Raw genomic sequence first — 61438 nt, 5'->3', positions numbered from 1 at the left:
GGAGACTGTCCCATCTGCTCATGTTTGTCGCCAAATAAAAACCCCGTCAGCATCTCATCCGTTAACCTAGTGCAGCGTTCAAAACAATCTGAACAACCAAAGCATGAAAACAAGTCTTGCACTACATTATGATACAACACAATTTTCCAATATACCTTCACACAGACTCAGTGTACAAATAATAATAGAAGTGTCATTTGTCCCTTTTTAACAAAATTATTGTGCCTGAAGAGATCTAACTAGGCACAATAATCAAAATGACCTCGGTGGTTTTAGTACTGGTGGTTGGGGGCTTTTAAAGCTTCCTTCTCCACCTTAGAAGTAGGCAAAGTTGTTCAGTTACTCTTAATAACTTTGACTTGGCCTAGCTTTCTTCAGTAAATTAACCTGGTTCTACTATGTAGTGACATTCAATGGTCAATTCAATTCAAACTGTGCCCAGTTATTTATTATGCTTCCACGCCAGCGCCAGCTGTGGATAGAGGCATTATGTTTTTGGGTTGTCCATCCATCCATCTGTCCGTCTGTCCTACTGTCGTGAATGCAATATCTCAGGAACGCCTGGAGGGATTACATCTGGCACAAACGACCACTTTGACTCAAGGATGAACTAAGAATTTGGTGGTCACATGTCAAGGTCACTGTGACCTCACAAAACACATTTTTGGCCGTAACTCAAGAATTCATACCCTAATTATGACAAAGTTTCACAGAAATGTCTAATAGGATAAAATGATGAAGTGATGACATATATCCAAAAGGTCAAAGGTGAACTTCACTGTGACATTATAATGTTCAGCAAAAACACTTTTCTGGCCATTATTTAACGCCATATATCAGGAACAGAAGGGCAGATTGTGACCATATTTCACATTTGGTCGGATACTGAATTGGTGACACTAATCTTGGGTGTGCACCTTGAAACTGTGGCGATTGTATAGATCTTCTGTGCTGCCGGATTGAAGATGTGTGTGAAACATCCGGCATCCATTTAGAATTTGAAGCTTCTTTGCAGCAACATCCATATTTGAAGTATTGTCTACTGTCATGGCTACAACATTGTGCTCTGTCAGAATGTGTTTGTTATGTTACGTTTTATCGCTGCTAAGCAACATCTGAATCTTTGGGTTGTACAGGAACGTTAGCTTTAGCATTTAGCAAACAACAACTGAAAAAAATCCCATAAGCGTTACGGGTCGTGTTGCTGTTTCTGTAACAGTTTAGCTAGCAGGCAACGTAGAAACGGAATACTGGGCGTTTTTATAAAACATTGGTGTGATTATTTAGAGAATAAAACCATTCAAATTGCTTTTAATAACAATAATCAAAATATCAGCTCAAACTAAAAAGGTTTATCTACATCTGTTGTCATGATGGACACCTGGCAAACGAAATCACTGACAACTTAATTTCATTCAAGGTAAGTATCTCAGTATAGAAGTAATTTCACTCAAACTACACAAAAACAACGTATTTTGTCACTTAAGCTACTTCTAGAGGTGTCTGGCAATGCAGACAGTTGTGTTTGCGGGTTTTCTCTGAAATATCTGCCAGTTCCTTTTAAGTTCACCTAGTTGCTAATGGAGGGTGATGCTCATCATTGTAAAACCAAACCAAACCAAAAGAAAGTACAGTATAATGTTAAAAATGAAACAGCATGCTACTCTGGATAATCCACAACTGTTTATAGAAGGACAAGGCCTTTTGTTTTTGGTAGGTAACGTTAGTAAAACTCACATCAACATACAAGCTTTTCAGATATCTAACTGCAGGATTTGTGGTTCAGTCCCTGGTTCCTCCTGTCCATATGTTTAAAGTGTAACACATAATAGCAATACACTGAACCTTGAATTGCTTCCGATAGTAACTTAGGCCTGTTCCTTGCATGGTAGCTCATGTAAAGTAATAAATGCGGCCCATTAAGCAGCAGACCTCCCTCTCAAAAACAAAGATGTTTTTGAGATATGCATCAGATTGAAATATTGGAGCAAAGTTCTGTGCTTTCCCTGTACTTTTTTTTTATGCCAGTTTAAGGACAGAGAGGCCACATTGATATTCTCCTAAGCACAACCAACTAATTTATCTATAATCATAGAGTGAAATAAAGGGATCAAGATATTGACCTCATACCAGAGTACATGTGATTTTCTCCCCTGGAAGCAAAACTCTGAATTTAATGTCTAATCTTGCACTGCATGTCAATTCTCTCAAGTCACTCTAGCTGGAGCTGTGGTGTCCACACTGAGAGAAATGGCCTCCCTCATTCACAACGATTTTAGCAGTGCTGGTAACATTTCAGCCCTGAAAGACTCTTTGGATGAAACCCAAGGAGACGAGGGTGTTGGCCCTGGAGGAATGAGGACCCTTGAGACAGGACAGTTGCAGTCTAGCCCAAACTATGCCAGTGATGACTGTTCCAGTGCTACTTCTGTGTATGCATCCAGCTGCACTACTGGATCCCCTGGAGCCCTCTCTTGCTCCAGGGACAATGCCCTTGATTGTGCCCAGGCCTCAGGTGTTTATGCTTTACTCCATGAGATCCAAGAGCTCAAGGACAACCAAGTTCAACTTGAGGAGTCCTTTGAAAACTTAAAATCCTACTACCAGCAAAACTATACCGTGATCATGGAGACCCTACAAAAGGAACAAAACAGGTAGCATAAGCTTACTACTGTATAGTACTCTGTGTAGAAAGAATGTATCCTGTTTGTGATGTACTGTTGTCACTATTTTGCAGGTGTGATCTTATAGAACAGCAGCTCAGTGACTTGACAGAACTACATCAGAATGAAATTGGGAACTTCTATAAGAAGCTAGCCGACATGGAGGAGAATATTGCCCATCAGTCCTATTTTAGAGTGGCAGACATTGATGTAAGCTTCACTAGTCACACTTTGTGTGTCATTTAGCAAGAAAGACTTTCAATTACAGTTTTTACTTTGATCTGTAGGAGGCACTGCAGGCATGTCAGACACATCTCTTCAAGCTGGAGCAGGAGCAGCAACAGAAGGTGGTGCAGCCTGAGAGTTTGCAGAATACCACAGCACGGACTCTTCTTGGAAAATTTATCAATGTGCTGCTAGCTGTCTTGGCGGTCCTTTTGCTGGTGGTGTCCACTGTGGCTAACTGTGTTGCTCCCTTTATGAAAACATACTGCCGTATGTTTTCCACACTGCTTTTTGTAGCCCTCTTCTTCCTCTGGTGGCACTGGGATGCCTCTTCAGAGTATCTGCATCATTTTTTGCTGCACATGACATCCTGAATAGGGAAGCAGTCAATTAAATTGTCTCAACTCAGGCATTACTCTGGAGTCTTTATCAGGACTCTAGTTGAAAAGTGTTCAGCATATGACACCCTCTATCCTTAGACCAACTCAACTCCAGTGTGACAGTTTGTATTAAAAGGCTAGTTTATTTGAAGCTACAACTACTATGTCCTGACATTGCAAGCAGAATAAAGGTATAATGCTCTACATGTCAAGAGGTTTAAAAAAAAAAAAAAACAAAACAACAAAAGTTCCAAAAAAATATTTTTATTTCCAAACAAAACAGTAAAAACGATTTAAGAAGTACAAGTTTACTCTGCAGTCTTCTTCCCACGTTTCCCAGTTGCTTTGGAAGCAGGGGCATCACTACCTGCTTTAGCAGCCTTGCTCTGCGATGCCTTCCCTGCTTTTGCCTCCTTGGCGGTTTTTGCTTTAGTTTTGGCTGAGTCAGAGGCTCCGTCGTCATCCCCATTCTCAGCGGCTTTTTTAGCTTTTGGCTTCTTTGCTGGGGCAGCCTTTGAGGTAGTGGCCTTCTCGTCTGTCTTTGACGTTTTGGGAGGCTTGGAGTCCTAAAACAGAAAAAAGCCAGTGTCAAAGGGCTGTAGCCAGGATTTTATAAATACTGGAGGTCATTAGTTAGCAGCTCTGGATAATTTTGAAGATACTTGAAAGTTATGTAAAGGTTTATATCTGGATTTTCTATGAATGATTAATTCACCTAGTTATTGTCTGTTCTACTAAACAGTTGTAAAGACTATGTATGCTCAGTCAAACCACATAGAAACATATGTAAATAAAAGGTTAAATAAGGAAAAAAGCCATTTATTCATTTAAACACTGTTCCATGTCAGTTTTTACTTATGATTGTCCAAAAGCAAAAAAGGCCAAGAATATAGGTGGGAATTTTTTTTTTATTTTTTTATTTTTTTTTTTAAGTTTGTGCATTTATCTTGCAAAACTGTCAAATTTAATGACACTGCATCAGTCTCAGAGCACTCAGTCTCTCACCTCCAATGACTTGGGTTCGTCGTTTTCAGTGTCTTTCTTCTTCTTCGTGGCACCTTTATGAAGTCACAAAGTTAATACACCTCATAAACTAGCCTTTATTAGTTATAATCATTTTACCTTTACCTGTTTTTTTGGTCTTCTTGGCTCCATCCTTTGCTTCATCCTTGGCTGCTTTTGGGACTTTTTGTACATTAGGATCCATGTTCTCAGTTTTTGACTTTGGCTGCTTGTCTTGTCGTGCAAGCTTATGACAGATAACAAAAAGATGAGATTAGTGGAGTTATTTAGCTTGTGTGATGAGACTGCAGACCTGACATCTTACCCTGAATTTTCCCATTGCGCCTGTAGTGACATTGGAGTTGGCAGGCCTCACCAACGTGCCAGTCTCGATCCCCTTCTTCAGGGTTCTGCGGACTAAGTGCTTCAACCTCACCAGATCCACTGAGGGGTATTTTTGTTTAATATAGTTCTGTATCGCCTGGGATGAAACCCCCTTTCGCGAGTCCAACGCTTTAAGTGCTTCTTTCACCATAATAGCTGTGGAGGGATGAGCTGCAAGTTTCCGCAGCGTCGCAACATCTAAGAGGAAACGTGCACAAAGTGTATTTATGCTTTTGTGGGGAACAAGACAGGTTTAACACTGACCACAAAACATTACTGGACATTTTAAAATTGTTTTAAATTATATGCTCAGTCACATCGATCTCTATTTTAATGTGCATTTAAATCATCTGCGCACAGACCTGATTTACTCTCGACCTGCTTTTCAACCGGGGCGTCGCTGGAGGACGGCACAGGTGGATCAGCAGAGTCCGCTGCTTTCTTTTTCGGAGGCATTACTGAGAATCCAATATATAAAAAAGAAAAATATAGCACAAATAGAAAGATCTCTGAAGTCTAAAAGTAAGCTACACTACAGGTGCATGGTCAGTGTCTCCCTCTTTATGCAGTTGCTTCCGGTAAAATGAGACCAGGTGAATCACATCAGATCAGGTGCAATCCATTAAGCTTTGCAAATTAAAGCCATTAGGGATCACAGCGAGAGGCGTCATCACACGTCCTGCAATGACCTTATGAATATTGTCTTTGAATGTGGACTGTTACCAAAAGGCAAAGGTCATCAGTGATTTGCAGTATTTTAGAGAAATGCTTATCTCATTTGGAAAAAAAAGATCATCATGAACTCTACACCAAGCGTGCAATAAAAAAAGTGGTGGATTAAAAATAACCAGGTATAAAGCGCACAAACCTCTGTGTCAGATGGTTTTCTGTTTTTATCAGATGACAAAAGCAGATGCGTAGAAGAGGTCTCTATTTGCAGCCTTCATAGTGGTTTCGGTGTTCTTGTGTGGCAGCCGTATGAAATGCGATAATGTGGGCTACATACATTCATAACTGTCATACTGAAAATATACACGCAGTGTTAGCAGGAAGCTGTATATAGGCTGACAAGAAAGGACTGACCCTAAAATACAGTTTGTAAGATGCTTCAAGAAATAGTGTACCAAAGAAATAATCGAAATTATTAATAATAGTAATAATAATAAAAATCCAAATTGGTAATCAATGGCTCACCTTGAAAACAATTTGTTTTACTGGCAGGTGGATGGACTTTTCTCCAAATATATATAATCAATCTTGCAGTATTGGCTCCAGGACTAGAACACATAGAATCAACAGAAATGATGAAATAACTCCCTTTGTCATCCTTCTTCACTGGTTAACCTACACTGTGCTGCTTTTGATCTAAATATATGGTACAAATGATAATTTGTGCGTTGTTTGACAATTTATTGTTAATAAGTCAATAAGTGACAGGACTTGTTAATGAAGTATTTACTTCACTGGGGAGATACATTTCTCCAGGCAGTACATATTAAGTTTAGAGGGCGAGGCATTAAATTTACTGCGATAAAAACGACAGAAAAACACAGAGCTTCATACTGAAAGGCAAATGCAGATCTCTGTGAAGAAAAGTCAGCACTAAAATGGGTAATGACAACATAAAGATCATGAACATGCAAGGTCTGGATAAGAATGGACAGTTTAAAAAATAACACTTTTAGAGGATGTCATGAACATAAAGTACATTTCCTTTATCTCACAAAAAACAGTTTTTCTATTTTTGCCATTTAGACCAAAACTGGTGATATGTCAGTGTCATACATGTATATTTTATTTGTATTTGTTTGTTAAAGTGTACTAAGTACTTTGGTTTCTGTTTTAGATTACAGGGAATATGGCTAGTGGCTATGGTTTGGCAAGTAATTAACAAAAGCAGCTCTGTTGGTTGTACAAGTACAATATAAGCTTCACTGCAACATTATTCTTGATATATGAAGTGAAATGCAGATTTCTGGGTGAAATGTTTAGGACAAAAATGGGAAATAATTTATTATAATTATAATTTAATTTTTTAGGGCAGACCATGAACATGCTAAGTGTGTATTTACAGGTGTGAGCTGTTTAAAAAATAACTCTTTAAAGCCCTCCCCTAAATTAATTTTGAAGTTACCTCAAAAATACTAAAAACAAGACCAATTAAATGTGATGACACGGGTTCGGATTTATGTGATGTACAGTATGTAGCCTGTATCACCAGTCCTGCCTGATTTAGCAAAAAACAACAGATAAAAGAAAAAAAAAATAAGAGAAACAATTAAAAAGCAACAGAAATGATGAACAAACGTTTATTTCTCAGACACAGTTAAACAACACTGTGGTAGATTTGATCTAAATATACCGCACCACACATAGTGAAGGCTGAATAAAATATTGTAAAGTTTTTCTGTGGCCTGTCTGTCAGCGTGGTTCATTTCTGATGCTTGCTGTGGTTTTCCTGAGAACAAGTTCTGCAAAATGACACTCCTGTATGTCAAAGTCCATGTAGTCAGACACACAAGTGTAGTCTTAAGAAATACGTTTGCATTATTTTGCTTCATCATGGCTGGACACCTTCTGTTAGTCTTCCTCATATGTAAGTTAAACCTCTAATTTTAAGTTATTGATCAATTATTATTACATCTGTTTCCCTTGTTAACATGTTGTTTCTCCAACAGATTCCTTTCATGAGATGAAAGCACAAGGTCAGTCCTGAGTTTAATATTAGTTCATAAACAGCTGCACTGTCATAGTAAGGACAGTTTATTACAGTCTGCAGTTAATTTGATAATTTGTGTACATAGATGTGCAGTACATTTTCTCTACTTCCTATACAGTACATTAAATCACAATTTCTCATTAGGAATTTCACCACATTAATGCAACAATTCAGTATTTGATGTGATAACATATTTCTATGTCTAAAATTTTCAGCTCTTCTTCCACCTAAACTGACAGTGAATCCACAGATGATCACAGAGACAGACTCAGTCACACTGAACTGTCAGGCTCCACCATCAGTGTCTCAATGTTTTTTCCGCACAAATGGAAAACCTGCCAAAAGTTTCCCTTGTATGACAAATCTGACAGGGACTGAGCTGCTCGAGATAACAAATCAAAGTCCACCCGCTGAGGTTAAAGTGACATGTTTTTACCTTGTAATGAATCCATCTCCAGACAGTGATGTGTCCTCTATCATCATTCAAAGTGAGTATTCATAAATTTAGAAATAAAAATTTGCATTTTAAATAAATGTGATTTTTAGTTATTTAATCCAACATATGCTTAAAATTTCAGCATCTCTTCATCCTAAACTGACAGTGAATCCACCGCTGATCACAGAGGCAGACTCAGTCATACTGAACTGTCAGACTCCACCATCAGTGCCTGTAACTGAGTGTTATTTCTACACTTTAAGTGGAGGAACTATCAGTGTCCTTTCTTGTCTGCAGACACTGACAGGGACTGAACTGCTGCAGATGGCTCGTAAGAGATCACCTGCTGAGGTCAAAGTGAAATGTTTTTACACTGCCATGTTTGAAGACACATATTCTCAGTCTCCACACAGTGACTCATCCTCCATCACCATACAGAGTGAGTGACTGTTACTTCTTATTTACTGATACTGTTATATCTTGATACAGTATCAGCACAGGATATGTGGCTTGGTGTTATATTTCAGGTGTACATATGTTTTTAGGGGTTGAACACCAAAAATGTTCTGAGTAATGACAAATTTGATTACACTTTGTATTACATGTTACAAACTCACATCAGATGAATTAAACTAAATTATTATTTTAGATGGTTGTTAAGCATGATAAGTGTTGTATTGTATGAGTGTAGGATATCTGTAAATGCCAGGAGACTACAGTGTACTTGATAGCAAAATGGCACATTATAGCTTTGACTTTTAATTATTTTATTAATCTGTCTGATAGGTCAGAAACCACAGATGACTCTCCAGCATGTTGATGGTGACTCTGTTCTCTTGGTTTGCTCACTGCCTGGATCTGCTAATCATGATACAGATATCACTAAATCTACCTTCCTTTCTTCTTTTATTGTAGATATTGAAGACAAAGAGTCAAGCAAGATGCAGAAAACACCAACACTTACTATGACCAAAGGTAGGTCAGCTGCAATATCACAAATCACTCTATCACTATATTTGTTATTTTTAATGGTTTTAATCATTGCAGCATTTTACAATAAATAATTACTATGAAAAAGTGCTGTCAAACTGTAACTGACTTTCATCAATACTGAGTATGCAGAGGACATTCCTTCAAGATTATAGCAACAAGAAAAAAATGTTATTCACGCAGAAGTCAGTATTTGAAATGATGTAGATTTGGACATTTTCATTTTGAATTGTGCTGTATTACTGTAAATACACATATTGATCTCAAGAGTCTGACTTTACACAACAGTACATCCTACATTCCTGCCAGACAAAATGATTGATTATACTTCACCACGTCAGTTTACTTCAAACACTCGATGTTAAGATCACTTTAAAGTTCACAATCATCTAAAATACATTTGGCCTTCAGTAATAGTAAATTAGTGTTAATGGAAAGCATATGACATTACATAAACTACAACTTACACTGATGTACAGTAACAGATTTCAATATGTTGCAACATTCTTTCAGTAAGGAAAGAAACTGTATTTCTTTAACCTTAAAGACAATATTACATTAGTGCTGAAGTAATCAGCAATTATGTTACATCTAAATCCAGAAAATCATCACATATCACTTATATATTTATTGATAGATTAAGAGTTTTACTTTTTTTTGTCTCCTTAATGACCAGGTCTTCCAAGCTATCGTAGGGTTTCCACTCCCATAAAACCCACATCAGGCAACAAAATTATTAATAATAAGAAACACTGTATGTATGTTTTCCATTGAATATTTTCATATGTACTTTTTTAATTACCAGGTCAGACTGTTGGTAAGCCGACTAACACTGGTAGTTCAACCTCTACATCCCTCTCACCTGTGAAAACGACCTCAGGTGGCACAATTACTCAGGTTCTTAATGATCCATGTTGACTTCTCAGAACATATTGTGATTTTTGTTTTTAATTTTAATGTTTTTGTGTGTTCAAGGAACGTTTACTGGTATAACTATGACCTCTCCTGACGCAGCTCTTACGAATCAAGCATCTAATGATGAAATAACAGGTAGACTTACTTTTTAATTACTGCATAAAAATGCTAAAATGCCTTACTGTGTAAGTCTTTAAATGCCTTCAACTATGCACTTTTATGTCCATCTGTTCTTGTTCATTGTATTCCCACTGAAAACAGTTTCAGGTGATCAATAAGATTTTAATTTCTTACACCATCGTAATAAGAATAAGAAATTGTTAACATAGTTAAATTATAGTATTTTTTAAGTATTTTCCTCAAAGGCGTAGGTTTGGTTTTAAATTTGGTGGACATTTTTTGTCCAATAGCCAAAATAAACTTTTTTCTTATGTGCACTTCTTTCATATGCAAACATACACACATAAAGAGCTTGACTCTACAAAAAGTTTAATTTTATTAATAAAGATGGAGACTAAAATTAATATCTAAAATTGACACATTATAAAAATATGTAGGTAAAGTGCTGCTCTCTTCAACTAAGTCATCTTCAAACCTCACCTGAGATTCAGTAGCTCTGCAGTTTGTTGATTTTGGGCACAAATTAAGTTTCCTGCAACTAAAAAAATATTGCTTTGATTACAGAACTTTCTTATTAAATCAGTGGTTACTGACAGTTTGGTTCTTCTTTAAAAAGGACTGTCCATACGGCCGTGATTTTTCTTGTACACAATTAAAACATTTAGCAACAGCCAAAGCTATACAAACAGTAGCTCACACATACTGTGTTTCAGTCATGTCATGTTCTTTGTGCAAAATGTGAATAAAATGATAAACAAAACAAAACAAAAAAAACATTATATATTAAAAAATTACTTGCATACCGGCAAGGATGCCTGATATTCATTGGTTAGTCAGAGAAGAAATTATGTGAATCAAATCAGTGGGCCTGTGCCTTCAGTCTGAACATTTCATAATTTATCTTGAGAATTAGTTTTAAGGGCTTTTCACACTGCACTTAGCCCACAGCTTAAATCATTCTTAGAGCATTTTTAGCCCCAGGCAAAAAAAGCTTTCACACTTGCACAATCCAAAGTGGGCTAACCTGACTTTAGCCTAGACACTTCTGTACGTTTCTGTTTTCTGCTGGGTTTAAGTATTATGGAGGCTATTGCTCTGCAGTGTCACAGTGAAACAAGCTGTATTTCATAATTACGATGGTTAATATATCCTTAACCTGAATTGAAATGATTCATCATGTTTACAACTTTATTCACATTAAAGTCCTATTAGTTGCAATGACACTTGTTTGTGGCCTCTGTTGTTCCAAAACAGAACCGTGGATATTGAAGTTGGTAGTAGTTGTGGCTGGTTTTGGAGTAACTGTAGGTGTCATCTTGCTGGGATTTGCACCTCTCTACAACCAAAGCACAATTGGTAAGACTTTAAAAATTTACCCCAACAGAGTTTATTTCAGTGTCCAAGAAATCTGTTCAAGATGTGAGTTTTTTTTTTTAGCATGGAGATATGTTGTTCAAAGTTGCTCAAGTTAGAACTTGCTGATTTAAATCACATTATCTCTTCCTTGTCTCATTTAACCAGTTTGTCTAATAATACTGAAATAAAGATATTGGCTTGAATAGTCATAGTCATTCCAATCACAGTTAAAAAAACAAGGTACATGGGATAAGCTTGAATACATATGTGCTTTATTCTTATTGTAAAACCCAACTGCAGTTGTAGGAAATCTTTGATGTGGCCTCATGTTTCCTTTAAAGAAGTTTAGTTCTTTTTGGTAAAACATAAAGAAGTGACTTGTATTCAATATTTGCATTTTATTAGAGATTATTACAGTTTCGCAATGTCAAGTTAAGCAAGTCCATTTTCATTTATACAGCCCAATATCACAAATGACAAATTAGCCTCAGGGGGCTTTTACAATTTGTACAGCAATACAACATCTTCTTTCCTCAGACCTTCGATTCAGATAAATTGAAGAAACCTCAGAAAGAGCAACAGAGGAGGGATTCCTCCTCCAGGACGGACAGACATGCAACAGATGTTTTGTGTGGAGAATAGACCAAGATAATAACATTAAAATATGGAAAAACAGGATGACAGAATTATAGATAAACTGATAACATATATTTCAATGATCAGATTTTGATTTTTTTTGCTTTTTCTAGACAAATGTGCTTTCAAGAGGTAAGAAACTTTGTCTCTTAAACATTCCCAGGTTAAACCAAGTTGGTGTCATCTTCTTTATCATTGTTGCCCAGTTTTAAATTCATAGTTTCAGACATTCATTGAGAGGATTATGTACCTCTTATAACAAAACTGACCGGGCTCTCAGTTAATCAGACTAGCAGTGATGGTTATACTGGTAAAACTAACACCCCCAGCATATTGAAAACATACGTTGTAGTAAACAGATGTCTGAGCTGTCAGGATTGAAAGGATGTCCTGTAGACTTGTATGAATGTGACTGGATATTACTAGTCAGCTGATAGCCAATCAGATGATTTATAATTAAGTCAGGATGTGATGAATGAAATACTGATAGCTGTTCAGGTTTTCAGAGATGTTTGGGAAAACCAACACAATAACACAAACTATATTTATTTGGATTTTACATTCTTCGTTTATATAACTGTTTTTCTCTGTAATGACACTAACAAAAAACTCTTTCTATTATTTTCATTTAGACCAAAAGCCATCATCACTGGTAAATCAAAGTATTTCTTCCTCTTTTGCATTCGCTGTAATGATCATGTCAATGTAATAGATCAGTGTTATACATGTATATTTTATGCTCCTGTTTGTTAAAGTGTACTAAGGAGTGCTTTGGTTTCTGTTTCAGATTACAGGGATTATATGGTAAGTCTCAACAGTGGATGGGGATTTGAAAACTTCTTTTTCTGCTAAGAGGTTTTCCTTCATGACCATGGTGTCTTACATAAGGTTACTCTCTCTCTCCCTCTCCTTTATCATTTCAATTAACAACTTACAGGCTGGTTATGATGAAACCTACAGCATCGTCATCTATAAATGCAATATTGGTGAGCTGATTTTCTCTTTCTCTTAACTTGAATGAAGTATAAGGTTCTAAAATGTTGGGGAATAGTTTTAATGGATTACTTAAGCATGACCACTATGGTCAAATTAAATTAATAAATACCTGGAAAATACTGCATGTACTGTTTATTTGGTAAACCCGAGATTGAAGAATTATTATTACTTTTACCAATGGGGATTTCATTTTTTTGAGAGTTACCTAGAAGATTATAAATGGATTCTGATGTTAATAGATTGGTCATGGAAGCAATATATAATTAACTTTTCATATCAAACACCTAAAAATGACTGTTGCAATGGTTATGGATTTTATTAAAATGCCAATGAATGGATACACGTAAAAGCTTTATTTAGGTTATTATTTTAGGTTTACATAACAGATGACATGAAGGTTGTTTTACAGGGATAGATGATTGTAAAGAACATTGAACAAATATAATATGAGCCACTTGGTGGCCCCAGTGCTTAAAATTCGCTAGAATTAAAACAAGTATAATCAACATTTCAGGAGCAGTCATGAAAATGTGTGAATTCTATAAGTTGTTATTGGGGCATGACAGATATTCAACATTTGTAACTTTTAAATCTCAATAAATGAGAACGGTTCACTGAGAAGAATTAAGTCACGTCTGTTTCTTTCTTTTCACAGAATAAATACCGAAAACTGCACCTTAGAGGAGCGAGCTGCATCTCACCAGGGGGATACAGTGTACAGCTCTCTAAAGCCATTTTGAATTTCAAGTGTTGTTTTTCTTGCATCTTTATTTTCATTTTGCTTTCTTACAATGTTTACACTGTTTACATTTTTTAGAACGGTGTAATGCCTTTGTTGAATTTTACTGAATGGATAGAAACTGAAGTTAAGTCAGAAGATAACGTGTATCATGTGTCGCAATGCTTTAAATAATAAAAACATTATACAGAACTATTAAAAAGAAGTCCCATTCATTTCAAAAAATTTAAGTTCAGGTTCATGTTTATTCATAAAGCTCTAGACACAAAACAAGTTTCTACAAAGTGCTTTACACAAGAGGAGTGATAAACAAATGTACTTTTTATGTAAACAAATACAACACACATACACAGAAAACAGTAAAAACCAACTAAACAAGATTTAACCTACAGTAACACAAAGAGATAAAAACAATCACAGCTGTTTCGTGAAGTTATTTCCTTGTATACAGTATACCTTGTATAATAAGAAAATACATTTTAAAAGATGACTTAAACATATTAATTCAATAAATGTGACACTTTATCAACTTGATGTAAAAACACACAGTTTATGCAGCATAATTTGGACAAAAATGGGAAATAATTGATGATAAGTACTAAGTCCATCAATATGTCAAGTGTGTGAGGAGAGGTGTGTTTTTAAAGTATTTTACACACACACACACATACAACAAAGAGAAGTGAAACTGAGACGCTGCTCATCAATAGTTCTGCCCCTCTCTGTTTAAAAGCTACTCTGAGAAAAACAACCAGAAAGAAAAAGAAATGAGGAACAAACTTACTGTCGTCTTTCTTCTGAGGTTAGCCACCGATGTGGTAGATTAATCTAAATAAATAAATTAATTAATAAATTAATCTAAATAAAACGTAGTTAGTTCTTTGAAAAGGATGTTTGGTATGTGTATTTCCGTGGCCTGTTTAACAGTGTGATTCACCTCTGATGCTCGCTGTGGTTTTCCGAAGAGCGAGTTCTGCAAAATGACATTTCAGTATGTGAAAGTCTACCCATAGACACAAGTGTAGTCTTTAAAGGAGTCCTTAAAGGAGTCCTGGTCAGTCTTAATCTTCAGTTTCATCATGGCAGGACTCCTGTTGTTTGTCGTCTTCATGCGTAAGTTAAACCTTCTATTGATTTTTTTCATCATTAATATACAAACCAATGCAGGTTCATCTTGCAAACACTGGTTAATTCTTTAGATTACAGCCCACAGCGTACGGTGTAATTATTCACAATTTACAGTGTAATTTTTTGTACTTAGTAAGAACAAGAGAACAAGTCATACAAACTTCATAATATTAGAATAGATACCTGTCAGTTAAAAAACTACCTACAGTATAAATTCTTTTTAAATTCCCATATTGTTACCACCTTTAATTGTTAACTTCACATCTTGTTCTCTGGTACCTACATCAATATGTACTGTACTGGTAAATCACCAGCACAAACAATTACACTGTAATTTGGGAATAAGTAGGTTGTATGATATGGGCTGTCACCCAATCATGAAATCAATATGCACTGTATGTATATTAATATGTATCACAGCAGTCCTACCTCTGATTGATAGAATTGCACATTAGGTAAAGTTTTAATCCGTCTACATCTTGTTGAAGTTCTTAATGAGTTATTATTGCATTTATTTACTTTGTTAACACATTGTTTTCCCAACAGATTGTTTTCATGAGATCCAAGTACAAGGTCAGTCTATGACCTATTGTCTTTTATGTGCGGCTGTACTGTTGTCACTGTATGGGAAGTTTATTATAGTATCTTATTCATTTGAGTATATTTACACATTTTACACAGTATATGTTGCTCTAAAATATCTCTATATTAAAATTACAATTCCTCGTTAGGAATTGTAATTAAGTTAATACAACTATTATGTATTTCATAAACATGTGTTTACCTTTACATTTTCAGCTCTTCTTCCACCTGAACTAACAGTTCATCCACCGGTGATCACAGAGACAGACTCAGTCACACTGAACTGTCAGACTCCACCATCAGTGTCTGTGACTCAGTGTTATTTCTCCACTTTAAGTGGAGGAACTGTCAGAGTCCTCTCTTGTCTGCAGACACTGACAGGGACTGAACTGCTGAAGATGGCACATCAGAGATCACCTGCTGAAGTTGAAGTGAAATGTTTTTACACTGTAACACGTGGCGAGTCAAATTCTACATCTCCCCACAGTAACTCATCCTCCATCACCATACAAAGTGAGTAACTATACTGTTCTGCTCTTTACTTGATACAGTATCAGCACAAACACTGCAGCATTCAACAGTGGGGTCAAGTGGCATTAGTTTTTTCAAATAATTTTTTAATGTTTACATAGATTTACTATTCAATATATGCAATGGAAGTATTTCTTTATTGCAAGTGTCACGGTACAGGTAGTAGGCTTCTGGTAAAATGATTTGCTCTCAAGTCCAGGAGATTTAATTACCACTGAACTTCATGGCTGTACCAACTGCTAGTATTCAGGCCTTACATGAACCCTGGTGAGCTTGACACACTTTGAGCATGTGCTCCACTCGTCCCTGGCAGTGTTGTTCACTCACCTAAGTGGTTGGAGCCGGGGCGGTGTTTTCCTTGTTCTGACAACTGTGCACCGAGCTTGGCGTTGGTTTCAGTTCATTTAAACAAATAAAACCATCCTCCCAAGAAAAACAACAAAATCTGTGTTTTAAGCAAGTGCTCCAAAACGACATATCAATTAACAAAGTGTCTAAAGGCCATAGTAATTATCACAGAAGGAGGAAATATGGTAATGTTATTATAGAGCTACAAAGTCTGCATAGTGAGGCAGAGGGTGGATGGATGGATGGATCAACAAAACGTCAGACTTTAACAAGGGAGACTGGTGTTCAGTTCTGATTTCCAACTGTGAGTAAACATTGATATTTTTAAACCACAATCCTAACCTCAACCACTGGGTTATTATTGTAACCATGATGATGAAGGTACCCTAATGTCTCCCTAAACTGATGTTTGCTTAGATATTGGGCACATCAGATCAGAAAACACTTTTATGTCGTTCTGGAGCGAATGGAGCAACAACATATTTTATTGTTTAATTTAAAGGACTTGTTGAAACAAATAGATGCATACAGAAACTAAACCAAATGTACTTAAGGGATGAGTGTTATCATTCATTGTACATCATGGTCTCAGCTAAAAGTTGCTCTTTGCTATCCTCTGCAACACACCACTCTCACCATCCTTCTATGTATGCTCTCTGGAGTTTGCCCTCAGACTGGTGTTGTGTCGAAATCTGTTTCCCTGTCGATATGTATTTTCCCTTACTTTAATCTGCACCCAGCCTTATCCCTAATCTCAACCAGTTGTCCTCTGAGATGCTTAACCTGACCCCAACCACTTACTTCTGCTACACCTAATGATAACCTAAGCCCTAATCCCAACCATGGAAGTCACACCACGGGAAACAGTTCTAACGGTGGAGAAACACTATTTAAACACTGTTCATGGGGGGAGCAGACTTCAACACAAGACCTGCTTATATTTCACACTGTGTGAGATCAGCTTTCTTGAGGTTGGCAAACAAAACACAGATGACAACCTGTGACCATGACACTCAAAAAATGCAGTTATTTAATTAAATTAAAATGTGTTTACTTCAACATTTTCAGCACTTCCTCCACCAAAAGTGAAAGTGAGTTCACCGGTGATCACAGAGACAGACTCAGTCACACTGAACTGTCAGACTCCACCATCAGTGTCTGTGTCTCAGTGTTATTTCTACACTTTAAGTGGAGGAACTGTCAGAGTCCGCCCTTGTCTGCAGACACTGACAGGGATTGAACTGCTGAAGATGGCACATCAGAGTTCACCTGCTGAGATTAAAGTGAAATGTTATTACACTGTAACACATGGAGAGACAAAGTCTACATCTCCCCACAGTGACACAACCTCCATCACCATACAAAGTGAGTGAATATTATTCTCATCACCTGATATTATTATATATGATGAAGTGATAAAGTATCAGCACAACAGTGTGATGTAAAGTTTCACTTGTGATTTCTTTGTAGGTGCTGCAGAAAATGATAAGAGAAAAACTGATTTAACAACCTCCATTTCCATTACAAAGTCACCTGTGGGCGGAGATGATAAAGGTTTTCTTTTTATTTCATAAAACGTATTTTGATCATGGAGTACTTGTTATTCTGAGTAATGATAGATCCAGTTACACTGTCTTTGTATTACATATCACACATTGGACTTGAATGATACACAAATATTAATTTCAGCAATTTTATTGTTAAAATTTATTTGACAGATTCTATTTGATTTGTTTTCTTTTCAAAATCACCAGGAGTATGCTATAAATCTGAAATGCAATCAAGAACATTATCATGAGTAACCTCTACATTTATTATTTTTAAAGTTTTGAAAGGTTTTTGTATCATTATTCTTCAGGTCTGAATGTTAACAGTGTTTCCACTCCTATAACTAACTAAATGAAATTACAGGCATATGTTTTAGTGGATAAGGTAAACACAAAATGTATATATGTCTTATGGAAAATACTGTATTTCAATTATTATTTATTTTTATTCACCAGGTCTGACTGTTTTTAGGCCAAGTAATACTGTTGGCTTGATCTCTACTTCCTTAACATCAGTGAAAACAACATCAGGTGACAATTACTTTCTCTGACTTTTTTTGAAAATGTTGAAATATGTGTTGTTTTTAATATCTGTGTTTTTCTGTCTTTAAGAAACAGTTACTGATAAGACTAATCTCAGTACAAAAGGTAGTGTGACGACTGCTGTTTTTTTTTTTTTTTTTTTTTTTTTTAATGTGTCTATTTATTCATTACAGTAGGTCGGGCATTTGACACATCTAGCAATAAAACCAGCTTGATCCCATTGAATCCACTGAATCCAGTTTCAGGTGAGCAAGAAGAACATAATTCCTTACACATATTAGATATTATGAATATTAAAAATTACACGCTATTCAGTTTAGTAAAGTATATTTCCTCTGTATGTTATATGACTATATTGCAGCAAGTTAGTTTTAGCTACACAAACAAGTCATTTTGCAAAATGTGAACAAGTATGTAAGATTTCATATTTTAAAGTTAAAAATTGTTACCACCTCATCTACAGCGGACACTACTGTACGTTTCTGTTTTCTGCCCGGTTTAAGCATTATGGAGGCTATTGTTCTGCAGTGTTACAGTGGAGCAACCTGTGTTGCATAATTATGATGGTTAAGATATCCTTAACCTGATTTATCATGTTTACAACTTTATTTAGATTAAATTCCTTTTGTTGCAATGACACTTGTTTGTGACTCCTGTTGTTCCAAAACAGAAACGTGGATATTGATATGGAAGTTGGTAATAGTCGTGGCTGGTTTTGGAGTAACAGTAGGTGTCATCTTGCTGGGATTTGCACTTCTCTGTACCCAAAGAAGAACTGGTGAGAACTATATCATTTGATGTTTCCAGTGAAACCTGATTGTATTTTTAAAGCAGCTGTAATTGATATTTCTATAATATAATGTCAAATGTGAGAGGCATCACTTGTAGTGATGAACCTTCACTATCACTTCCTGTGTCCACTATCCAATGCTTGAGAACACCCACTAATCATACTTCATGTGCTGTATATCATGTGTAGACCACACCATGTAAGTATCAGATAATGCTTGTCACATAAGGCTGACTTCCTGTTGTCAGTCGGTGGCGCTATGACTATGACTCAATATGACATGTAGATGTGTTCAGGCCTGGACTCTCATCAAGTATGAGAAATTTAGGGCAGATTGGACAATGTAAAGTAGAGTTACAACAACTTCCTGTTTAATGCCCCAAACATGTTTTGGGCAAAATTGACTGGCACACCACGCCAAGGGTGTTCCATGAAGAATAAAAAGCTTTGCAATTTAACACTGCAAAAGTCTTTAAATGTAACCTACCAAATATGAAGTCACTCTGGTCAAAGCTGTAGGAGGAGTTTGTCAAAGTACAATAAGTGTAAATGGGTAGATCAAAATGGCTTACTTCCTGTTGGACTTACCATATGGCTCCAAGAGGCTTTTTTAAAGTCTGGTTGTTACATCTGCCCACCAAATTTTGTACATCCACATCAAAATTTAAAGGTGGGGGCTTTGACTTTGAAATTTGCCAGGGGGCGCCCTCAAGCCATTTTGCCACACCCAAACCCAAAACCCATATCAGATATCAAGTTAAGCCACTTCTGATGTTTCATGAGTTTTGGAGCATCCCTAGCACCTCAAAAATACTAAAAGTAATTAGGGGGCACTATAGAGCTGAAATGCCATGCCCAAGCCCAATTGTGGTACTAATTGAAATATTTACTAGTTTGAACATAGGTGCAAAATTTGGGAATTTTTTCTGCATCCTATAGGTCTCAAACATGTGTTTGAAATGAAAACTGACGCACAAAATTTAAAATAGCTGACTTTTTGCCGGGTGAAAATTTTTTAAATAACTCAATTATGGCGAGAATGATGAGAGCAATTATTCCACTGAACTTCATACTGAACATCAAAGAAACTTTATCGCAACATATCCCTTCATTTGGGGGCACTATGGACCCAGCTGGCCACACCTGAGTCCAGTCACTATAGAACTTTGCAATTTTCACCAGTTCTGGCATGTGTGCCAATTTTCCTGAGAGACTTGAGGGGACCGTTGGGCCCCTGGCACTTTCGTGCTTGGGCCCTAATAATATTGCTCCGTAACTAATTGTTTGCTAAAAAGTTCGCTATATCAACTTAATAGGTGATGATATGTCAATGTCGTGTTCACAATGTGCAAGTGGCACCAAAAAAAAAAAAAAAAAAAATCTGTTGCAGATTTGGAATTTCAATAGATTTTAAAAATCTAAAACCACTCCCATCTAGATTGCCTCTAATAACTAATAAGAATAAAAAATAGAAGTTTCATAAGCTCAACCATATTTATTGTCAGTTATTCTGACTTTGGTTGCAGTAATCAGGAATTATTGTTTCCACTGACTGCAGTTCATAGAAATTACAGCTACTAAAAGGAACTTAACCTGACAAGCCTTTAGTGATCATTAAAGCTTCCTGATCTTAATGATTACTGATTGCTTTTTGAAATGTTATTTGTTTTTTTGTTTTTTTTACAGAAAAGTTTTTTTACAACAGGTGAGAAAGCTTTTTTTTTTTTTTTTTAACCTTTTCAGAAATAAATGAGTGACTTGATATTTTCCTTTTTACCACTTTCATACAGACATTCAGCTTCATGTACTGTAGCTTCCTAGTGCAGCTTGTCCTCTCATTCAGCCACTGAGCAGAACCACTAGAACAGTGCCTTGCTCAAGGGCACAAGGATCAATTGTTGAATCAGTAGAGAGAGTTCATTCACCTTCTCAAATCCCATCAAACCCTCAGGTTTAAATTACTGACCACATAATTCACAGAGGTGTTTTGGGAAATTAATATATTCCTCTGGATATTCTGTTCATTGTCCCACAATGTAGTGATTTCTGTTTTCTCATGTGATGAAGACAAACTCTTTATTAAAACTTGTTTCCCCCTTTATTTCTGTGTAGGACACAAACCAAAGTCACTGGTAATGTACATATTAAGTAGTCAGGCAACATTATGGTATATTCACAGATACAGTAGGCATTTATATGTTTTTGAGCTTTGTTTTGCCTTCTGTTGTAGATGACTTGGTGTCCATGAGAAATATTGACTGTGGTGAGAGAGAGGTAATTTAAAAAACAGTTTTTATCAGATGTAACATTTACATAATTGCAAGGCTCCTCAGGTTGATTTAATGTGTTTAAAGTTATTCATAAGTTTCTCTCACTTCCTCTCTCTTCTTACCAAACAAGTTACCTGCAGGTAATGCTGAAGCCTACAGTATGATCAGCTCTGAACCTGGTGCTGACTGTCCTACTGGTGAGCTGCTTTTCTCTTTACACCAACCTGAATGTAGCATAATGGTCTTTTACAGGAAGGAGAACAGGTTTCTACTGTATATTACTTACAATAAATAACTTTCCCAATGTATGTACTGCATTTGTTTTTTTCAAGGTCTTTTTAAAAATATACCAGATGGTATATACTGTAGTATGACTATCTTTAATTACAGAAGCTGTATATCACTGAATAAGCAAAACATTCAATAACAGTGTTGCTTTTCTACCTTTTTTCAACAAACAACAATCGTAACAATAAATGTTAGACTATTAACACTTGCACTTTCTGAAATATTTTACTTTTTTGATACAGGCGGATATTGTATTTAATCATTGAAGACTCATTACCGATGTATAAATTTAGGTGTGCACAATGATTGTCAAATTCTTGACATAGATCAGGTGGTCTATAAGCTTTTTTATTTACAGAGGACTTACACATCTCACCTCTTTTATTTTTACAGACTGTGTAATGAAATGTATAATTTTATGGAAAATAGTAGTATGTGGTTCTTTCTTATTCGCAGGTTCTGAAAAACCAAAAGGGGGGGAGCTTAAAAATGAGGATGTAAGTCAGACATGACACACAGTATTGAATATATTTACTGTATAGGTTCATGCTATGGAGTTAAAGAGTCCTTACAGTTGGTGTCTTTTTTTCCCAGGACACATACCATATGTACTCCATCATCTCTGAGGAGCAAACTGCATCAGCACCGAAGAATATGGTGTACAGCACCATACAGGCACATTGAAAGACAAACTTTTTATACTATATAGAGAAAGAGAAAGCAGCCCTATATTTGTTGAGGCAGCACAACTATTTATATTTTTATTCAAATAAAAGTGGAAATAGGTGTAAAAATCCAGTTTTTGTTTTTATTACACTTTTAATTTTAGGATATTAAAGTGTTAAAGTGTTTAGCACTGACTACTGAGCTAGAACCAATTGTATCACAAATGTGCAGACAGACTCTACTTATTTATACACCCATAACACAGAGACAGCATAGTGTGTAACATGTAGAGAAGAACTTCAAAGGTGATTATTGCTTTGCACTTTTAATTTATTGCCTATTTTTTACAACCTAACTTTGTGGAAAGGAGAAGGCAAACGACAGGTTATGGAGAGTCCCTTGAAAGTACTTTGCTTGTGTCAGTAGCTCAGCTTTATCTCTGGGGAACATCCCCAACTCTAGGAGTGATATCCATATTAGGAAATGTGCGTCATGTAGCAGGTGGATATGACTCCCCTTGTTGAAACCTGCTGATAGACGTAAGAGCGGAGCAGAGGAGAGAGACTGAGATAGCGATGAAACTGACCTGCACACTGGTATTTGACATGTTTTTTTTTTCTTCCCAAAAGCAAATAATTTTAAAAATATTTATACAAAATAAATATTTGTAAAAAACCCCCACTATTTGTGGTTTGCCAAATAACGTATTTTGATTTGGGCCTGCCCCTAGTAGGTAATATGTGTGGTAAGCAATAAGCATGACCTATACTTTTCCCATCACTTGTGGAGTGCCACATGGTAGTGTCCTGGGCCCCCTTTTGTTTTTGCATCATATTAATGACATGAAAACTTCCTGGTCAAGTTCTGTGTTCTCATATGCAGACGATGAAGCTATTATATTCAAGTCTATGTTGTTTGGATCGATTAGGCTCCAATTAGACAGAACTCTGACCAGGACACTAAGATTGGTGATTAGTTTGTGGTTCTGGGCCCTTACACAAACTTTGAAACACAGTAGCACAAAACAAACTGTTTTGGCTTGAGTTAGTGAATGTCATTCTTGCAGCTTCACTGGCTTTCAGTAGAGGACTGAGCATGTCATATTCATTTAAAGATAGTTTATACTGTAGTATTTTGCATGAAAGTGTGCCCAGCTGTGTATCATAGGATTTTTCATATTGTGATTTTGAGAAGAATCACAATATGAAAAACTGACTTGATAGTCATACCACCAGAACTAGTGTAGGAAACTTCTCTTAATATTAATCTTTATTTACTTAAGCTTTATAGATTCAATAAGATAGGTTACTGTATTGACAACTTGATTGATGAAGCCTGTGCAAAAGGCTGGTATGCAGCACTTTCTGATTAAAGTTAGATGTAGAGGCTTTCCAGCAGCATCAGTACATTGCTTTCTCCAGAAAATACGGCTGTCACTTAAAAAGCTCAAGAAAGCCATCAAGGACATGGGCGCAGCAGCTGAGATCTGCTCAAGGTGGCTGTGGCGTAGAAAGAGGAAACAGTTGGAACCCTTCTACTGGTGAAGGCAAGTTTTGACTTTGCTGCTCCACTCAGGTGAGGCGTACTGGTTTAGGGGTGAAACATTGGTCACCCTGAGATACGTGCTGATGATGTAGAAAAGTTCCCAAAATCAACTCTGTCTCTACCAAAGGAAGTCCACCAATACCATACTACCTGAAGTTCAAGCAGTTCCTGCTTATGTCAAAGCATCTCTGATGTTTAACTCGCGTAAAAGGTGATGATATGTCAATGTTGCATTCACAACGTGTCTCTGCTGCCCCCCAGTGGCCAGATTATTAATTATTGCTGGTTTAAGACTGAAGTTGATTGGTTTTTGATGTGTTTTTATCGTTACGTTACTTCAAAAACAATAAAAACAAGGCCATTAAATATGAAGTTTTTAAAGACCTGGTTTTGATATATGTGATGTATAGTATGTATTTATATCACCAGTCCTACCCAATTTAGCAAAAAAGAACAAGTGAAACAAACAATAAGGAAGACAATTAGAAAAGCAACAGAAATGATGAGCAACCTTTTACTTCTACCAGTTAAACAGCACTGTGGTAGATTTGATCTAAATATACACATACACATACTGAGGGCTGTATAAATGATTTGGTCTGTGTTTCTGTGGCCTGTCTGTCAGTGTGATTCACTTCTGATGCTTGCTGTGGTTTTCCTGAGAGCAACTTCTGTAAAATGACATTCATGTCTGTCAAAGTCCATGTAGTCAGACACACAAGTGTAGTCGTTAAAGTATTGCTGGACGTTCACATTATTCTGCTTCATCATGGCTGGACACCTGCTGTTCATCATCCTTATATGTGAGTATACAAGAGGTTTATCTTGTAAAGCTCTTTCAAAGTTAATGTTGGCAAAAACACACTCATGTACATTTAATTCACAAGCAAGTGATTAACATGTAATGTTTGTATTGTTATCAGCATGTTTTATTATACTTTTCCATCAGTCTGAAGAAGTCAGGAATTTTAATTATAAGTTATTGATTAGTTATTATTTTGTCTGTTTTTCTTGTTAACATGTTGTTTCTCCAACAGATTCCTTTCATGAGATGAAAGCACAAGGTCAGTCCTGAGTATGATATTAATTCATAAACAGCTGCACTGTCATAGTAAGGACAGTTTATTACAGTCTGCAGTTAATTTGATAATTTGTGTACATGGATGTACAGTACATTTTCTCTACTTCCTATACAGTACATTAAATCACAATTTCTCATTAGGAATTTCACCACATTAATGCAACAATTCAGTATTTGATGTGATAACATATTTCTTCCTCTAAATTTTCAGCATCTCTTCCACCTAAACTAACAATGAATCCACCGGTGATCACAGAGACAGACTCAGTCACACTGAACTGTCAGGCTCCAGCATCAGTGTCTCAGTGTTTTTTCTGCACAAATGGAAAACCTGCCAAAAGTCCCTTGTACGACAAATCTGACAGGGACTGAGCTGCTCAAGATAACAAATCAAAGTCCACCCACTGAGGTTAAAGTGACATGTTTTTACCTTATAGCTTATCCATCTCCAGACAGTGATGTGTCCTCTATCATCATTCAAAGTGAGTATTCATAAATTTAGAAATAAAAAATTGCATTTTAAATAAATGTGATTTTTAGTCATTTAATCCAACATATGCTTAAAATTTCAGCATCTTTTCGTCCTAAACTGACAGTGAATCCACCGCTGATCACAGAGACAGACTCAGCCACACTGAACTGTCAGACTCCACCATCAGTGTCTGTGTCTCAGTGTTATTTCTACACTTTAAGTAGAGGAACTATCAGTGTCCTGTCTTGTCTGCAGACACTGACAGGGACTGAACTGCTGAAGATGGCTCATCAGAGTTCACCTACTGAGATTGAAGTGAAATGTTTTTACACTGCCATGTTTGGAGACACATATTCTCAGTCTCCACACAGTGGAGACTGAGAATATGTAACACCAAGCCACAGGATATGTGTGTGTATATTTCAGGTGTAAATTTGATTTTGAGTAATGACAAATTTGATTACACTTTGTATTATATATTACAAACATCAGATACACTGAATTATTATTTTAGCTTGTTGTTAAGCATTATAAGTGTTGTATTGTATGAGTGTAGGACATCTATAAATACATGTACAGCTTACAGTGTACTTGATTGCAAAGTGGCACATTATAACTTTGACTTTTAATTATTTTATTAATCTTTCTGATAGGTCAGAAACCACAGATGAGTCTCCAGCATTTTGATGGTGACTCTGTTCTCTTGGTTTGCTCACTGCCTGGATCTGCTAATCATGATACGAGCTGTAACCTGTACTTTGGAGAAGCAAGTCATCCAGTAAAAACAACAACCATCCGGAGGGAAACCACCTCAACAAACCAGAAGTTCTACCAGTTTATTGTCTCAATAGATGATTTGTTGAAACATCTACGTTCTGTTCTGAGAAAGGATGCCAGCTGTGATTACACCTTGGGAAGTGAACCCAACTCTTTGTCTCCTAGTAGTGACGGACAAAACTTGACTTGTAAGTCAGAGATGACATGAATACATGCTACACTGCTACAACACATCCATTTAAAAGTCAAAAACATACATATCAATGCATACACATCACAATTCATCATTTTTTACATCACAATTGTAAAAAAACCCAAACAAACAAACTAGTTCTAGTTCTGTGAAAATAACAGCTCAAGTACACAAATAATTACGCTGTTTCACACAGTTGTCCACACATGAGACTGACAGGGCTAAATCTACCTTCCTTTCTTCTTTTATTGTAGATATTGTAGACAATGAAATCAGACAACTTGACTCTAGACAAGAGTCAAGCAAGACGCAGACAATGCCAACACTTACTATGACCACAGGTAGGTCAGCTGCAATATCACAAATCACTCTATCACTATATTTGTTATTTTTAATAGTTTTAATCATTGCAGCATTTTACAATAAATAATTACTATGAAATAGTGCTGTCAAACTGTAACTGACTGTCATCAATACTGAGTATGCAGTGGACATTCCTTCAAGATTATAGCGACAAGAAAAAAATGTTACTCACGCAGAAGTCAGTATTTTAAATGATGTAGATTTGGACATTTTCATTTTTTGAATTGTGCTGTATTACTGTAAATACACATATTGAACTCAAGAGTCTGACTTTACACAACAGTACATCCTACATTCCTGCCAGACAAAATGATTGATTATACTTCACTACGTCAGTTTACTTTAAACACTCGATGTTAAGATCACTTTAAAGTTCACAATCATCTAAAATACATTTGGCCTTCAGTAATAGTAAATTAGTGTTAATGGAAAGCATATGACAATACATAAACTACAACTTACACTGATGTACAGTAACAGATTTCAATATGTTGTTGAATATTTTCACATGTACTTTTCTTAATTACCAGGTCAGACTGTTGGTAAGCCGACTAACACTGGTAATTCAACCTCTACATCCCTCTCACCTGTGAAAACGACCTCAGGTGGCACAATTACTCAGGTTCTTAATGATCCACGTTGACTTCTCAGAACATATTGTGATTTTTGTCATTTTTAATTTTGATGTTTTTGTGTGTTCAAGGAACGTTTACTGGTATAACTATGACCTCTCCTGATGCAGCTCTCACGAATCAAGCATCTAATGATGAAATAACAGGTAGACTTACTTTTTAATTACTGCAAAAAAATGCTAAAATGCCTTACTGTGTAAGTCTTTAAATGCCTTCAACTATGCACTTTTATGTCCATCTGTTCTTGTTCATTGTATTCCCACTGAAAACAGTTTCAGGTGAGCAATAAGATTTTAATTTCTTACACCATCGTAATAAGAATAAGAAATTGTTAACATTAATTAAAGTATTTTTTAAGTATTTTCCTCAAAGGCGTAGGTTTGGTTTTAAATTTGGTAGACATTTTTTGTCCAATAGCCAAAATAAACTTTTTTCTTATGTGCACTTCTTTCATATGCAAACATAAAGAGCTTGACTCTACAAAAAGTTAAATTTTATTAATAAAAATGGAGACTAAAATTAATATCTAAAATTGACACATTATAAAAACCTGTAGGTAATGTGCTGCTCTCTTCAACTAAGTCATCTTCAAACCTCACCTGAGATTCAGTAGCTCTGCAGTTTCTTTAAAAAGGACTGTCCGTACGGCCATGATTTTTCTTGTACACAATTAAAACATTTAGCAACAGCCAAAGCTATACAAACAGTAGCTCACACATACTGTGTTTCAGTCATGTCATGTTCTTTGTGCAAAATGTGAATAAAATGAAAAAAACAAAAACAAAAAAAACATTATATATTAAAAAATTACTTGCATACCAGCAAGGATGCCTGATATTCATTGGTTAGTCAGAGAAGAAATTATGTGAATCAAATCAGTGGGCCTGTGCCTTCAGTCTGAACATTTCATAATTTATCTTGAGAATAACTTTGAAGGGCTTTTCACACTGCACTTAGCCCACAGCTAAAATCATTCTTAGAGCATTCTTAGCCCCAGGCAAAAAAAGCTTTCATACTGGCACAATCCAAAGTGGGCTAACCCGACTTTAGCCTAGACACTTCTGTACGTTTCTGTTTTCTGCTGGGTTTAAGTATTATGGAGGCTATTGGTCTGCAGTGTCACAGTGAAACAAGCTGCATTTCATAATTACGATGGTTAATATATCCTTAACCTGAATTGAAATGATTCATCATGTTTACAACTTTATTCACATTAAAGTCCTATTAGTTGCAATGACACTTGTTTGTGGCCTTTGTTGTTCCAAAACAGAAACGTGGATATGGAAGTTGGTAGTATTTGTGGTTGGTTTTGGAGTAACTGTAGGTGTCATCTTGCTGGGATTTGCACCTCTCTACAATCAAAGCACAATTGGTAAGACTTTAAAATTTTACCCCAACAGAGTTTATTTCAGTGTCCAAGAAATCTGTTCAAGATGTGATGTGAGGTTTTTTTTAGCATGGAGATATGTTGTTCAAAGTTGCTCAAGTTAGAACTTGCTGATTTAAATAACATTATCTCTTTATTGTCTCATTTAACCAGTTTGTCGAATAATACTGAAATAAAGATATTGGCTTGAATAGTCATAGTCATTCCAATCACAGTTAAAAAAAACAAGGTACATGGGATAAGCTGGAATACATATGTGCTTTATTCTTATTGTAAAACCCAACTGCAGTTGTAGGAAATCTTTGATGTGGCTTCACATTTCCTTTAAAGAAGTTTAGTTCTTTCTGGTAAAACATAAAGAAGTGACTTGTATTCAATATTTGCATTTTATTAGGGATTATTACAGTTTCGCAATGTCAAGTTAAGCAAGTCCATTTTCATTTATACAGCCCAATATCACAAATGACAAATTAGCCTCAGGGGGCTTTTACAGTTTGTACAGCAATACAACATCTTCTTCTCTCAGACCTTCGATTCAGACAAAGAAAAACACAAACCCCCAAAAGACCCTTTTGACCCTATTGAAAAATTGAAGAAACCTCGGAAAGAGCAACAGAGGAGGGATTCCTCCTCCAGGACTGACAGACATGCAACAGATGTTTTGTGTGGAGAATAGACCAAGATAATAACATTAAAATATGGAAAAACAGGATGACAGAATTATAGATAAACTGATAACATATATTTCAATGATCAGATTTTGATGATTTTTTTTTGCTTTTTCTAGAAAAATGTGCTTTCAAGAGGTAAGAAACTTTGTCTCTTAAACATTCCCAGGTTAAACCAAGTTGGTGTCATCTTCTTTATCATTGTTGCCCAGTTTTAAATTCATAGTTTCAGACATTCATTCATCAGGATTATGTACCCCTTATAACAAAACTGATTGGGCTCTCAGTTAATCAGACTAGCAGTGATGGTTATGCGGGTAAAACTAACACCCCCAGCACATTGAAAACATACGTTGTAGTAAACAGATGTCTGAGCTGTCAGGATTGAAACGATGTGATGTAGACTTGTATGAATGTGACTGGATATTACTAGTCAGCTGATAGCCAATCAGATGATGTATAATTAAGTCAGGATGTGATGAATAAAATACTGATAGCTGTTCAGGTATTCAGAAATGTTTGGGAAAACCAACACAATAACACAAACTATATTTATTTGGATTTTACATTCTTCGTTTATATAACTGTTTTTCTCTGTAATGACACTAACAAAAAACTCTTTTTCTATTATTTTCATTTAGACCAAAAGCCATCATCACTGGTAAATCAAAGTATTTCTTCCTCTTTTGCATTCGCTGTAATGATCATGTCAATGCAATTGATCAGTGTTATACATGTATATTTTATTTGCACCTGTTTGTTAAAGTGTACTAAGGAGTGCTTTGGTTTCTGTTTCAGATTACAGGGATTATATGGTAAGTCTCAACAGTGGATGGGGATTTGAAAACTTCTGTTTCTGCTTAGAGGTTTTCCTTCATGACCATGGTGTCTTACATGAGGTTACTCTCTCTCTCCCTCTCCTTTATCATTTCAATTAACAACTTGCAGGCTGGTTATGATGAAACCTACAGTATCGTCATCTATAAATGCAATATTGGTGAGCTGATTTTCTCTTTCTCTTAACTTGAATGAAGTATAAGGTTCTAAAATATTGGGGAATAGTTTTAATGGATTACTTAAGCATGACCACTATGGTCAAATTAAATTAATAAATACATGGAAAATACTGCATGTACTGTTTATTTGGTAAACCTGAGATTGAAGAATTATTATTACTTTTACCAATGGGGATTTCATTTTTTTGAGAGTTACCTAGAAGATTATAAATGGATTCTGATGTTAATAGATTGGTCATGGAAGCAATATATAATTAACTTTTCATATCAAACACTTAAAAGTCACCGTTGAAATGGTTATGGATTTTATTAAAATGCCAATGAATGGATACATGTAAAAGCTTTATTTAGGTTATTATTTTAGGTTTACATCACAGATGACATGAAGGTTGTTTTACAGGGATAGATGATTGTAAAGAACATTGAACAAATATAATATTAGCCACTTGGTGGCCCCAGTGCTTAAAATTTGCTAGAATTAAAACAAGTATAATCAACATTTCAGGAGCAGTCATGAAAATGTGTGAATTCTATAAGTTGTTATTGTGGCATGACAGATATTCAACATTTGCAACTTTTAAAGCTCAATAAATAATCAAAGTTCACTGAGAAGAATTAAGTCATGTCTGTTTCTTTCTTTTCACAGAATAAATACCGAAAACTGCACCTTAGAGGAGTGAGCTGCATCTCACCAGGGCGATACAGTGTACAGCTCTCTAAAGCCATTTTGAATTTCAAGTGTTGTTTTTCTTGCATCTTTATTTTCATTTTGCTTTCTTACAATGTTTACACTGTTTAAATTTTTAGAACAGTGTAATGCCTTTGTTGAATTTTACTGAATGGATAGAAAATTAAGTTAGGTCAGAAGATATGTGTCGCAATGCTTTAAATAATAAAAACATTATACACAACTATTAAAAAGAAGTCCCATTCATTTCAAAAGTTGAACTTCAGGTTCATGTTTATTCATAAAGGTCTAGACACAAAACAAGTTCCTACAAAGTGCTTTACACAAGAGGAGTGATAAACAAATGTACTTTTTATGTAAACAAATACAACACACATACACAGAAAACAGTAAAAACCAACAAGATTTAACCTACAGTAACACAAAGAGATAAAAACAATCACAGCTGTTTAGTGAAGTTATTTCCTTGTATACAGTATACTTTGTATAATAAGAAAATACATTTTAAAAGATGACTTAAACATATTAATTAAATCAATGTGACACTTTATCAACTTGATGTAAAAACACACAGTTTATGCAGCATAATTTGGATATGGTATTTTACACACACACACACAAACACCAAAGAGAAGAGAAAATGAGATGCTGCTCATCAATAGTTCTGCCCATCTCTGTTTAAAAGCTACTCTGAGAAAAACAACCAGAAGGCAATAGAAATGAGAAACAAACTTACTCTGTCTTCAGAGGTTAGCCACCGATGTGGTAGATTAATCTAAATAAAACACGTAGTTAGTTCTTTGAAAAGAATGTTTGGTGTGTGTATTTCCGTGGCCTGTTTAATAGTGTGATTCACCTCTGATGCTCGCTGTGGTTTTCCGGAGAGCGAGTTCTGCAAAATGACATTTCAGTATGTGAAAGTCTAACCATAGACACAAGTGTAGTCTTTAAAGGAGTCCTGGTCAGTCTTAATCTTCAGCTTCATCATGGCAGGACGCCTGTTGTTTGTCATCTTCATGCGTAAGTTAAACCCTCTATTGATTCATCATTAATATACAAACCAATGCAGGTTCACCTTGCAAACACTGGTTAATTCTTTAGATTACAGCCCACAGCGTACGGTGTAATTATTCCCAATTTACAGTGTAATTTTTGGTCCTAATTAGGTGAGAAGAAGAGAAGAAGATCATACATACCTCGTAATATTAAAATAGATACCTGTCATTTTAAAAACTACCTACAGTATAAATTCTTTTTAAATTCCCAGATTGTTACCACCTTTAATTGTTAACTTCACATCTTGTTCTCTTGTACCTACATCAATATATACTGTGCTGGTACACCATCAGCACAAACAATTACACTGTAAATTGGGAATCGATGCAGGCCGTAATCTAAAGCATAACCCAATCATGAAATCAATATGCATCGTATGTATATTAATATGTATCAGCATGTTAATATACCACAGCATGCCTACCTCTGATTGATAGAATTACACATTAGGTAAAGTTTTAATCCGTCTACATCTTGTTGAAGTTCTTAATGAGTTATTATTGCATTTATTTACCTTGTTAACACATTGTTTTTCCAACAGATTGTTTTCATGAAATCCAAGCACAAGGTCAGTCTATGAACCATTGTCTTTCATGTCCTGCTGTACTGTTGTCACTGTATGGGAAGTTTATTAGGGCCTGAGCACCAAAGGAGCGAAGACCCTATTGTATTTCATGTGTTTGTTTCTTTCTTCTTCTTATTAGGGCCTGAGCCCCAAAGGAGCGAAGACCCTATTGTATTTCATGTGTTTGTTTCTTTCTTCTTCTTATTAGGGCCTGAGCCCCAAAGGGGCAAAGACCCTATTGTATTTTGTGTGTTTGTTTGTTTCTTCTTCTTCTCATTCTTTCTTTATTAATCCGTTACTTCAACCCTTAATTTGACCCCCTAAACATGCTCAAAAACTCACTAAATTTGGCACGCACATCAGGTCTGGTGAAAAATTTGATAAAATGTAAAAATTATCCCCCAAAGTGCCAAAATGTGATCTATAGCGCCACCTATGTATCTAATATGGCTGCCACGGCCCGTAGGAATGTCGTAGAGAGATCGAACCAAAACTCAATTATTCATCTCATCAAGACCTACAAATCATATGCTGACATCCCTGACCTAAATCCAACAGGAAGTCCGCAATATGCCCATCAAAGTACGACTTTGCGCCAATTTTGGACCCCCAAGAAACACTATCTCCTCCTGGGGCGTTAATGGTATTGGCTTCAAACTTGAATGACTTATGACACTGTGCTGAACAAAAGTTGTTAAAAACTTTGTAATAACTCGAACGGTTTAGATTTAGTAAGCCCTGAAAGTTGTAGTGCCACATCACACCTTACTATGTAAACCAATGGGGAGGCAATCTCTAGGCATGGACTTTGTATCAAACAAATGGCTCTGATGTCTAAACTATAAGTCTGGCCACTTTGAAACCTGTATCAATGGATTTGCGATGAAATCTCCTACAAAAAATGCGATTTTAATGTGAGAATTGGCCAAAGTCATGGGATTTATGAAGATATTTCACAAAACATTCTCCTCTCCAACTGAGAGGGAGAGAGAGAGAATAGGAGGTTGGGGGGGGGGGGGGGGGGGGGGGGTTGAATGGAGCTCATTGAGTGAGAGTGACATTTTAGTGATAAAGTGCTGCAGAAAAATAAAATCAAAACTAAAATTTGTAGCTCTGTACTGCAGTTTTTTCTTTATTAGGGCCCGAGCACCTAGCGGTTCGCTCACACTCTCCATTCAAATATATGAGTATTTTTCTGTGTCAAACTGCAGTTACTTATTGTCTCTACACATCTGACAGCAGTGTTCGATGCTTACTTTTTTGTCGAGGAGTACATGTGTTCCTAAATGTAAAAAATTAGGAGCACACAGAAATTTAGGGGCACACTGAAAACTGAAAACAATCAAAACTTATGTTCTCTTTAGGGGTGCTTGTTTATGGCAAAAAGCATAATCACAATCATTTTTGCTCAATATTGACATCACGGTTTTTTAACACGATTACTTTATGACTTTCATTTTTGGCGATTGCCGATATATGCACATATTTTTTCCCACTTTGCTGAGGAAACTATTACACATGCAAGCATAGATTGATCAAAAAAGACAATATATGAAGGAAGAACTCAGGAAGACTAGAGTTCTGGATCTCAGCATTAAAACTTTAATGAACCTGCCAAGTGGGTGGAGTAGCAGATTTGGGGTTTTTTTGAGTTTATTAGACAGACAGGATTGATGTGTAGGATTTAATATTTGGTCCACAGTCCGGGCCACAGGGTGGCGGTAATGTGCGTAATATGCTATAATTTAGCTATTGTTGGAGCGTGTGGCCGTGGTGTGGCGTTGAGTTTTGATGTTTCGCCATGACAGAGGAAATTGCTATAACTTTAGTCTAAATGCTCCAGTCTGCCCCAAACTTTGCATGTTTGATAAGAGTCCCGGCCTGAACACGTCCACATGACAATATTCCATGAATGATGCAAACTGGCTGAATAGCGCCCCCCACGAAATTGCCGCAAAGGAGCCCCAGCAGCGGGCAAAACAGTGGACAAAGGAAGTGATGTTTATCTCCTTCTTGCACTGTCTGAAAACAGCCCGGGTCTGAAGACATCTACATGCCCGTGATAGAAGCCCTTCGACTGTGCCGCGGCCAAACGTGCGCAAGGGCGCAAAGGCCCGTTCAACGCTGCTTGCAGCTTTAATTAATTTGAGTTTTTTTTACACAAATTAATGCAACTATTACGTATTTGATAAACATATGTTTACCTTTACATTTTCAGCTCATCTTCCACCTAAACTGACATTGAATCCACCGCTGATCACAGAGACAGACTCAGTCACACTGAACTGTCAGGCTCCAGCATCAGTGTCTGTGTCTCAGTGTTATTTCTACACTTTAAGTGGAGGAGCTGTCGGAGTCCCCTCTTGTGTGAAGACACTGACAGGGACTGAACTGCTGAAGATGACGCATCAGAGATCACCTGCTGTGATTGAAGTAAAATGTTTTTACACTGTAAAGATTGGAGATATAAATTCTCCATCTCCACACAGTGACACAACCTCCATCACCATACAAAGTGAGTAATTATACTGCTATGCTATTTACTTAATGCAGTATCAGCAGAAACACTGCAGCATTCAACAGTGGGGTCAAGCGGCATTAGGTTTTTTTAAATCTTTTTTTTTTTAATGTTTACATGGATTTACTATTCGATATATGCAATGGAGGTGTTTCTTTATTGCAAGTGTCACGGTGCAGGTAGTAGGCTACTGGTAAATGATTTGCTGTCAGGTCCAGAAGATTTAATTACCACTGAACTTCATGTCTGTACCAGCTGCTAGCATGCAGGCCTTACCTGAACCCCAGTGAGCTTGACACACTTTGAGCATGTGCTCTACTCGTCCCTGACAGTATTGTTCACTCACCTGGTTGGTTGGAGCTGAACCGGCGTCCTCCTCGTTCTGTCAATTGTGCACTTAAGCTTGGTGTTGGTTTCAGTTCATTTAAACAAATAAGACCATCCTCCCAAGAAAAACAACAAAATCTGTCTTTTAAGCAAGTTCCCCAAAACGCCATATCAATTAACAAAGTATCTAGAGGCCATAGTAATTATCACAGAAGCAAAGGAAGAAATATGGTAATGTTATTATAGAGCAACAAAGCCCACATAGTGAGAAGGAGGGTGGGATGGATGGGTCAACAAAACAAGACCTGCTTATATTTCAGGCTGTGTGAGATCAACCTTCTTGAGGTTGGCAAACAAAACACAGGTGACAACCTGTGATCATGACACTTGAAAATGCAATTATTTAATTAAATTAAAATGTGTTTACTTCAACATTTTCAGCACTTCTTCCACCTAAACTGACAGTGAATCTACCGGTGATCACAGAGACAGACTCAATCACACTGAACTGTCAGACTCCACCGTCAGTGTCTGTGTCTCAGTGTTATTTCTACACTTTAAGTGGAGGAACTGTCAGAGTCCTCCCTTGTCTGCAGACACTGACAGGGACTGAACTGCTGAAGATGGCACATAAGAGATCACCTGCTGAGGTTGAAGTTAAATGTTTTTACAATGTAACACGTGGAGAGACAAAGTCTACATCTCCCCACAGTGAGACATCCTCCGTTGCTATAAAATGTGAGTGAACATTAATGCGTGGACTTATACTTAGATATTTTTATATCATGTTATATTGTCATTACAAACAACAAAGTGGCTCTCAATTTGGGGGGTTGGGTCTTTACAGGAAGTGTGAGAAGATGTTATATGTGCATCAGATTTAATCTTTTTAAAAACATAATTCATGTAATGAGCTCAGGCTCAGTGCATCCTCTTCCATTATAAATGTATTATTAGAAATGTTTTCAAATAAATGCAATTTTCAGTTATTGAATGCTTAAATTTTCAGCATCTGTCCCACCTAAACTGACAGTGAATCCACCGGTGATCACAGAGACAGACTCAGTCACACTGAACTGTCAGAGTCCAGCATCAGTGTCTGTGTCTCAGTGTTATTTCTACACTTTAAGTGGAGGAACTGTCAGAGTCCTCCCTTGTCTGCAGACACTGACAGGGATTGAACTGCTGCAGATGGCACATCGGAGATCACCTGCTGAGGTTGAAGTAAAATGTTTTTACACTGTAAAGATTGGAGATATAAATTCTCCATCTCCACACAGTGACACAACCTCCATCACCATACAAAGTGAGTGAATATTATTCCCATCACCTGATATTATTATATCTAATAAAGTGATAAAGTATCAGCACATAATAACAACAGTGTGATGTAAAGTTTCACTTGTGATTTCTTTGTAGGTGCGGCAGAAAACAAAAGAAAAACTGATTTAACAACCTCCATTTCCATTACAAAGTCACCTGTGGGCGGAGATGATAAAGGTATTTTTTGTTTGAGAAAATGTTTTCTAAGTAATGATAGATCTAATTACACTGTCTTTGTATTACATATCACACATTGAACTCAGATGATACATAAATATTAATTTTAGCAATTTGAATGTTAGTGTACAAATAATACAAATAGCACAAATATGGATTTATTTGACAGATTATATTTGATTTATTTTCTTTTCAAAATCACCAGGAGTATGCTATGAATCTGAAATGTGATCAAGTTTTGAAAGGTCTTTCTATCATTATTCATCAGGTCTGAATGTCAACAGTGCTTCCACTCCTGTAACTCCTGTAAAACTAGCATCAGGTAATGACCTTTTTTGAAAATGTTGAAATATGTGTCCTTTTTAATATCTGTGTTTTTGTGTCTCCAAGAAACAGTTACTGCAAAGACTAATCTCATTACAGAAGGTAGTGTGACTTTTGTTGAAACTCTTATGAATCTGGCATCAGGAGACAATATTACAGCTGAGATGTTTATGATATGCCCCCAAAATGCTGAGATGCATTGCTGTGAATGTTTTTAATGTGTCTATTTATTCCTTACAGTAGGTCGGGCACTTAACACACCTAACAATGAAACTAACTTGATACCTTTAAATCTACTGAATCCTAAGATTTAATATTTTAAATTTAAAAACTGCTACCGACTCATCTACAGTGGACACTACTGTACATTTCTGTTTTCTGTTCGGTTTAAGCATTATGGAGGCTGTTGCTCTGCAGTGTTACAGTGAAGCAACCTGTATTGCATAATTATGATGGTTAAGATATTCTTAACCTGATTTATCATGTTTACAACTTTATTTATGTTAAATTCCTATTAGTTGCAATGACACTTGTTTGTGGCCTCTCTTGTTCCAAAACAGAAACGTGGATATTGATATGGAAATTGGTAGTAGTTGTGGCTGGTTTTGGAGTAACAGTAGGTGTCATCTTGCTGGGATTTGCACTTCTCTGTACCCAAAGAAGAACTGGTGAGAACTATATCCAATGTATCCAATCAAACCTGATTGTATTTTTAAAGCAGCTATAATTGATATTTCTATAATATAATATCAAATGTGAGAGGCATCACTTGTAGTGATGAACTTTCAGAGAATCATGACCTCTACAGTGAATCCACAGATGATCACAACTCTGCAGCTCCCCCTGGATTTACCGAACTATAAAGTTTTAGGTGATTGTTTAGCTGCACGACCAGCAGCTTTACTGTTTTAGTTCACTGTCACTGCTCTCATAAGCAGCTGTTTTCAGTAAAAACAGTCTAAAAACACACTAGACACTACTCGCTCAGCACCAAACGACAGACAGATACTGTTGGGGACCAGCTGGTGAACATAGTCAAGCAATTAACAGCTAAAAAGCCAGATATTGCCCAGTTGGTAGAGCTCAAAAGAAAACAGAGCTCAGATACAATGAATTAAATTCACTAGGTGGCAAGAAACACAACTCAAAGCTGTGTGCGTTGGAGGGAGCACTAGCCGTAGTATCAGTATTGGAATATTGTCGACATGGCTCTGAATTGTCATGATTACCAGACACTGTGTGAATGGGTAAAATATAATTTCCTGTGTCCAGTATGTGGCACTGGAGATTGATTTTTAGAAATTGTGTATACATTTGATGAATTGGTCATTGTCATGTCATGAATAAATTTGGGACCGATCAGACACCTTCCTGATGGTATTGCATAATGGATAAGAATCTAAACATTTAGGGTGCCTAAAACTTTTGCACAGACCTGTAGATGTGTTCAGGCCTGGATTCGCAATTTAGCACCGCAAAAGTCTTTAGACGTAACCTACCAAATATGATGTTACTTGGGTTAAAGCTCTAGATGGAGTTCATCAAAGTACAACGCCTGTAAATGGTTAGATTCAAAATGGCTGACTTCTTATTGGACTTACCGTATAGCTCCAAGAGGCTTTTTTTTAAGTCTGGAGATGTTACATCTGCCTACCAAATTTCGTACATCTACATCAAAATTTAAAGGTGGGGGCTTTGACTTTGAAATTATCTAGGGGGCGCCCTCGAGCCATTTTACCACACCCAAACCCAAAACCTATATCAGATATCAAGTTAAGCAACTTCTGATGCATGTGCAAAGTTTCATGAGTTTTGGAGCACCCCTAGCACCTCAAAAATACTAAAAGTAATTAGGGGGCGCTATAGAGCCGAAATGCCACGCCCAAGCCCAATTGTGATAAAAATTGAAATATTTACTAGTTCAAACATAGGTGCAAAGTTTGGGGAGTTTTTCTGCATCCTATAGGTCTCAAACATGTTTGAAATGAAAATTGACACATAAAATCCAAAATGGCTGACTTTTTGCTGGGCAAATTTTGAAAAAAAAATCAGTTATGGCAAGAATGATGAGAGCAATGATTCCACTGAACTTCATGAACATCAAAGCAACTTTATCGCAACATGTCCCTTTGTTTGGGGGCACTATGAAGCCTGCTGGCCACACCTGAGTCCAGTCACTACAGAACTTTGCAATTTTCACCAGTACTGGCATGTGTGCATCCAAAGCCCCTCAAAAATGCAATGGCATACTAGAATAATAATAATCTCTACAAAAACAATAGGTTCCTTGCACTTTTAGGGAGATACAGGGCCATTAGGCCCCTGGCACTTTCATGCTTGGGCCCTAATGACATTGCTCTGTAACTAATTATTTGCTAACAATCTCGCCATATCATCTTAAAAGGTGATGATATGTCAATGTTGTGTTTATGATGTGCAAGTGGCACAAAAAACAAAAATTAAAAAATCATTTTTTTTCAATAGATTTCAAAAATCTGAAACCACCCTCATCTAGGTCGCCTCTAATTATTAATAAGAATAAAAACAGAACTTTCATAATTTCAAACATTACGTTAAGAGATTTATTATCATTTATTCTGGCTTGGCCTGCAGTAATCAGGAAATATTGTTTCCACTGATCACAGTTCATAGAAATTACTAAAAGGAACTCAATCTGACAAGACTGATCATTAAAGATTCCTGATCCTGATTATTGATTGCTTTTTGAGATATTATTTGTTTGTTTTTTTTATAGAAAAAGATTTGTACAACAGGTAAGAAATCTTTTTTTTAAAATCTTTTTAGAAAAAGCTGAGTGACTAAATATTTTCTTTTTTTTTTTTACCACTTTCATACAGACATTCAGCTTCATGTACTGTAGCTTCCTAGTGCAGCTTGTCCTCTCATTCAGCCACTGAGCAGAACCACTAGAACAGTGCCTTGCTCGAGGGAACCAAGACATTAGTTGTTGAATCAGTAGAGAGAGTTCATTCACTTTCTTAAATCCCATCAAACCCTCGGCTTTAAATTACTGACCACATAATTCACATAGGTGTTTTGGGAAATTAATATATTCCTCTGGATATTCTGTTCATTGTCCCACAATGTAGTGATTTCTGTTTTCTCATGTGATGAGAACAAACTCTTTATTAAAACTTGTTTCCCCCTTTATTTCTGTACAGGACACATGAAAAACTCACTGGTAATGTACATATTAAGTAGTCAGGCAACATTACTGTATATTCATAGATACTATAGGTATTTATATTTTTTGAGCTTTGTTTTGCCTTCTGTTGTAGATGACTTGGTGTCCATGAGAAATATTGACTGTGGTGAGAGAGAGGTAATTTCAGATGTAACATTTACATAATTGCAAGGCTCCTCAGGTTGATTTAATGTGTTCATGAATGTCTCTCACTTCTTCTGTTCTTACCAAACAAGTTACCTGCAGGTAATGCTGAAGCCTAGAGTATGATCAGCTCTGAACCTGGTGCTGACTGTCCTACTGGTGAGCTGCTTTTCTCTTTACACCAACCTGAATGTAGCATAATGGTCTTTTAAAGGACGGAGAACAGGTTTCTACTATATATTACTTACAGTAAATAACTTTCCCAATATATTTACTGTATTAGTTTTTTTCAAGGTGTCTTTTTAAAAATATACCAGATGGTATACACTGTAGTATGACTACCATTAATTAACAGTGTTGCTTTCCCACCTTTTTTCAACAAACAACAAACATAACAATACATTTTAGTATTAACACTTGCACTTTCCATAACATTTTACTTTGTTTTTGATACAGGCAGATATTGTATTTAATCACTGAAGACTCATTACAGGTGTATAAATTTAGGCAAGCAACAATTGTCAAATTCTTGACATAGATCAGGTGGTCTATAAGCTTTTTTATTTATAGAGGACCTACACATCTCACCTCTTTTATTTTTACAGACAGTAGAAAATAATAGTCTGTGGTTCTTTCTTATTTGCAGGTCCTGAAAAACCAAAAGGGTCGGAGCTTAAAAATGAGGCTGTAAGTCAGAGATGAGGCATAGTATTGAATATGTTTGCTGTATGGGTTCATGCTATAGAGTCCTTACAGTTGGTTTCTTTTTTCTCCCAGGACAAATACCATACGTACTCCACCATCTCTCAAGAGCCAGCTGCATCAGCCCTGAAGGATATGGTGTACAGCACCATACAGGCACATTGAAAGACAAACTTTCTATACTGTATAGAGAAAGAGAAAGTAGACAGTCTAAAGAACTATTTTTAAGGAACTTGTAAATGTGTCTTTTATACTGTATCTTGAAATTGATGTAGGTAATAGGGATGTGCAGAGAGCCCAGTATTTGCATTTGTATCTGTATTTGTTGAGGCAGCAAAATTATTTATATTTGTATTTGAATAAAAGTGGATATAAGTATAAAAATCCAGTTTTTGTTTTTGTTTTTATTACACTTTTAATTTTAGGATATTAAAGTGTTAAAGTGTTTAGGGTTGACTACTAAGCTAAAAACAAGTGCATCACAAATGCACAGACAGACTCTACTTATTTATACACCCATAACACGTGTAACACGTAGAGAAGAACTTCAAAGGCGATTATTGCTTTGCACTAATCTGGACTCCTGAGAGTAGGAGAGTCAATGCCAAGCAGAACAACTACCAAGCACACTCACTCCATTCTTAATGAAGCTTCAGACTGGGAGATGCAAGTGGACCTGAAAAGAAACATGTCTTCCCCGAAGAGGTGGCCACAACATTGCTTCGCCCAGATATGGTGCTCTTATCCAGCACCAAGGCAATCTTCCTGGTGGTACTCACAGTCCTATGAGAGGACAGTCTTGGTATCTCCCATGAGCTCAAGAAAGCCAAGTATCAGGAAATGATTGATGAAGCCCATGCAAAAGGCTGGCATGCAGCGCTTTCCGATTGAAGTCGGATGTAGAGGCTTTCCAGCAGCATCAGTGCATTACTTTCTCCAGAAAATACGGCTGTCACTTAAACAGCTGAAGAAAGCCATCAAGGACACAGGAGCAGCAGCTGAGATCTGCTCAAGGTGGCTGTGGCGTAGAAAGAGGAAACAGTTGGAACCCTTCTACTGGTGAAGGCTAGTTTGGCCTTTTGCTGCCCCACTCAGGTGAGGCGTACTGGTTTAGGGGTGAAATATTGGTCACCCTGAGATACCTGCTGAGGATGTAGAAGGGATCCCAAAATCAACTCTGTTTCTACCATAAGTCCACCAGTACCATACTACCTGAAGTTCAAGCAGTTCCTGCTTATGTCAAAGCGTCTCTGATGTTTAACTCACGTAAAAGGTGATGATATGTCAATGTTGCATTCACAACGTGTTTCTGCTGTCCCCCAGTGGCCAGATTATTAATTATTGCTGGTTTAAGACTGAAGTTGATTGGTTGTTGATGTGTTTTTATCATTACGTTACTTCAAAAACAACAAAAACAAGGCCATTAAATATGAAGTTTTTAAAGACCTGGTTTTGATATATGTGATGTATAGTATGTATTTATATCACCAGTCCTACCCAATTTAGCAAAAAAGAACAAGTGAAACAAACAATAAGGAAGACAATTAGAAAAGCAACAGAAATGATGAGCAACCTTTTACTTCTACCAGTTAAACAGCACTGTGGTAGATTTGATCTAAATATACAGCACCACACATACTGAGGGCTGTATAAATGATTTGGTCTGTGTTTCTGTGGCCTGTCTGTCAGTGTGATTCACTTCTGATGCTTGCTGTGGTTTTCCTGAGAGCAACTTCTGTAAAATGACATTCATGTCTGTCAAAGTCCATGTAGTCAGACACACAAGTGTAGTCGTTAAAGTATTGCTGGACGTTCACATTATTCTGCTTCATCATGGCTGGACACCTGCTGTTCATCATCCTTATATGTGAGTATACAAGAGGTTTATCTTGTAAAGCTCTTTCAAAGTTAATGTTGGCAAAAACACACTCATGTACATTTAATTCACAAGCAAGTGATTAACATGTAATGTTTGTATTGTTATCAGCATGTTTTATTATACTTTTCCATCAGTCTGAAGAAGTCAGGAATTTTAATTATAAGTTATTGATTAGTTATTATTTTGTCTGTTTTTCTTGTTAACATGTTGTTTCTCCAACAGATTCCTTTCATGAGATGAAAGCACAAGGTCAGTCCTGAGTTTGACATTAGTTCATAAACAGCTGCACTGTCATCACAACTTGAACAGTTTATTACAGTCTGCAGTTAATTTGATTTGATAATTTGTGTACATGGACGCAGAGTACATTTTCTCTACTTCCTATACAGTACATTAAATCACAATTTCTCATTAGGAATTTCACCACATTAATGCAACAATTCAGTATTTGATGTGATAACATATTTCTTCCTCTAAATTTTCAGCATCTCTTCCACCTAAACTAACAGTGAATCCACCGGTGATCAAAGAGACAGACTCAGTCACACTGAACTGTCAGGCTCCAGCATCAGTGTCTGTGACTGAGTGTTTTTTCCGCACAAATGGAAAACCTGCCAAAAGTTTCTCTTGTCTGAAGACTCTGACAGGGACTGAGCTGCTTGAGATAACAAATCAAAGTCCACCCGCTGAGGTTAAAGTGACATGTTTTTACCTTATGGCTTATCCATCTCCAGACAGTGATGTGTCCTCTATCAGCATTCAACGTGAGTATTCATAAATTTAGAAATAAAAAATTGCATTTTAAATAAATGTGATTTTTAGTTATTTAATCCAACATATGCTTAAAATTTCAGCATCTTTTCGTCCTAAACTGACAGTGAATCCACCGCTGATCACAGAGACAGACTCAGTCACACTGCACTGTCAGAGTCCACCATCAGTGCTTGTGTCTCAGTGTTATTTCTACACTTGGAGTGGAGGAAGTGGAGGAACTATCAGTGTCCTGTCTTGTCTGCAGACACTGACAGGGACTGAACTGCTGAAGATGGCACATCAGAGTTCACCTGCTGAGGTTGAAGTGAAATGTTTTTACGCTGGAAAGTTGGGAGACACATATTCTCAGTCTCCACACAGTGACTCATCCTCCATCACCATACAGAGTGAGTGACTGTTACTTCTTATCTACTGATATTATTATATCTTGATAGTGTCAGCACAGGATATGTGGCTTGGTGTTATATTTCAGGTGTAAATTTGATTTTGAGTAATGACAAAATTGATTACACTTTGTATTATATATTACAAATATCAGATACACTGAATTATTATTTTAGCTAGTTGTTAAGCATTATAAGTGTTGTATTGTATGAGTGTAGGACATCTATAAATACATGTACAGCTTACTGTGTACTTGATTGCAAAGTGGCACATTATAGCTTTGACTTTTAATTATTTTATTAATCTTTCTGATAGGTCAGAAACCACAGATGAGTTACCAGCATGTTGATGGTGACTCTGTTCTCTTCATTTGCTCGCTGCCTGGATCTGCTAATCATGATACGAGATGTAACCTGTACTTTGGAGAAGCAAGTCATCCAGTAAACACGACAACCATCCGGAGGGAAACAACCTCAACAAACCGGAAGTTCTGCCAGTTTACTGTCTCAATAGATGATTTGTTGAAACATCTACGTTCTGTTCTGAGAAAGGATGCCAGCTGTGATTACACCTTGGGAAGTGAACTCAACTCTTTGTCTCCTCGTAGTGACGGAATCAGCTTGACTGGTAAGTCAGAGATGACATGAATACATGCTACACTGCTACAACACATCCATTTAAAAGTCAAAAACATACATATCAATGCATACACATCACAATTCATCATTTTTTACATCACAATTGTAAAAAAAACCCAAACAAACAAACTAGTTCTAGTTCTGTGAAAATAACAGCTCAAGTACACAAATAATTACGCTGTTTCACACAGTTGTCCACACATGAGACTGACAGGGCTAAATCTACCTTCCTTTCCTCTTTTATTGTAGATATTGTGGACAATAAAATCAGACAACTTGACTCTAGACAAGAGTCAAGCAAGACGCAGACAACGCCAACACTTACTATGACCACAGGTAGGTCAGCTGCAATATCACAAATCACTCTATCACTATATTTGTTATTTTTAATAGTTTTAATCATTGCAGCATTTTACAATAAATAATTACTATGAAATAGTGCTGTCAAACTGTAACTGACTGTCATCAATACTGAGTATGCAGTGGACATTCCTTCAAGATTATAGTGACAAGAAAAAAATGTTACTCACGCAGAAGTCAATATTTTAAATGATGTAGATTTGGACATTTTCATTTTTTGAATTGTGCTGTATTACTGTAAATACACATATTGAACTCAAGAGTCTGACTTTACACAACAGTACATCCTACATTCCTGCCAGACAAAATGATTGATTATACTTCACTACGTTAGTTTACTTCAAACACTCGATGTTAAGATCACTTTAAAGTTCACAATCATCTAAAATACATTTGGCCTTCAGTAATAGTAAATTAGTGTTAATGGAAAGCATATGACATTACATAAACTACAACTTACACTGATGTACAGTAACAGATTTCAATATGTTGTTGAATATTTTCACATGTACTTTTCTTAATTACCAGGTCAGACTGTTGGTAAGCTGACTAACACTGGTAGTTCAACCTCTACATCCCTCTCACCTGTGAAAACGACCTCAGGTGGCACAATTACTCAGGTTCTTAATGATCCATGTTGACTTCTCAGAACATATTGTGATTTTTGTCATTTTTAATTTTGATGTTTTTGTGTGTTCAAGGAACGTTTACTGGTATAACTATGACCTCTCCTGACGCAGCTCTTACGAATCAAGCATCTAATGATGAAATAACAGGTAGACTTACTTTTTAATTACTGCAAAAAAATGCTAAAATGCCTTACTGTGTAAGTCTTTAAATGCCTTCAACTATGTACTTTTATGTCCATCTGTTCTTGTTCATTGTATTCCCACTGAAAACAGTTTCAGGTGATCAATAAGATTTTAATTTCTTACACCATCGTAATAAGAATAAGAAATTGTTAACATAGTTAAATTAAAGTATTTTTTAAGTATTTTCCTCAAAGGAGTAGGTTTGGTTTTAATTTTGGTGAACATTTTTTGTCCAATAGCCAAAATAAACTTTTTTCTTATGTGCACTTCTGTCATATGCAAACATACACACAAAAACTTTTCTATATTGACCACGTATTTGCTAATATAACTCGCCTAAAACAGGACATCTATCATATTTTTTTCTCTGATTCTAAACAAATATTTACTATTTAATTTTATTAATAAAAATGGAGACTAAAATTAATATTTAAAATTGACTCACTATAAAAACCTGTAGGTAATGTGCTGCTCTCTTCAACTAAGTCATCTTCAAACCTCACCTGAGATTCAGTAGCTCTGTAGTTTGTTGATTTTGGGCACAAATTAAGTTTCCTGCAACTAAAAAAATATTGCTTTGATTACAGAACTTTCTTATTAAATCAGTGGTTACTGACAGTTTGGTTCTTCTTTAAAAAGGACTGTCCGTACGGCCATGATTTTTCTTGTATGCAATTAAAACATTTAGCAACAGCCAAAGCTATACAAACAGTAGCTCACACATACTGTGTTTCAGTCATGTCATGTTCTTTGTGCAAAATGTGAATAAAATGAAAAAAACAAAAACAAAAAAAACATTATATATTAAAAAATTACTTGCATACTGGCAAGGATGCCTGATATTCATTGGTTAGTCAGAGAAGAATTATGTGAATCAAATCAGTGGGCCTGTGCCTTCAGTCTGAACATTTCATAATTTATCTTGAGAATTAGTTTGAAGGGCTTTTCACACTGCACTTAGCCCACAGCTAAAATAATTCTTAGAGCATTTTTAGCCCCAGGCTAAAAAAACTTTCACACTTGCACAACAACGGGCTAACCCGACTTTGGCCTTGACACTACTGTACGTTTCTGTTTTCTGCTGGGTTTAAGTATTATGGAGGCTATTGGTCTGCAGTGTCACAGTGAAATAAGCTGTATTTCATAATTACAATGGTTAATATATCCTTAACCTGAATCGAAATGATTCATCATGTTTACAACTTTATTCACATTATATTCTTTTAGTTGCAATGACACTTGTTTGTGGTCTTTGTTGTTCCAAAAAGAAACGTTGATATGGAAGTTTGCTGGTTTTGGAGTAACTGTAGGTGTCATCTTGCTGGGATTTGCACTTCTCCACAATCAAAGCAGAATTGGTAAGACTTTAAAATTTTTAACCTAACAGAGTTTATTTCAGTGATTTGAACAAATCTGTTCAAGATGTGATGTGAGGTTTTTTAGCTTGGAGATATGTCATTCAGTGTTGCTCAAGTTAGAACTTGCTGATTTAAATCACATTATCTTTTCCTCGTCTCATTTAACCAGTTTTTCTAATAATACTGAAATAAAAATATTGGCTTGAATAGTCATAGTCATTCCAATCACAGTTGAAAAAAACAAGGTACATGGGATAAGCTGGAATACATATGTGCTTTATTCTTATTGTAAAACCTGACGGCAGTTGTAGGAAATCTTTGAAGTGGCTTCACATTTCCTTTAAAGAAGTTTAGTTCTTGTTAGTAAAACATAAAGAAGTGACTTGTATTCAACATTTGCATTTTATTAGAGATTATTACAGTTTCACAATGTCAAGTTAAGCAACTCCATTTTCAATCATACAGCCCAATATCACAAATGACAAATTAGCCTCAGGGGGCTTTTACAATTTGTACAGCAATACAACATCTTCTTTCCTCAGACCTTCGATTCAGATACAGAAAAACACAAACCCCCAAAAGACCCTTTAATGGGGAAAAAACTGAAGAAACCTCAGAAAGAGCAACAGAGGAGGGATTCCTCCTCCAGGACAGACAGACATGCAACAGATGTTTTGTGTGGAGAATAGACCAAGATAATAACATTAAAATATGGAAAAACAGGATGACAGAATTATAGATAAACTGATAACATATATTTCAATGATCAGATTTTGATGATTTTTTTTGCTTTTTCTAGAAAAATGTGCTTTCAAGAGGTAAGAAACTTTGTCTCTTAAACATTCCCAGGTTAAACCAAGTTGGTGTCATCTTCTTTATCATTGTTGCCCAGTTTTAAATTCATAGTTTCAGACATTCATTGAGAGGATTATGTACCTCTTATAACAAAACCGACCGGGCTCTCAGTTAATCAGACTAGCAGTGATGGTTATGCTGGTAAAACTAACACCCCCAGCACATTGAAAACATACGTTGTAGTAAACAGATGTCTGAACTGTCAGGATTGAAAGGATGTCCTGTAGACTTGTATGAATGAGACTGGATATTACTAGTCAGCTGATAAATCATCAGATGATTTATAATTAAGTCAGGATGTGATGAATGAAATACTGATAGCTGTTCAGGTATTCAGAGATGTTTGGGAAAACCAACACAATAACACAAACTATATTTATTTGGATTTTACATTCTTCGTTTATATAACTGTTTTTCTCTGTAATGACACTAACAAAAAACTTTTTCTATTATTTTCATTTAGACCAAAAGCCATCATCACTGGTAAATCAAAGTATTTCTTCCTCTTTTGCATTCGCTGTAATGATCATGTCAATGCAATTGATCAGTGTTATACCTGTATATTTTACTTGCACCTGTTTGTTAAAGTGTACTAAGGAGTGCTTTGGTTTCTGTTTCAGATTACAGGGATTATATGGTAAGTCTCAACAGTGGATGGGGATTTGAAAACTTCTGTTTCTGCTAAGAGGTTTTCCTTCATGACCATGGTGTCTTACATGAGGTTACTCTCTCTCTCCCTCTCCTTTATCATTTCAATTAAGAACTTGCAGGCTGGTTATGATGAAACCTACAGTATCGTCATCTATAAATGCAATATTGGTGAGCTGATTTTCTCTTTCTCTTAACTTGAATGAAGTATAAGGTTCTAAAATGTTGGGGAATAGTTTTAATGGATTACTTAAGCATGACCACTATGGTCAAATTAAATTAAGAAATACCTGGAAAATACTGCATGTACTGTTTATTTGGTAAACCTGAGATTGAAGAATTATTGTTACTTTTACCAATGGGGATTTCATTTTTTTGAGAGTTACCTAGAAGATTATAAATGGATTCTAATGTTAATAGATTGGTCATGGAAGCAATATATAATTAACTTTTCATATCAAACACTTAAAAGTGACTGTTGCAATGGTTATGGATTTTATTAAAATGCCAATGAATGGATACATGTAAAAGCTTTATTTAGGTTATTATTTTAGGTTTACATAACAGATGACATGAAGGTTGTTGTACAGAGATAGATGATTGTAAAGAACATTGAACAAATATAATATTAGCCACTTGGTGGCCCCAGTGCTTAAAATTTGCTAGAATTAAAACAAGTATAATTTCCATTTCAGGAGCAGTCATGAAAATGTGTGAATATGTGTTGTTATTGTGGCATGACAGATATTCAACATCTGCAACTTTTAAATCTCAATAAATAATCAAAGTTCACTGAGAAGAATTAAGTCACATCTGTTTCTTTCTTTTCACAGAATAAATACCAAAAACTGAACCTTAGAGGAGTGAGCTGCATCTCACCAGGGCGATACAGTGTACAGCTCTCTAAAGCCATTTTGAATTTCAAGTGTTGTTTTTCTTGCATCTTTATTTTCATTTTGCTTTCTTACAATGTTTACACTGTTTACATTTTTTTTTAGAACGGTGTAATGCCTTTGTTGAATTTTACTGAATGGATAGAAAATTGCTTTAAATAATAAAAACATTATACACAACTATTAAAAAGAAGTCCCATTTATTTCAAAAGTTGAAGTTCAGGTTCATGTTTATTCATAAAGCTCTAGACACAAAACAAGTTTCTACAAAGTGCTTTACACAAGAGGAGTGATAAACAAATGTACTTTTTATGTAAACAAATACAACACACATACACAGAAAACAGTAAAAACCAACAAAACAAGATTTAACCTACAGTAACACAAAGAGATAAAAACAATCACAGCTGTTTAGTGAAGTTATTTCCTTGTATACAGTATACCTTGTATAATAAGAAAATACATTTTAAACACACACACACACACACAAACACCAAAGAGAAGTGAAACTGAGACGCTGCTCATCAGTAGTTCTGCCCATCTCTGTTTAAAAGTCACTCTGTGACAAACAACCAGAAAGCAAAAGAAATGAGGTTAGCCACCGATGTGGTAGATTAATTAAATAAAACACGTAGTTAGTTCTTTGAAAAGGATGTTTGGTGTGTGTATTTCCATGGCCTGTTTAATGGTGTGATTCACCTTTGATGCCCGCTGTGGTTTTCCGGAGAGCGAGTTCTGCAAAATGACATTTCAGTATGTGAAAGTCTAACCATAGACACAAGTGTAGTCTTTAAAAGAGTCCTGGTCAGTCTTAATCTTCAGCTTCATCATGGCAGGATGCCTGTTGTTTGTCATCTTCATGCGTAAGTTAAACCCTCTATTGATTCATCATTAATATACAAACCAATGCAGGTTCACCTTGCAAACACTGGTTAATTCTTTAGATTACAGCCCACAGCGTACGGTGTAATTATTCCCAATTTACAGTGTAATTTTTGGTCCTAACTAGGTGAGAAGAAGAGAAGAAGATCATACATACCTCGTAATATTAAAATAGATACCTGTCAGTTTAAAAACTACCTACGTTATAAATTCTTTTTAAATTCCCAGATTGTTACCACCTTTAATTGTTAACTTCACATCTTGTTCTCTTGTACCTTCATCAATATATACTGTGCTGGTACACCATCAGCACAAACAATTACACTGTAAATTGGGAATCGATTAATCTAAAGCATAACCCAATCATGAAATCAATATGCATCGTATGTATATTAATATGTATCAGCATGTTAATATACCACAGCATGCCTACCTCTGATTGATAGAATTACACATTAGGTAAAGTTTTAATCCGTCTACATCTTGTTGAAGTTCTTAATGTGTTATTATTGCATTTATTTACCTTGTTCACACATTGTTTTTCCAACAGATTGTTTTCATGAAATCCAAGCACAAGGTCAGTCTATGAACTATTGTCTTTCATGTCCTGCTGTACTGTTGTCACTGTATGGGAAGTTTATTAGGGCCTGAGCACCAAAGGAGCGAAGACCCTATTGTATTTCGTATGTTTGTTTCTTTCTTCTTCTTATTAGGGCCTGAGCCTCAAAGGGGCGAAGACCCTATTGTATTTCGTTTGTTTGTTTCTTTCTTCTTCTTCTCATTCTTTCTTTATTAATCCACCACTTCAACCCTTAATTTGACCCCCTACACATGCTCAAAAACTCACTAAATTTGGCACGCACATCAGGTCTGGTGAAAAATTTGATAAAATGTAAAAATTATCCCCCAAAGTGCCTAAATGTGATCTATAGCGCCACCTATGTATCTAATATGGCTGCCACGGCCCGTAGGAATGTCGTAGAGAGATCGAACCAAAACTCAATTATTCATCTCATCAAGACCTACAAATCATATGCTGACATCCCTGACCTAAATCCAACAGGAAGTCCGCAATATGCGCATCAAAGTACGACTTTGCGCCAATTTTGGACCCCCAAGAAACCCTATCTCCTCCTGGGGCGTTAATGGTATTGGCTTCAAACTTGAATGACTTATGACACTGTGCTGAACAAAAGTTGTTAAAAACTTTGTAATAAGTTGTAGTGCCACATCACACCCTACAATGTAAACCAATGGGGAGGCAATCTCTAGGCATGGACTTTGTATCAAACAAATGGCTCTGATGTCTAAACTATAAGTCTGACCACTTTGAAACCTGTATCAATGGATTTCCTTTATTAGGGCCCGAGCACCTAGCGGTTCGCTCACACTCTCCATTCAAATATATGAGTATTTTTCTGTGTCCAGCTGCAGTTACTTATTGTCTCTACACATCTGACAGCAGTGTTCGATGCTTACTTTTTTGTCGAGGAGTACATGTGTTCCTAAATATAAAAAATTAGGAGCACACAGAAATTTAGGGGCACACTGAAAACTGAAACAATCAAAACTTATGCTCTCTTTAGGGGTGCTTGATTATGGCAAAAAGCATAATCACAATTATTTTTGCTCAATATTGACATCACGGTTTTTTAACATGATTACTTTTTGACTTTCATTTTTGGCGATTGCCGATATATGCACATATTTTTTCCCACTTTGCTGATGCAACTATTACACATGCAAGCATAGATTGTACTAAGTATGATCAAAAAAGACAATATATGATGGAAGAACTCAGGAAGACTAGAGTTCTGGATCTCAGCATTAAAACTTTAATGAACCTGCCAAGTGGGTGGAGTAGCAGTTTTGGGTTTTTTTTGAGTTTATTAGACAGACAGGATTGATGTGTAGGATTTAATATTTGGTCCACAGTCCGGACCACAGGGTGGCGGTAATGTGCGTAATATGCTATAATTTAGCTATTGTTGGAGCGTGTGGCCGTGGCGTGGCGTTGAGTTTTGATGTTTCGCCATGACAGAGGAAATTGTTGTAACTTTAGTCTAAATGCTCCAGTCTGCCCCAAACTTTGCGTGTTTGATAAGAGTCCCGGTCTGAACACGTCCACATGACAATATTCCATGAATGATGCAAACTGGCTGAATAGCGCCCCCTACAAAAATGCAGCAAAGGAGCCCCAGCAGCGGGCAAAACAGTGGACAAAGGAAGTGATGTTTATCTCCTTCTTGCACTGTCTGAAAACAGCCCGGGTCTGAAGACATCTACATGCCCGTGATAGAAGCCCTTCGACTGTGCCGCGGCCAAACGTGCGCAAGGGCACGAAGGCCCGTTCAACGCTGCTTGCAGCTTTAATTAATTTGAGGTTTTTTTTACACAAATTAATGCAACTATTACGTATTTGATAAACATATGTTTACCTTTACATTTTCAGCTCATCTTCCACCTAAACTAACAGTGAATCCACCGCTGATCACAGAGACAGACTCAGTCACACTGAACTGTCAGACTCCAGCATCAGTGTCTGTGTTTCAGTGTTATTTCTACACTTTAAGTGGAGGAACCGACAGAGTCCTCCCTTGTGTGAAGACACTGACAGGGACTGAACTGCTGCAGATGGCGCATCAGAGATCACCTGCTGAGATTAAAGTGAAATGTTATTACACTGTAAAGACTGGAGATATAAATTCTCCATCTCCACACAGTGACACAACCTCCATCACCATACAAAGTGAGTAATTATACTGCTATGCTATTTAGTTAATGCAGTATCAGCAGAAACACTGCAGCATTCAACAGTGGGGTCAAGTGGCATTAGTTTTTTTTAAATATTTTTTTTTTAAATGTTTACATGGATTTACTATTCGATATATGCAATGGAGGTGTTTCTTTATTGCAAGTGTCACAGTGCAGGTAGTAGGCTTCTGGTAAATGATTTGCTGTCAGGTCCAGAAGATTTAATTACCACTGAACTTCATGTCTGTACCAGCTGCTAGCATGCAGGCCTTACATGAACCCTGGTGAGCTTGACACACTTTGAGCATGTGCTCTACTCGTCCCTGACAGTATTGTTCACTCACCTGGTTGGTTGGAGCTGAACCGGCGTCCTCCTCGTTCTGTCAATTGTGCACTTAAGCTTGGTGTTGGTTTCAGTTCATTTAAACAAATAAGACCATCCTCCCAAGAAAAACAACAAAATCTGTCTTTTAAGCAAGTTCCCCAAAACGCCATATCAATTAACAAAGTATCTAAAGGCCATAGTAATTATCACAGAAGCAAAGGAAGAAATATGGTAATGTTATTATAGAGCAACAAAGTCCACATAGTGAGAAGGAGGGTGGGATGGATGGGTCAACAAAATAAGACCTGCTTAGATATCAGGCTGTGTGAGATCAACCTTCTTGAGGTTGGCAAACAAAACACAGATGACAACCTGTGATCATGACACTTGAAAAATGCAATTACTTAATTAAATTAAAATGTGTTTACTTCAACATTTTCAGCACTTCTTCCACCTAAACTGACAGTGAATCCACCGGGGATCACAGAGACAGACTCAGTCACACTGAACTGTCAGACTCCACCATCAGTGTCTGTGTCTCAGTGTTATTTCTACACTTTAAGTACAGGAACTGTCAGAGTCCCCTCTTGTGTGAAGACACTGACAGGGACTGAACTGCTGCAGATGGCACATCAGAGATCACCTGCTGAGATTAAAGTGAAATGTTTTTACACTGTAACACGTGGAGAGACAAAGTCTACATCTCCCCACAGTGACACGTCCTCCGTTGCTATAAAATGTGAGTGAACATTAATGCTGTGGACTTATACTTAGATATTTTTATATCATGTTATATTGTCATTACAAACAACAAAGTGGCTCTCAATTTGGGGGGTTGGGTCTTTACAGGAAGTGTGAGAAGATATTATATGTGCATCAGATTTAATCTTTTTAAAAACATAATTCATGTAATGAGCTCAGGCTCAGTGCATCCTCTTCCATTATAAATGTATTATTAGAAATGTTTTCAAATAAATGCAATTTTCAGTTATTGAATGCTTAAATTTTCAGCATCTGTCCCACCTAAACTGACAGTGAATCCACCGGTGATCACAGAGACAGACTCAGTCACACTGAACTGTCAGAGTCCAGCATCAGTGTCTGTGTCTCAGTGTTATTTCTACACTTTAAGTGGAGGAACTGTCAGAGTCCTCCCTTGTCTGCAGACACTGACAGGGATTGAACTGCTGCAGATGGCACATCGGAGATCACCTGCTGAGGTTGAAGTAAAATGTTTTTACACTGTAAAGATTGGAGATATAAATTCTCCATCTCCACACAGTGACACAACCTCCATCACCATACAAAGTGAATGAATATTATTCCCATCACCTGATATTATTATATCTAATAAAGTGATAAAGTATCAGCACATAATAACAACAGTGTGATGTAAAGTTTCACTTGTGATTTCTTTGTAGGTGCGGCAGAAAACAACAACAGAAAAACTGATTTAACAACCTCCATTTCCATTACAAAGTCACCTGTGGGCGGAGATGATAAAGGTATTCTTTTTGTTTGAGAAAATGTTTTCTAGGTAATGATAGATCAAATTACACTGTCTTTGTATTACATATCACACATTGAACTCAGATGATACATAAATATTAATTTTAGCAATTTGAATGTTACAAATAGCACAAATATGGATTGATGTGACAGATTATATTTGATTTATTTTCTTTTAAAATCACCAGGAGTATGCTATGAATCTGAAATGTGATCAAGTTTTGAAAGGTCTTTCTATCATTATTCTTCAGGTCTGAATGTTAACAGTGCTTCCACTTCTGTAACTCCTGTAAAACTAGCATCAGGTAATGAAATTACAGGCATATGTCTTAATGGATGATTTAAACACAAAATGTATATATTTCGTATTGAAAATACTGTATTTAAATTATTATTTATTTTTATTCACCAGGTCAGACTGTTTTGAAAACAACATCAGGTGACAATTACTTTCTCTGACCTTTTTGAAAATGTTGAAATATGTGTCATTTTTAATATCTGTGTTATTGTTATTTTCAAGAAACAGTTACTGATTAATCTCAGTACAAAAGGTAGTGTGACAACTGCTGTTGAAACTATGATAAGCCCCAAAAATGCTAAGACGCATTGCTGTGAATGTTTTTAACGTGTCTGACTATTTATTCATAAATACATAAATACAAAAACACATTTAAAAAGTGTCCAAAAAGCAGCCAGGCCTCTGGTGGATAAAATCGTTCAAGAGAGCAGACTGGAAGTTACGATATTACTGTATATTTGGTAATATATAGCGATATATCATACTAAGTAGTTACTAAGTAATTCCTGATTACTTCATTATTATTTTTGCCCTGCTTTGGTTTAACACAGGAATGTTTTTGGTCTGAATGTCCACTAAAGCATCAGCCTACAAAACAACAGCAAGTAGCTACTTAGTTTTTACTGGGAAATTCACAATTGGTTTCCTTAATTACAAATCAGAAACAGCAGGATTCTCTGATGCTAAAAAGTCATCTTGTTTGCAGTTATAAACATTAGTAAGTCATTGTTCATTGTATTCCCACTGAAACCAGTTTCAGGTGAGCAATAAGATTTTAATTTCTTACACCATCGTAATAAGAATAAGAAATTGTTAACATAGTTTAATTAAAGTATTTTTTAAGTATTTTCCTCAGAGGCGTAGATTTGGTTTTAATTTTGGTGAACATTTTTTGTCCAATAGCCAAAATAAACTTTTTTCCTATGTGCACTTCTTTCATATGCAAACATACACACATGTATTTGCTAATATGACTCACCTAAAACAGGACGTCTATCATATTTTCTAAACAAATATTTACTATTTAATTTTATTAATAAAAATGGAGCCTAAAATTAATATCTAAAATTGACACATTATAAAAACCTGTAGGTAAAGTGCTGCTCTCTTCAACTAAGTCATCTTCAAACCTCACCTGAGATTCAGTAGCTCTGTAGTTTGTTGATTTTGGGCACAAATTAAGTTTCCTGCAACTAAAAAAATATTGCTTTGATTACAGAACTTTCTTATTAAATCAGTGGTTACTGACAGTTTGGTTCTTCTTTAAAAAGGACTGTCTGTACGGCCTTGATTTTTCTTGTACGCAATTAAAACATTTAGTAACAGCCAAAGCTATACAAACAGTAGCTCACACATACTGTGTTTCAGTCATGTCATGTTCTTTGTGCAAAATGTGAATAAAATGAAAAAAAAAAACAACAAAAAAAACCATTATATTAAATATATTAAAAAATTACTTGCATACTGGCAAGGATGCCTTATATTCATTGGTTAGTCAGAGAAGAAATTATGTGAATCAAATCAGTGGGCCTGTGCCTTCAGTCTGAACATTTCATAATTTATCTTGAGAATTAGTTTGAAGGGCTTTTCACACTGCACTTAGCCCACAGCTAAAATAATTCTTAGAGCATTTTTAGCCCCAGGCTAAAAAAACTTTCACACTTGCACAACAACGGGCTAACCCGACTTTGGCCTTGACACTACTGTACGTTTCTGTTTTCTGCTGGGTTTAAGTATTATGGAGGCTATTGGTCTGCAGTGTCACAGTGAAACAAGCTGTATTTCATAATTACGATGGTTAATATATCCTTAACCTGAATCGAAATGATTCATCATGTTTACAACTTTATTCACATTATATTCTTTTAGTTGCAATGACACTTGTTTGTGGTCTTTGTTGTTCCAAAAAGAAACGTTGATATGGAAGTTTGCTGGTTTTGGAGTAACTGTAGGTGTCATCTTGCTGGGATTTGCACTTCTCTACAATCAAAGCAGAATTGGTAAGACTTTAAAATTTTTACCCCAACAAAGTTTATTTCAGTGATTTGAACAAATCTGTTCAAGATGTGATGCAGTTGTAGGAAATCTTTGAAGTGGCTTCACATTTCCTCTAAAGGAAGTTTAGTTCTTGTTAGTAAAACATAAAGAAGTGACTTGTATTCAACATTTGCATTTTATTAGAGATTATTAGAGTTTCACAATGTCAAGTTAAGCAAGTCCATTTTCATTCATACAGCCCAATGTCACAAATGACAAATTAGCCTCAGGGGGCTTTTACAATTTGTACAGCAATACAACATCTTCTTTCCTCAGACCTTCGATTCAGATAAAGAAAAACACAAACCCCCAAAAGACCCTTTAATGGGGAAAAAACTGAAGAAACCTCAGAAAGAGCAACAGAGGAGGGATTCCTCCTCCAGGACGGACAGACACGCAACAGATGTTTTGTGTGGAGAATAGATCAAGATAATAACATTAAAATATGGAAAAACAGGATGACAGAATTATAGATAAACTGATAACATATATTTCAATAATCAGATTTTGATGATTTTTTTTGCTTTTTCTAGAAAAATGTGCTTTCAAGAGGTAAGAAACTTTGTCTCTTAAACATTCCCAGGTTAAACCAAGTTGGTGTCATCTTCTTTATCATTGTTGCCCAGTTTTAAATTCATAGTTTCAGACATTCATTGAGAGGATTATGTACCTCTTATAACAAAACCGATTGGGCTCTCAGTTAATCAGACTAGCAGTGATGGTTATACTGGTAAAACTAACACCCCCAGCACATTGAAAACATACGTTGTAGTAAACAGATGTCTGAGCTGTCAGGATTGAAAGGATGTCCTGTAGACTTGTATGAATGAGACTGGATATTACTAGTCAGCTGATAAATCATCAGATGATTTATAATTAAGTCAGGATGTGATGAATGAAATACTGATAGCTGTTCAGGTTTTCAGAGATGTTTGGGAAAACCAACACAATAACACAAACTATATTTATTTGGATTTTACATTCTTCGTTTATATAACTGTTTTTCTCCGTAATGACTCTAACAAAAAACTTTTTCTATTATTTTCATTTAGACCAAAAGCCATCATCACTGGTAAATCAAAGTATTTCTTCCTCTTTTGCATTCGCTGTAATGATCATGTCAATGCAATTGATCAGTGTTATACCTGTATATTTTATTTGCACCTGTTTGTTAAAGTGTACTAAGGAGTGCTTTGGTTTCTGTTTCAGATTACAGGGATTATATGGTAAATCTCAACAGTGGATGGGGATTTGAAAACTTCTTTTTCTTCCAAGAGGTTTTCCTTCATGACCATGGTGTCTTACATGAGGTTACTCTCTCTCTCCCTCTCCTTTATCATTTCAATTAAGAACTTGCAGGCTGGTTATGATGAAACCTACAGTATCGTCATCTATAAATGCAATATTGGTGAGCTGATTTTCTTTTTCTCTTAACTTGAATGAAGTATAAGGTTCTAAAATGTTGGGGAATAGTTTTAATGGATTACTTAAGCATGACCACTATGGTCAAATTAAATTAAGAAATACCTTGAAAATACTGCATGTACTGTTTATTTGGTAAACCTGAGATTGAAGAATTATTGTTACTTTTACCAATGGGGATTTCATTTTTTGAGAGTTACCTAGAAGATTATAAATGGATTCTAATGTTAATAGATTGGTCATGGAAGCAATATATAATTAACTTTTCATATCAAACACTTAAAAGTGACTGTTGCAATGGTTATGGATTTTATTAAAATGCCAATGAATGGATACATGTAAAAGCTTTATTTAGGTTATTATTTTAGGTTTACATAACAGATGACATGAAGGTTGTTGTGCAGAGATAGATGATTGTAAAGAACATTTAACAAATATAATATGAGCCACTTGGTGGCCCAAGTGCTTAAAATTTGCTAGAATTAAAACAAGTATAATTAACATTTCAGGAGCAGTCATGAAAATGTGTGAATTCTATAAGTTGTTATTGTGGCATGACAGATATTCAACATTTGCAACTTTTAAATCTCAATAAATGAGAAAGGTTCACTGAGAAGAATTAAGTCATGTCTGTTTCTTTCTTTTCACAGAATAAATACCGAAAACTCATTTGCATTCGCTGTAATGATCATGTCAATGCAATTGATCAGTGTTATACATGTGTATTTTATTTGCACCTGTTTGTTAAAGTGTACTAAGGAGTGTTTTGGTTTCTGTTTCAGATTACAGGGATTATATGGTAAGTCTCAACAGTGGATGGGGATTTGAAAACTTCTGTTTCTGCTAAGAGGTTTTCCTTCATGACTTGTCTTAGTCATGTCTTACATGAGGTTACTCTCTCTCTCCCTCTTCTTTATCATTTCAATTAAGAACTTGCAGGCTGGTTATGATGAAACCTACAGTATGGTCATCTATAAATGCAATATTGGTGAGCTGATTTTCTCTTTCTCTTAACTTGAATGAAGTATAAGGTTCTAAAATGTTGGGGAATAGTTTTAATGGATTACTTAAGCATGACCACTATGGTCAAATTAAATTAATAAATACCTAGAAAATACTGCATGTACTGTTTATTTGGTAAACCTGAGATTGAAGAATTATTATCACTTTTACCAATGGGGATTTCATTTTTTTGAGAGTTACCTAGAAGATTATAAATGGATTCCGATGTTAATATATATAATATATATAATTAACTTTTCATATCAAACACCTAAAAGTGACTGTTGCAATGGTTATGGATTTTATTAAAATGCCAATGAATGGATACATGTAAAAGCTTTATTTAGGTTATTATTTTAGGTTTACATAACAGATGACATGAAGGTTGTTTTACAGGGATAGATGATTGTAAAGAACATTTAACAAATATAATATGAGCCAGTTGGTGGCCCCAGTGCTTAAAAGTTGCTAAACTAGAACAAGTATAATTTCTATTTCAGGAGCAGTCATGAAAATGTGTGAATTCTATAAGTTGTTACAGATATTCAGCACTTGCAACTTTTAAATCTCAATAAATGAGAAAGGTTCACTGAGAAGAATTAAGTCATGTCTGTTTCTTTCTTTTCACAGAATAAATACCGAAAACTGCACCTTAGAGGAGCGAGCTGCATCTCACCAGGGAGATACAGTGTACAGCTCTCTAAAGCCATTTTGAATTTCAAGTGTTGTTTTTCTTGCATCTTTATTTTCATTTTGCTTTCTTACAATGTTTACACTGTTTACATTTTTTTTTAGAACGGTGTAATGCCTTTGTTGAATTTTACTGAATGGATAGAAAATTAAGTTAGGTCAGAAGATAACATGAATCATGTGTCACAATGCTTTAAATAATAAAAACATTATACACAACTATTAAAAAGAAGTCCCATTCATTTCAAAAATTTAAGTTCAGGTTCATGTTTATTCATAAAGCTCTAGACACAAAACAAGTTTCTACAAAGTGCTTTACACAACAGGAGTGCCAAACAAATGTACTTTTTATGTAAACAAATACAAAACTAAACAAAACAAGAGTTAATCTACAATAACACAAAGACAAAAACAATCACAACTGAATTAATTATTTCAGTGTGTATACTTTGTATAATAAAATACATTTTTTTTAAAAACTTAAAAATATTAATTAAATCA

The 61438-nt window shown here is 35.9% G+C and overlaps 2 protein-coding genes and 6 long non-coding RNA genes across 10 annotated transcripts; 7 read left to right on the top strand and 1 right to left on the bottom strand.

The window, feature by feature from the left end:
• Window positions 1–974: 974 nt before the first annotated feature.
• Window positions 975–3472, top strand: LOC122981419 (transmembrane and coiled-coil domains protein 1-like). 2 transcript variants are annotated; one of them, XM_044350132.1, is made up of 4 exons: window positions 975–1420; window positions 2213–2654; window positions 2738–2873; window positions 2951–3472. In XM_044350132.1, exons 2-4 carry the CDS (start codon window positions 2251–2253, stop codon window positions 3260–3262), a joined length of 852 nt encoding a protein of 283 aa, XP_044206067.1. In that variant the 5' UTR covers window positions 975–1420; window positions 2213–2250; the 3' UTR covers window positions 3263–3472. The 2 variants fall into 2 exon arrangements, with proteins under 2 accessions (XP_044206067.1, XP_044206068.1); XM_044350133.1 differs by having other exon boundaries at window positions 976–1420; window positions 2300–2654.
• A 44-nt stretch (window positions 3473–3516) lies between these two features.
• On the bottom strand, window positions 3517–5230 carry LOC122981420 (protein B4). Its single transcript, XM_044350134.1, has 5 exons — window positions 5017–5230; window positions 4596–4852; window positions 4397–4517; window positions 4274–4326; window positions 3517–3834 (listed from the first exon to the last, which is right to left on the bottom strand). Exons 1-5 carry the CDS (start codon window positions 5108–5110, stop codon window positions 3577–3579), a joined length of 783 nt encoding a protein of 260 aa, XP_044206069.1. The 5' UTR covers window positions 5111–5230; the 3' UTR covers window positions 3517–3576.
• Window positions 5231–9477: 4247 nt separating this feature from the next.
• Window positions 9478–12630, top strand: LOC122981135. The gene is made up of 6 exons (XR_006403164.1): window positions 9478–9679; window positions 9775–9849; window positions 11089–11190; window positions 11940–11958; window positions 12459–12478; window positions 12614–12630. It is a non-coding gene; the product is annotated as an uncharacterized LOC122981135 (long non-coding RNA).
• A 12144-nt stretch (window positions 12631–24774) lies between these two features.
• Window positions 24775–25692, top strand: LOC122981137. The gene is made up of 3 exons (XR_006403166.1): window positions 24775–24863; window positions 25092–25362; window positions 25453–25692. It is a non-coding gene; the product is annotated as an uncharacterized LOC122981137 (long non-coding RNA).
• Window positions 25693–28597: 2905 nt separating this feature from the next.
• Window positions 28598–30187, top strand: LOC122981136. The gene is made up of 4 exons (XR_006403165.1): window positions 28598–28689; window positions 29492–29510; window positions 30014–30033; window positions 30171–30187. It is a non-coding gene; the product is annotated as an uncharacterized LOC122981136 (long non-coding RNA).
• A 15189-nt stretch (window positions 30188–45376) lies between these two features.
• LOC122980092 lies at window positions 45377–47596 on the top strand. Its single transcript, XR_006402994.1, has 4 exons — window positions 45377–45428; window positions 45981–46055; window positions 46154–46228; window positions 47533–47596. It is a non-coding gene; the product is annotated as an uncharacterized LOC122980092 (long non-coding RNA).
• Window positions 47597–48420: 824 nt separating this feature from the next.
• LOC122981274 lies at window positions 48421–59231 on the top strand. Of its 2 annotated transcripts, XR_006403203.1 has the most exons (8): window positions 48421–48440; window positions 48941–48960; window positions 49098–49114; window positions 49239–49296; window positions 58357–58375; window positions 58876–58895; window positions 59033–59049; window positions 59174–59231. It is a non-coding gene; the product is annotated as an uncharacterized LOC122981274 (long non-coding RNA). The 2 variants fall into 2 exon arrangements; XR_006403204.1 differs by lacking the exons at window positions 48421–48440; window positions 48941–48960; window positions 49098–49114; window positions 49239–49296 and adding an exon at window positions 57701–57786.
• A 795-nt stretch (window positions 59232–60026) lies between these two features.
• On the top strand, window positions 60027–60943 carry LOC122980408. The gene is made up of 3 exons (XR_006403040.1): window positions 60027–60044; window positions 60176–60233; window positions 60878–60943. It is a non-coding gene; the product is annotated as an uncharacterized LOC122980408 (long non-coding RNA).
• Window positions 60944–61438: the final 495 nt, after the last annotated feature.

The sequence above is a fragment of the Thunnus albacares genome, chromosome 4 (assembly GCF_914725855.1).
Source record: "Thunnus albacares chromosome 4, fThuAlb1.1, whole genome shotgun sequence".
NCBI lineage: Eukaryota > Metazoa > Chordata > Actinopteri > Scombriformes > Scombridae > Thunnus > Thunnus albacares.
The sequence above is the reverse complement of the archived record's forward strand: the minus strand, read 5'-3'. Positions and strand labels throughout refer to the sequence as shown.

Coding starts and splice junctions, on each gene's coding strand:
- LOC122981420 (XM_044350134.1), bottom strand. CDS start 5,110: ATGCCTCCGAAAAAGAAAGCAGCGGACTCTGCTGATCCACCTGTGCCG. Junction 4,327..4,396: donor CAAGAAGACCAAAAAAACAG/GTAAAGGTAAAA, acceptor GACTTCATAAAG/GTGCCACGAAGAAGAAGAAA. Junction 3,835..4,273: donor ACGAACCCAAGTCATTGGAG/GTGAGAGACTGA, acceptor TTTCTGTTTTAG/GACTCCAAGCCTCCCAAAAC.
- LOC122981419 (XM_044350132.1), top strand. CDS start 2,251: ATGGCCTCCCTCATTCACAACGATTTTAGCAGTGCTGGTAACATTTCA. Junction 2,655..2,737: donor CTACAAAAGGAACAAAACAG/GTAGCATAAGCT, acceptor ACTATTTTGCAG/GTGTGATCTTATAGAACAGC. Junction 2,874..2,950: donor TTAGAGTGGCAGACATTGAT/GTAAGCTTCACT, acceptor TTTGATCTGTAG/GAGGCACTGCAGGCATGTCA.